The sequence below is a fragment of the Melozone crissalis genome, unplaced genomic scaffold (assembly GCF_028551555.1).
Source record: "Melozone crissalis strain CALT ecotype California unplaced genomic scaffold, PUWL_Pcris_2 ptg000032l_1, whole genome shotgun sequence".
Taxonomy (NCBI): Eukaryota; Metazoa; Chordata; class Aves; order Passeriformes; family Passerellidae; genus Melozone; species Melozone crissalis.
Window position 1 is genome coordinate 8,279 of NW_026535810.1, and position 60,948 is coordinate 69,226.

At 56.3% G+C, this 60,948-nt stretch overlaps 3 protein-coding genes across 3 annotated transcripts in view; 1 reads left to right on the forward strand and 2 right to left on the reverse strand.

The window, feature by feature from the left end:
• SPOP (speckle type BTB/POZ protein) overlaps positions 1-15,962 on the reverse strand; it is a 20,273-nt gene extending 4,311 nt beyond the window's left edge. Inside the window, exons 1-8 of the mRNA XM_054281463.1 lie at positions 15,693-15,962; positions 9,552-9,681; positions 7,587-7,708; positions 6,217-6,368; positions 5,843-5,970; positions 3,143-3,320; positions 1,826-1,881; positions 979-1,101 (exon numbers count right to left, since the gene is read on the reverse strand). Of these exons, the coding sequence (XP_054137438.1) occupies positions 979-1,101; positions 1,826-1,881; positions 3,143-3,320; positions 5,843-5,970; positions 6,217-6,368; positions 7,587-7,708; positions 9,552-9,629 (837 nt within the window). The 5' untranslated portion in view covers positions 9,630-9,681; positions 15,693-15,962. The remainder of the gene's footprint in view (positions 1-978; positions 1,102-1,825; positions 1,882-3,142; positions 3,321-5,842; positions 5,971-6,216; positions 6,369-7,586; positions 7,709-9,551; positions 9,682-15,692) is intronic.
• A 7,221-nt stretch (positions 15,963-23,183) lies between these two features.
• Positions 23,184-29,476, reverse strand: SLC35B1 (solute carrier family 35 member B1). The gene is made up of 9 exons (XM_054281558.1): positions 29,298-29,476; positions 28,929-29,032; positions 28,710-28,840; positions 27,366-27,396; positions 26,515-26,672; positions 25,481-25,607; positions 24,941-25,047; positions 23,749-23,902; positions 23,184-23,541 (listed from the first exon to the last, which is right to left on the reverse strand). The coding sequence occupies exons 1-9, from the start codon at positions 29,474-29,476 to the stop codon at positions 23,489-23,491; spliced, it is 1,044 nt and encodes a 347-aa protein (XP_054137533.1). The 3' UTR covers positions 23,184-23,488.
• Positions 29,477-30,406: 930 nt separating this feature from the next.
• On the forward strand, positions 30,407-45,331 carry KAT7 (lysine acetyltransferase 7). Its single transcript, XM_054281505.1, has 15 exons — positions 30,407-30,621; positions 31,934-32,081; positions 33,452-33,628; positions 34,672-34,911; positions 36,309-36,391; positions 36,601-36,690; positions 37,209-37,307; positions 37,406-37,516; positions 38,653-38,844; positions 39,602-39,691; positions 40,726-40,866; positions 42,825-42,918; positions 43,046-43,192; positions 43,706-43,812; positions 44,991-45,331. The coding sequence occupies exons 1-15, from the start codon at positions 30,607-30,609 to the stop codon at positions 45,090-45,092; spliced, it is 1,836 nt and encodes a 611-aa protein (XP_054137480.1). The 5' UTR covers positions 30,407-30,606; the 3' UTR covers positions 45,093-45,331.
• Positions 45,332-60,948: the final 15,617 nt, after the last annotated feature.

A 60,948-nucleotide genomic window follows, 5' to 3' on the forward strand; every position in this document is an offset into this window, starting at 1 on the left:
CCCAGGATTCCATGAGCAGGAAAAACCCCAGGATCCCATGAGCAGGGAAGAACCCCAGGATTCCATGAGCAGGAAAAACCCCAGGATTTCAGAAGCAGGGAAGAACCCCAGGATTCCATGAGCAGGAAAAACCCCAGGATTTCAGGAGCAGGGAAGAACCCCAGGATTCCATGAGCAGGAAAAACCCCAGGATCCCATGAGCAGGGAAGAACCCCAGGATTCCATGAGCAGGAAAGAACCCCAGGATTTCAGGAGCAGGAAAAATCCCAGGATTTCAGGAGCAGGAAAAACCCCAGGATTCAGGCTCCAGATTGGCTCTTTTCCTAACAGAGTCACTTCTAAGGGAAAAAAGAAGAAAAAGGGAACGGTTTGGGCTGTAAATGATGGATTTTCAGGGGTTTACAGAGCTCTCATTCCCATCTCTGGGGCTGCAAAGAGAGGGGAAGAGCCCCAGGGAATTCCAGCAGAGCCCTAGGGAATTGCAGAAGCTCCCAGGAGCAGCAGGGACTGGCACTGCAGCAGGAAAACCAACAGCATTTCCCACTCCTGGGTTTCCAGAGCCTCGGGGCTGACAGGAGGCAGGGCAGGAGGAGAACTGTTTGTCCAGACTCTGCACTGCTCCGGGGATTTGGGAATAACCACATGGAAAAACATCCCTGGGTCTGCTCTGTAATTGTCTCCTCAGCCCAGCTCGGCTCACGCTGAACAGGCTCTTCTGGGAGCGCCAAAAAATCCTTAAAAATGAGCAGCAGAGCAAAAATTCCTGATTGTTTAATGGGAGGATCTGCAGCAGAGCTTCCTCTGGAAGCTTCAAAAATGCTTAAAAATGAGCAGTGGGGACAGAAATCCCTGAGGGGCCTGTGCAGCTCCAGGTGTGCTCTCTGCTGGTGCAGGGGTGTTCCCCGGTTTCCCTGGAAGCCCCAATTCCAAGGAAAGGCAATCCCATGGCATTCCAGCTCCCCCAAATCCTGAGTTTACCTTGTCAGCAGCTGCCAGCAGATCATCAGCCATCTTGTCCAGGTTTGGGGCCTTCCCAGTGTAGATGAAACACATCATCTCCTTAAACACCTCGGGCTCCACGTCGTTGATCTCAACCCGGTTCTGCAAGGGGAAAATGGGAAAATGGAGCTTTTTGGGGTCTGCCGAGGGGCTCCAGGGCTGCTCCTGCCCCAGAACCCCCCAGGGCCAGAGGGAAAGGGGTTACAAGGAGCTGAACTTGAGAAAGAAGGGGAAAAAAGGGGGAAAAGGATTTGGGAAATGGAGGGGGGAAAAAGGAAGGGGAAAAAGGAAGGGGAAAAAGGAAGGGGGGGAAAAGGAAGGGGGAGAAAAGGAAGGGGGAAAAAGGAAGGGGGGAAAAGGAAGGGGGGAAAAGGAAGGGGGAAAAAGGAAGGGGGAAAAAGGAAGGGGGGAAAAGGAAGGGGGGAAAAGGAAGGGGGGAAAAAGGAAGGGGGGAAAATGGAGGGGGGAGAAAAGGAAGGGAGGAAAAGGAAATATGTGGATGGAGTAAGAACAACTCCAAGCTGTATCCCACATTCTCCGCTTCTTCCTGGACCCCCCCAGCCTCCTTGCCAAGGGACAGTTGATCCCAGACCCCTCTTTCCCTTTTCTCCTCCCATTTTGTGCTCAAGGAAGGGCCCCCTTCAGGAGCAGAGGTGTTCCTGTGTGAGAGAAGCAGCTGCAGGTGCCAGAGGGGGATCCCAGCATGGATCACCTGAGCAGGACCTTTCCCTGCTGGGTGTTCCTGATCTGAGCAGGATCTTTCCCTGCTGGGGTCTCCCTCCCCTGCAGGACCTTTCCCTTTTGGGTGTTTCCCCCCTGCTCTCACCTTTTTGCTCTCCTCCATCTCGTGCTCGAACATGGCGCTGAACACCGGGGAGCGCGCTGTGGGGAACGGGACACGCTGGGAATGCTGCACCCCCTGGAAGGGCTGGAGCTGCTCCCAGCACTTCCCACCAGGCACTGCCCGGGGTAATGGCATTCCCAGAGCAGCTCTGCCTGCCCCTGGATCTCTGGAAGTGGCCCAGGCCAGGCTGGATGGGGCTGGGAGCACCCTGGGGTTGTGGAAGGTGTCCCTGCCGTGGATGAGCTCTGAGCTCCCTCCATCCCCCCATTCCCTCCATCCCAAACCATTCCTTCCATTGCTTCCATCCCAAACCATTCCTTCCATCACCTCCATCCCAAACCATTGTCTCCATCCCAGATCAATCCCTCCATTGCAAACCACTCCTCCCCCATTCCACCATTCCCTCCACACCCCCAATCCCTCCATCCTAAACCATTCCCTCCCATTCCCCCATCCCAAACCATTCCCTCCATCCCAAATCATTCCTTCCATTGTCTCCATCCCAAACCATTCCCTCCATCTCAAACCATTCCCCCCATTCCCTCTCATCCCAAACTACTCCCCCATTTTCTCCATCCCAAACCATTCCCTCCATCCCAAACCATTCTCCCCATTCTTTCCCATTCCAAACCACTCCCAGTCCCTCCATCCCAAATCATTCCCTCCATCCCAAACCATTCCCCCATCCCAAACCATTCCTTTACATTCCCTCTATCCCAAACCATTCTCTCCATCCCAAACTATTCTCCCCATTCCCTCCATCCCAAACCATTCCCTCCATCCCAAACCATTTCCCCCATTTTCTCCATCCCAAACCATTCCCTCCATCCCAAACCACTCCCACCCCATTCCCCCCATCCCAAACCGTTCCCTCCCATCCCAAACCGTTCCCTCCCACCCCAAATCACTCCCTCCCATCCCAAACCATTTCATTCATCCCAAACCATTTTCTCCATCCCAAACCACTCCCTCCATCCCAAACCACTTCCTCCATCCCAAACCACTCCCACCCCATTCTCCCCATCCCAAACCATTCCCTCCCATCCCAAACCATTCCCCCCATCCCAAACCATTCCCCCCATCCCAAACCGTTTCCTCCATCCCAAATCACTCCCTCTCATTCTCTCCATTCCAAACCATTTCCCCCATTCCCTCCATCCCAAACCATTCCCACCCCATTCCCCCCATCCCAAACCACTCCCTCCATCCCAAACCACTCCCACCCCATTCCCCCCATCCCAAACCATTCCCTCCCATGGAAGCCACTCCCCATGCCCTTGGTGCCCCGGGCAGCCCCACCTGCCAGGATGGCTTTGTGGCCCTTGAACTCCTGGCCGGCCACGCAGAGGCAGCAGTCGGTGAAGCGCGAGTTCTCCCAGAGCCCGCCCAGCTCGTCGGCCAGGCGGCACTCGGGCACCTTGACCATGTTCATGGTGTTCTGGCCCGAGATGTTCACCGAGTCCTGCACCACGCTCACCTGGGGACAGGGACACCGCACTGCCCTGCCCTGCTCCCAGGGCACACCCACAGCCCTCACTGTGCACTGGGGGGTTCAAATCTCCCCGCTCTTAAAGGATCCTCTGCAGAGACCCCTGCACCAGGGTCTCCATCCCAAACCCCAAATACAGATTTCCCCCCCAGCCCCACACTGACAGCACGGCCATGAATCCATGAGGAGGTTTCCGAAGGAAGTGGAACCGGATTTTTGCTCTTTCCTGATTTTTTCCACACACCACACCTGACCCAGTTTCTCCTTCCATCCTCGTGAAACTCCCCAATCAATAATGCAGCAGCCACCACTCCAGGGGAGGTGAGGGACACACAGAGCTCCCAGAGCCAGCACGGGCCCACAGGGCAGGGCTGACCCCTCAGTGCCCTCCTGCTTCTCCTCCAGGAGAGTTAAATATTCCCCAACACAATGAAACCCCGCGCCAGACTGAGCCAAACAAACCCCAGGTTATGCAGACAGGGAAGGAGATGTGGAGGAGGCAATTCCCAATCCCTGCTCCAAGGTGAGGAATCTTGGAAGGGCCCCCTGGTTAAACCCAGGTAAATCACAGCCGCAGCAGAGGCCAATTAGCAGAGCTCTGATTAATTGTGCCCTGCTGCAATCAGGAATGATGAGGGGAAGCAGAGGTGAGGCCATTCCCTGGATTTGCTGTTCAGCCCAAGGTAAATTCCAGCTCTGTTCAGAAACAAGGGAGAGCAAGGACGGCCAGGGAAGCTGGAAGTGAAGGAAAGGAAAAGGAAAAGGAAAAGGAAAAGGAAAAGGAAAAGGAAAAGGAAAAAGGAGAAAGGAGAAAGGAAAAAGGAAAAAGGAGGAAAGAAAAAGGGAGAAAGGAAAAGGAGAAAGGAAAAGGAAAAAGGAAAAAGATCCAGCCTTGGATGCCAGACTAGGTGAGGATTTGTTTCTGCCATGCCAGACTCTCCTTTCTCCTCCCATTTTGTGCTCAAGGAAAGGCTCCCTCCATCCCCAGGAATTTCTGCTGCTGATCAAACATCCTTGAGATGTTTGTTCATTTAAGCATGTGCATGATTATGATGGCCAAAACCTGAAAAAAAAAAACCACCCCAAAAACAAACCAAAACCCTCCCAAAAATCCCAGCTGTCAAAGGACTTTGAAGCCCTTCTTTTATTCCTGAAAAGAAAACACAGCAAAAGAAAAGACTCCCAGAAAAAAAAGTGCAGGAGATGCAAGGAGAGAACAACTTGTTCTGCTCTCTTCTGGTAAAAAAATACCAGCTCCAGGAGGGGGTTTGCAGTTAAAAAGACAATGGGAGCGAGGCAGAAGAAGCTCTGAAGACACTAAATTAGAGTTTCTATTTGCTCATTAAGGTTTTTCAACTTAAATCTCTGGGTTTGGAAATAACTGGCTGCATCTTTGCCTGGAATAGCACAAGTGAAATAATAATGGTGTTGTAGAAAAACACAAACACCACGACCAGAAAATGGTGATTACTGCAAAATCCCCTTTTCTCACATTTTTCTCCTTGCTGGCTGTGCAGACACACTGAAGGAAATAAAGAGGAGCTCTCTCTTATTGAGCAGGGCAGTTCCCAGTGCAGATCCAGGCTGTGATTATCCCAAGCAAGCCCCAAATCAAGGAGCACAAACAGAGGGATGGCAACACCAAAGCACCAGGAAATGATCCCCAAACCTGCCCAGTTCCCACCATCATTCCAGGGAAAAGCCGAGCAGGGAGCAGCCAAAAGGCAGAGGGATGAGCCAGGAGGGGAAAAAGGCCCAGCCAGAGCAGAGAATGCCAGGGACAGAACAGGCAGCAGTGATCTGACCTGGGAGAGGGGGTGAGGGCAGCCCTGCCTGGGCTGGGGAGATGTGTGGGGCTGGGGGGGCTGTGTGGGGCTGGGGGGGCTGTGTGGGGCTGGAGCAGGGCTGGGGAGATGTGTGGGGCTGGGGGGGCTGTGTGGGGCTGGAGCAGGGCTGGAGGAGCTGTGTGGGGCTGGGGGAGCTGTGTGGGGCTGGGGGAGCTGTGTGGGGCTGGAGCAGGGCTGGGGGAGCTGTGTGGGGCTGGAGCAGGGCTAGGGGAGATGTGTGGGGCTGGAGCAGGGCTGGGGAGATGTGTGGGGCTGGGGGGGCTGTGTGGGGCTGGAGGAGCTGTGTGGGGCTGGAGCAGGGCTGGGGGAGATGTGTGGGGCTGGGGGGGCTGTGTGGGGCTGGAGCAGGGCTGGGGGAGATGTGTGGGGCTGGGGGGGCTGTGTGGGGCTGGAGCAGGGCTGGGGAGCTGTGTGGGGCTGGGGGAGCTGTGTGGGGCTGGGGGAGCTGTGTGGGGCTGGAGCAGGGCTGGGGAGCTGTGTGGGGCTGGGGGAGCTGTGTGGGGCTGGAGCAGGGCTGGGGAGTTCTGTGGGGCTGGGGGAGCTGTGTGGGGCTGGGGGAGCCCTGTGGGGCTGGAGCAGGGCTGGGGAGCTGTGTGGGGCTGGAGCAGGGCTGGGGAGTTCTGTGGGGCTGGGGGAGCCCTGTGGGGCTGGAGCAGGGCTCACCTCACAGAACAGGGTCAGTTTGTCATCTGGCAGGAGCCCATTGGCCTCGTCCAGCAGGAAATCTCTCCTGATGAACTTCTTGAAGCCCCAGTCCTTGCCTTGCACGAAGCGATAGGCGCGCTGGCTCTCTGTGGACAGGCCTGGCTTAACCCGGGCCAGGGGCACAGCAAAGCCCAAACCCTGGCCCAGCTCAGCCCAGGAGGGGTCTCACCCACCCCAGGAGGGGTTTTCCTCCCCCAGAGGGGTCTCACCCACCCCAGGAGGGGTTTTCCTCCCCCAGAGGGGTCTCACCCACCCCAGGAGGGGTTTTCCTCCCCCGGAGGGGTCTCACCCACCCCAGGAGGGTTTCCCTGCCCCACAGGGGTCCCACTCACCCATGGCCTTGGTCTCCTCTCCCTTGGCGTTGAGGATGGAGAATTTGAACTTGGCCCTGACCTCGCTCTTGGGGCAGCTCACCAGCAGCAGGTACAGGGACAGGTAATCCTTGCTCTCCTCGTCCAGGCCCTTGGGGTTCACACGTAAACACCTGCAAAAGGGGGGGTGGGCATGGCAGCAGGGCAGGGATGCCCCCAAAGGAAGGGCACTGTGGGATTTGGACATTTGCACAGCAAACAAGGGCTCCAGGGGGCTGAAAGGAGCAGAGCTGGGGTACAGCTGCACCCCCACCATGAGATAAACAACCAGGAATTATGGGCAGCCCAACAAATCCCTAGGGAAAAGAGCTGGAGAAGGGCTGGAATCACTGAGAAGCCCCCTGGATGCCAATCCTCACAAAAGGAAAGTGAAATAAATAAAATGGAGGCAATGGGCTGGAGGAAGTGCAACAAATAGAGAGAAATGGTTGATAAAATGCCACAGGAGGCAACTGCAAGGAACAAGGGATCTGTGGAAGGCTGGTGGTTCTTCAACAAAAAAAAAATACCAGGGTTAAAAGGAAAAACTCCTCCTGTGTGAAGAAAAGGCAGGAAGAGGCTCTTCCATGACCTGAAACATGACACAGAATCCACCAAGAACAAAAAGCAGAGAGATAATGAACAGCTCCCACACACAGGGACCGAATCCACAGATCCAGATGTTCCAGGGAGGGCTGAGAGCACAGGGGACAAAGGTGACAGGAACAAAGGCAGGCCAAGGAAAGCACAGCTCTGCCACCCGAGGGAGGGAGCTCACACTGTATCCCATGGATACAATTCATCCAGGGGCTGCTTCCCACCAGTGGGGCTGGAAAGGGAAATTGTGAAGCACTCCACAGCAGGGGAAAACCAGGAGTCAGAGCCCATGGATGCACCAGGACACGGCTCAGAGCAGATACAGGCTCCGAGCAAAGTCCACTCTCAGTTACTGGAAATGATTGAGGCCTCAGGGAAGATAAGGAAGGTTTAGAGGAAAGGGAAAGGCTCCAAATGAGGTCACCCTGAGGAGGCAGCAGCAGTGAGAGGACATTGGCACTTGCCTCATCCCTGTGTCCTCCACGGCCACAAAAAGCTGCCACTCACACAAAGGGAATTCACAGCAGGAGAAATTCACTTTGGAACCCCTTGGAGTACGAGGGGCTGGAACTGGGAGGGTGATTTGGGCTGTGCACCCTCCCAGCCTCACCTGGGCTCAGCACAGAAATGTGTTTGAGGCTAAATGTTGGTTTGTGTGCAAACAACGCTGAGCCATCGGGGCTCTCATTAGGATAATGATGTTCCCATGGATTCCCCAAAGCCCAGCTGGGGTGAGCCCCTCTCCATGGCCTCACCACTTGAGCTTGTCGTTGGCTCCAGAGGAAAAGGTCGAGCTCTTGATGACCTCCCCCATCTCCTCCCGGCAGAAGCTGAAGTTGTTGATGGTCCACATGTAGGAGAACTTCACCACCTTGATCTGCATGGAGACAACAGCAGCTTTGGGTCAGCCCTGCCCATCCCCAGGGACAAAGAGCGGCACCACAGCTCTGGGTGGGGGACCTGGAGTTGTGGGAATGGCTCCAGGGGCTCCTGCAGGGCCTGAGGAGCATCGGGTGCAGCCGTGTGATAGGTGCAGTGTGGGGCTGGTGGAACTGATGTGCAACTGCTGTGCAACTGCTGTGCAACTGCTGTGATTGCTCTGTGTGACAATTGCAGTGTGGGGCTGGTGGAACTGATGTGCAACTGTTGTGAACTGCAGTGATTGCTGTGGAACTGCTGTGATTGCTCTGTGTGGAACTGCAGCGTGTAACTGCTGTGTGTAACTAGAGTGTGGAACTGCAGTGTGATTGCTGTGTGCAACTGCTGTGTGTAACTAGAGTGTGTAACTGGAGAGTGTGATTGCTGTGTGCAACTGCTGTGTGTAACTGCAGAGTGTGATTGCTGTGTGGAACTGCTGTGTGTAATTAGAGTGTGGAACTGCAGAGTGATTGCTGTGTGGAACTGCTGTGTGTAACTAGAGTGTGTAACTGCAGTGTGATTGCTGTGTGTAACTGCTGTGTGTAACTAGAGTGTGGAACTGCAGAGTGATTGCTGTGTGGAACTGCTGTGTGTAACTAGAGTGTGTAACTGCAGTGTGATTGCTGTGTGTAACTGCTGTGTGTAACTAGAGTGTGTAACTGCAGTGTGATTGCTGTGTGCAACTGCTGTGTGTAACTAGAGTGTGTAACTGCAGTGTGATTGCTGTGTGTAACTAGAGTGTGTAACTGCAGTGTGATTGCTGTGTGTAACTGCTGTGTGTAACTAGAGTGTGTAACTGCAGTGTGATTGCTGTGTGGAACTGCTGTGTGTAACTTCAGTGTGTAACTGGAGAGTGTGATTGCTCTGTGTAACTGCTGTGTGTAACTAGAGTGTGTAACTGCAGTGTGATTGCTGAGTGTAACTGCTGTGTGTAACTAGAGTGTGTAACTGGAGAGTGTGATTGCTGTGTGCAACTGCTGTGTGTAACTGCAGAGTGTGATTGCTGTGTGGAACCGCTGTGTGTAACTTCAGTGTGTAACTCCTCCATGTAAATAGTCTGTGTGTAACTGCTGTGTGTGATTGCTGAGTGTAACTCCTCCATTTAAATGCCCTGTGTGTAACTGCAGTGTGTGATTCTTGTGTATAACTAGTGTGTAACTGCAGAGTGATTGCTGTGTGTAACTGCTGTGTGTAACTAGAGTGTGGAACTGCAGTGTGATTGCTGTGTGGAACTGCTGTGTGTAACTAGAGTGTGTAACTGCAGAGTGTGATTGCTCTGTGTAACTGCTGTGTGTAACTAGAGTGTGTAACTGCAGTGTGATTGCTGTGTATAACTAGAGTGTGTAACTGCAGTGTGATTGCTGTGTGTAACTGCTGTGTATAACTAGAGTGTGTAACTGCAGTGTGATTGCTGTGTGTAACTGCTGTGTGTAACTAGAGTGTGTAACTGCAGAGTGTGATTGCTGTGTGGAACTGCTGTGTGTAACTAGAGTGTGTAACTGCAGAGTGTGATTGCTGTGTGGAATTGCTGTGTGTAACTAGAGTGTGTAACTGGAGAGTGTGATTGCTCTGTGTAACTGCTGTGTGTAACTAGAGTGTGTAACTGCAGTGTGACTGCTGTGTGTAACTGCTGTGTGTAACTCCCTGTGTGTACCTGCAGTGTGTAACTCCCTGTGTGTAACTCCCTGTGTGTACCTGCAGGCCCCACAGCCCCCCAAAGCCCAGGAACACAGCCATGCCATGCTGTGCCGTGCCATGCCATGCCATGCCATGCCATGCCGTGCCATGCCGTGCCAGCTGACCTGTGTGTAGCACCAGCTCTCGGCCACGGGCCCGCTGGACATCTCTGCCGGAGGGGGGGGACTCGGCACCCTGGACATCGCCAGCTTGGAATCGGGCAGGGACAGGCACAGGAACGGAGCTCAGCTGCACCTGGGGAGAGGGACAACAAAATCAGAGTGGGAATGGGGCTGAAATTCAGCTGGGGGAGAGAAACCACCAAAATCAGTGTGGGAATGGGGCTGGACTTCACCTGAGGGGCAAAGGAACACCAAAATCAGTGTGGGAATGGGGCTGAAATTCAGCTGGGAGGCAAAGGAACACCAAAATCAGTGTGGGAATGGGGCTGAAATTCAGCTGGGGGAGAGAAACCACCAAAATCAGCATGGGAATGGGGGCTCAGCTGCACCTGGGGAGAGGGACAACAAAATCAGTGTGGGAATGGGGCTGGACTTCACCTGGGGGGGAAAGGAACACCAAAATCAGGAACCAGCATGGGAATGGGGGCTCAGCTGCACCTGCGTGAGAGGAAAACCAAAATCAGCGTGGGAATGGGGCTGAAATTCAGCTGGGAGAGAGGAACACCAAAATCAGTGTGGGAATGGGGCTGAAATTCAGCTGGGGGGAAAGGAATCATAGAAATCAGCAACCAGCATGGAAACGGAGCTCAGCTGCACCTGGGGAGAGAGGAACACCAAAATCAGTGTGGGAATGGGGCTAGACTTCAGCTAGGAGAGAGAGGAACACCAAAATCAGCAACCGGCATGGAAACGGAGCTCAGCTGCACCTGGGGAGAGGGACAACAGAAATCAGAATGGGAATGGGGCTGAAATTCAGCTGGGAGAGAGGAACCATAGAAATCAGCATGGGAATGGGGCTGGACTTCACCTGGGTGGGGAAAGGAATCATAGAAATCAGGAACCAGCATGGGAATGGGGGTGAACTTCACCTGGGAGAGGGAGGAACCATAGAAATCAGCATGAGAATGGGGCTGGATTTCACCTGGAAGAAAGAGAACCACCAAAATCAGCAACCAGCATGGGAATGGGAGCTCAGCTTCACCCGGGGGAGAGGAACACCAAAATCAGCATGGGAATGGGGCCAGACTTCACCTGGGGGGCAAAGGAGAGAAACACAGAAATCAGCAACCAGCATGGGAATGGGGCTGAACTTCACCTGGGAGAGAGAGGAACACCAAAATCAGCAACCAGCACAGAAATGGGGGCTCAGCTGCACCTGGGGGCACAGAGAGACAGCCCCCGTCAGAACTGAGGACAAATCAAACTAAACTCGAGTGGCTCAACTTCCCAGGACACAAATTCCTCTCTCCTCTGCAAACACCCCCAAAACGCGACGCTGCACTGGAAGGGTGCGTGGAAACGTTTGCAGCGAACACAAAGCAGCCCAAAGGAGCCCAGGAGGAGGGGTTGGCACAGGGCAGAGCCTGGCTGAGCCTTCTGCCCACGGCTTTGTGTCCTGCAGCCCCTCACGCACGACGGGGCCGCGGATCCCTGCAGCAGCAGCAGCAGCCAGGGAAGGCAGGCAGGATTTGGGGATTGGCCACCTGTCTGCACGCTGAGCCACAAGATGGTCAGGGATGGAAAGGCTTCAGCAGGAGGAAACGCAGGGAATGAGCAAATCAACCATGAGAGCAGGCCATGAAACTGGATTTTGTGGTGAAAATTGCAGGAAATTTCAGTGGTTTAGTTTGTAACTAACACCTGTTTGCTCGTTGCCACACAAGGTATTCCGATCTCTGAAAATAAAAAATCTATTTAAGAAGAGTTAAAAAGATAGATTAAAAAAAATATATATAAAATCGACTTAAAATAACTTTGGAATTCCCTGAAACAGTGATTCCATGGGCAGAAGGTGGGAATGAAACCTCCAGCCACGATGGAATTCTCCATTGGCTGGGTTTGCCTGCTCAGGACACTCCAGGTGCCACTTCAGGTGTCACCAGGTGTCCCCTCCCCAGCACTGCTGGCACCTCTGCACTGCAGCTGGATGGAAAAGCACGGCAGGCACAGAGCTTTGAGGGGAATATCTGGGAAATAATTCGGATATCAGGGCTCAGGAGAGGCAGGGAAACACGTCAGGCACAGGCAGAAATATCAAGCCACAGGAAAGCAAACAGAAAATATTATTTTATGGCCCCCTGTGTACAGTGAGAGTTTGCTACTCCTGGGCTATAAATAACAAACTCCTGGCTCGGGACAGAGCTGAAATCACAGCTCAGAGCAGAGCAGTTCTCACCCACTCCCAAGCACTTCCAGATGGAGACATTCGATCCAGGGCAGAGCCAGAGCACCTGGGGAGCACAGGAAATGTTCCCTTGTCACCCTGTCCTGCCAAAACCCCCTCCGGGCTCCACAGCTCGGCTCTGCCTTCAGCAGGGAAACCCTGAGACCTCACCTGCCACGGGTGGGCACAGAAACCCAGCAAACAACCCGGAACAGACTCCAGAATCACTGGAATTTTGTCCCAAAACTCGGTCATTTTCGTCCTCTCAGGATAAACAAACTCCCTCCTAAGAAACACAGCAGAAATTCCTGGGAATTTCCACTTCCAGCCAGGTTTATCCACAGAAAGGGAACTTGGGGAAGGGAAGGGAAAGGGAAAGGGAAAGGGAAAGGGAAAGGGAAGGAAAGAGGAAAGGAAAGGAAAAAGGAAAGGAAAAAGGAAAGGGGAAAGGAAAGGAAAAAGGAAAGGGGAAAGGAAAGGAAAGGAAAGGAAAGGAAAGGAAAGGAAAGGAAAGGAAAGGAAAGGAAAGGAAAGGAAAGGAAAGGAAAGGAAAGGAAAGGAAAGGATTTTTAATTGAGGGGTTCAAAAGCTGCGTGGCTGCTCCTGGGGCCAGCAAAGCACCAAAGAGTGCCCAGGAACAGTGCAGGGAGAGGGATCATGGAGCAGGAAAACAGGGATGAGGCAGGAAAAGCTCCTTCCCTCCCTGCTCCCTTCAAAGGTCGGCTTTGGAACAGGAAAAAGGGGAAAAGGGCAGGGAATGGAAGGGCAGAGCTCTCCTGACCCTGCCAGGCCGGTGCCAGCACGGGGGCAGTGCCAGCTGTGCCCTGCTGGGACACACAGGGGCTGTCCCCTCCAGAGACCCAAAATCCCAGACAGGGACTTCACCTGGTGAAAAGTCTCTGCATGACAGCACCCAAAATGTCCCTAAATGCCATCAAATTCAATGTTCATACCCTGAGCACCCCAGAGCATTTTCAGCAACGTTACTGACCCTACAAGACCCCTGATCTCTAAAATCAGCCCATTTTCACATTAACCTCTGGACCTCTGCTGTGTTTAATTCTGTCCCAGGTGTGCACAAGGCCTCTCCCTGCTGCTGGGAAATGATTTCTGTTATCACAGGTTGGATCAATTTTCAAAGCCTGAGTGTGGCACCAGACCCAGGCTCAAATGCACAACTTCAACCTTGTGTTTGTGCCCAAAGCCATTTCCAAATCCTGACCCAGAACTTCCCATGAGGATCTGTAACAGAGCTGAGAAAAGCTGAACCTAGGCCTTAATTTGAAAATCTCAGCTCTATTTTGTCCAAAATCAGCACATCCTCCCGGGTTCTGCTGCATGCATGGCCAAAGCAGCACCTTCCAGATGGGAATGTTTAATCCCTGCCACGATCCTGACTTTGTGAACTCCACAGATGCCTAAAAATAAACTTTATAAACTCCACAGATGTCTGAAACTCCCCGGAGCTGTGAGGCCAGCGACACCTCGATCACAGCAGTGCAAGCCCAGCCTGCAGCCAGAGAATTCCCTCCCAGGACACCCAGGAATTCCCAGGGTTCCCCAGAATTCCCAGGCACTGACCACAGCCACTGCTTTGGTGCCTTTCCAGCCCTAAAACTGTGGAGGGAAAACCCCAAAACAGCACCAGCCCCCCAGTTCCAGCTCATCCCTGCTCCTCCTCCTCCTCCTCAGCACAGAGACTTCCAGAACCTCTTTGCAACAGCACAAAACCCACAGGGAGCACCCACAGCTCCTGGGCCTGCACAGGACATCCCAAAACCCCATCCCAGGGCAGCCTTGGGAATGTGCTCGTTCCCTAGGTGCTGTTCTGGTGCCTCACCACCCTCTGGGGAAGAGCTTTTCCCTCAAATCCACCCTAAATCCCCACAATATCCCCCCCCCAAATCCCTCCTGACACAGCCTTGGGTCCTGTCCCTGCTCAGCAGAGAGAAGAGCTCAACACTCAATTACCACTCAGCTCCTTCCTCCCACAGCAAGCACCGCAGGGACATTTAAAAACACAAAAACAAAACAATCCAGTCTATTTCCAGGTATCTCTGAACCCCAGCAGCTCCTGTGCCTCCTCGGGGGTACAAACACCTCACCCTTCCTGCCCCATCAGGTGTTTCTGGACCTGGCCACGCGTTTCCATCCCAGGGCTCCCAACTGCAAGCCCAGACTCCCAGCAGCAGCTCCTGGACTGAGAACGGAGGAGCAGCAAAACCTTTAAAAGGGATTTGGCCGCCCCTGTTTGTTTATTTTGGGCTTTCTCCGTCTCCCCGCAGGTTTGTGCTATGTGAGCGGCAAACCCCAGCAGGGCCAGGCTGAGGAACCAGAGGGATCTTACATAAGCCTCCAGCAGGGCTGGCTGGGCAGCAGGGATCCCACAGGATCCCCTGCAATTCCCAGCAGAGCTCCCCCAGCAGCTCGGGGAGCAGCAGCACTCTGCAGGGTAACCCTGGCATGGGACGGTCCCAGGTGGGCACGGCGGGCAGCCAACCCCGCTGGGCACTGCCAGGACTGAAGCTGGCACGTGCCAGTCACAACAATCCCACCCAGGAGAGGCTCAGGGCACTCCCAGATTAACCCCGGAGCAAACTGGGCCAGGAGCTGCTCAGGTAACTGGTTTAACATTGAGCAGGGACACGGGCAGCGCTGGTGCCCCCTCCACAGGAAACCAGCAGGAAACTGGAGCCAGGATGGCACAAAAATCACGGGGTTTAAAGCACTTCAGTGTGGGCTGGGCTGGCAGCGATGCCCTCACTTTAACCCCCCTCCCTGACCTGTGTTTGTGCCCAAACCCCCGGGATTTTGGGGAGAAAAGGGGCGGGTTTATAACAGGAACTCCACTCCAGAGAATCGGGCTGTCAAACGTGGCAGCAGTTTCCATTCTGTGCCACTGTGCCCTGCTGATGGAGGGACAGGATGACAGCCTCGGGGCATTCTGTTGCTGGGCTGTCCTGAGCTCGACCCCACCCGTAACAAAGTAACAAAAAGAGGAAAAAAACCCAATCTGTTTTTGCTTCAGGTTGCAACAAAACAAGGGAGAAAATGACACCGGGTCGTTGTGGGCAGCTGGTTGGAAAATGTCACTGAAAGAGAAATCGGGTGGATGTTTTACTGAAGTGATTCAGGGTTTAGAGTCCTGTTTTATAAAGTGTCATTCTTCAAACTCTCACAGGGCTTCACAACAAGCCACCACTTAGAACTCCAAAGGCGAAGGGGGAAAAAGAGGAAACGAGGGGAAAGTGTTTCTTTTCCTTATGTCAGGACGATGCTGTAGAACCACAACACGAACACATTCAGCCATGCTGAGCTGGAGAGAGCTGACAGCAGATCTCATCACACCTGAGCTGTTCCTGCCCCTCCAAGAACTCCTGTCAGACCCAGACAATCCCCTCTCCCACTCCAGGCGCTCTGTTCTCCCTTTGGAACACCAGGAATGCGGGCGATGCTCGGCAGCAGCGCTCCAGGATGGCTCCAGCTCCCCGGCAAGGGGAATTATTTCCCTTTCCACACTGCAGGATGATGCACCATTTCCTCCAAGCAGCACCACAGGCCCGACACTCGCCTGGGGAGCAGAGCCGCGATCCCGGCTCGCATTCCCAGCGCTCGCAGCTCGGCTCCTGCCCCGGGGATGGGCTCACACCGGGGCCAGGCCACAACCTGTCACCCCTGAGCGCTGATGCCGCCGCTCCTCATCGCAGCGCTCCCACTCCGGCCCGCTCCGCTCTTTCCCACTCGTGCTCCCTCAGCCGGCTCCGGGCTCCCCACAGCCCCTGTGCCCCAGCCTGGCGATCTCCAGGAACCCTCGCTCCAGGTTTTTCCCCAACTTTTCCCCGCCGCCCCCCTCCCCTCGTCCCTCAGGCCCTGCGCTGCCCCCCCCCCCCCCCTCACAACTCCTTCCCCTCCGCTCTCACCTCGCGGCCCGAGGAGCGGCCCCGCCGGCGGTGCGGCGCTGCTGGGAGGCCGGAGGGAGGCGGGGAGCGGTGCCCGGGCAGGTGCGGTGTGTGGGGACGGCCCCGGACCCCGCAGCCCCCTCAGGAGACCACCAGCAGCTAGGGATCACTATTTGGCAGCATGTCCTCCCGGGCCGGTCTCCGCCGAGCGCGACCCGGGGATCACTATTGCGCAGGTGCCCGCAGCAGCTCAGCGCGCATGCGCGCGATGCCGGGGCGGCGGGGGGGGGGTCCGGGATATGGCGGTGCCCAGCTCTCCCCTCACGGCCGCGCACGCGCACTGCGGGACTGACGCCGCCGGCCACGCCCACCGCCTTTTATAGCCGTGCGCCCGTCGCGCGACACCGCTCCCCCCGCCGCGAGCACGCGCGGCCGGGCCGGCTCCTGCGCCTGCGCTGTGCGCAGACCCCTCTTTGTGGCAGGTCCCGTCCCTCCTGCGCTTTCACACTCAGATCACTTTGTGGCAGGCGTGCCCCGCCGGCCATGCCCCTCTGCTACCCACTGATGAACGCTCGTGTGGCAGCGCCGCGCAGCGTGCGCCCTGTGCCTCGCCCCGCAGCTCCCGTTCGGCACCGGCTGCTGCTGTCGCAGTGCCGTTCCACCGCGGGGTCGGTGCGGGCGGCGCTCTCGCTGCCCACATGTCCGCCGCAGAGCCCTGCCACACACGGCCCTCGCAAGCGGCACGGCCTTTCCGCTGTCGCTGGGGAGGTTTCTGGGCGTGCCATCGTCCTTTTTCTCACGTCTTCGTGAGGAGACACCTGCCTCAGGGAATGGTGGGAACCATCTCTCCTTCCCTCACAGCTCCATGAGGGAACACCTGCCCGAGGGAATGGCAGGAACTATCTCTCCTTCCCTCACAGCTCCATGAGGGAACACCTGCCCGAGGGAATGGCGGGAACCATCTCCTCTCACGGCTCCATGAGGGGACGCCTGCCCAAGAGAATGGCGGGAACCATCTCCCCTCATGAAGCCGTGAGGGGACACCTGCCTGAGGGAATAATGGGAGCCATCTCCCCTCACGGCTTTATGAGGTGACACCTATCTGAGGGAATGGCAGGAACCATCTCCCCTCACGGCTCCATGAGGGGACACCTGCCTCAGGGAATGGCGGGAACCATCTCCCCTCACGGCTCCATGAGGGTCTGTCTGCCCAAGGAAATGGCGGTTGCTGTTTCCCCTCACAGTTCTGTGAGGAAGTGTTACCAAAATCTTCCAAAAACATCGTGAAAAACAAGACTCCACCCGTTTTTCAGTGTTATCGAGTCAGGCCTTGCCTTCTTCTTGGCCCAGGCTCGTGTCTGGCTGACAAAGTTGCTCCACACCCACACTGATACAAAACTTTTCAACTTATTTATACATTTTAAGCAAAGGAAGCAATTAATTCATTGGTATGGCTCTTCTCTGCTACTTTGTAGTGGTTTGTAACCAGTGCAGCAAAGATGTCATTGTTACCAGTACTTAATTACCTGAACGTTTGTGAGAAGCTTATCCAGAGCGGCCTTCCCCTCCTCACTTCAGCCTCAGGGTGAATTCATTCCACTACACACAAAGCACCCCAAGAACTGAAACATCCAGGTTCCAAAGCACAGCCACACTTATTGAAATGGGAAATGCAAAATATTTTTGTCTTCTCTCTCTTTCTCCCAGGTGAGAAATGCTGCTGTGGGCCAGGGGCTGCCACAGCTGGTCATGGATTATTGGGAATATTCTCCACAGTGTCCCAGGTTTTCCTGGCAAGCGAATCTTCCTCTGAGCAATCCTGGGACCCTGATGCATTCCTCCGTGTCCCCAAGTGCTGCCCGTGGTGACAGAGCAGCAGGTGATGCTGCTGCTGAAGGAATGGCTCTGTGAGGTGCAGGGCTGGTGTTTGCATTCCGTGCTGGCCACACTCTTCTCCTGGAAACCGCCTTTCATCCCTCTCCCATCCCCGTTTCTATTCCCACCTAAGCTGCGGGTTTTTAGCGATGTGTTTCTCCTCTCAGAGCTGGAGCAGCAGAGGAAATTACAGCACCAGTTTCACAGACAACAAAGAGATCCCCCCCTCCTCCCCGGCAGCCTCTCTGCAACCAGAACAAACAGAAATTCTCCTTTAATCCAGCACTGGCCAAGTGTCACTCTGCAGTGGGGAATTCAAGTTTCTTTTCAGGTTCCCCTGATCAAAATTCTCTTGTTCCTAGGAAGTGAAAAATTAAATTGGGCACCTGTGGAAACGGAGGCGGAATTTCACCTCTCCTCCCTTTGCTAAAGTTATTTAGGCTCAGCTCTGTCCCCCTTGGTGGCTGGGAGAAGAGAATTGTTGTCACTTCTTCATGCCTGGGACACGATTCTGTGATAAATAAACAATTCCAGGCGCTTGGACCTTGGCTGTTGGGATGGGGATTTTGGTGTGCGTGAAGCGAGAGCCCTGAATTCCCACTCCGGGGACAATTCCCACCTGGATGGCAGCAGGCAGGTGGCATTTCCCTGTGACAAGGGACACCAAGTGCTGCAGCACCCCCGGCTCTGGAGGTGTCACCCTCTCACTTTGATTTCCACGGGAAGCTGATTAAACCGACGGCTCTGACAGGAGCCGTGTGCGAGAATTTTAACTAGCTGCTGCTTTTTAATATTCACTTCCTCTTCGGGCTTAATTATTTTGTTCCTGCGTTTTCCCTTTCAATTTACTAAAACTCCAGAAATGTAATTAGGGAGAGGCTGAGCTGCCAGTGATGGAACGGAGCAGCCCAGCCTGCAGCGCGGGCTGCAGGACAGGATTCCAATCATTATCCCCTTATCCAGCGAGGATCTGCGGCACGGCGGGACCGGAGCTGTTGAGAATGCAGCACTAATTAAACTCCCCTATCAGGAGAGGATGGAAGCGCAGTTATTTCATTATTTCCTGCATTTGCCAGCTCTCTTACGAACCCAAACAAACCCGCTGCAAACAAAGCCCGGCTCAATCGCGGGGGAGACTTAATGAGGCTTTAATTTGTGCAGCGCTCACGGAGCCGGTGCGAGGTGCTGCTCCCTCCGCCCGTGCCAGGGGCACCTGTGGCGCCCATTTCCCATCTGGACAGCACCGGGAGCCACAGATTGCCTCGGAACCTCGGCCAGCTCTGGGGCCGCGCTTGCTCTGTGTGCCATTTAAATCATAAATAACGTGCACACCGCATTATTTATTTTATTACACCACGGGCTGCCACGGTTTCGATGTGAAGTGGTCATTTTTTCGGTAACAGCCAATTAAGGATCCGTTCTCTCCCGCTGGTGCCGGGTGTTTCCATCCCTCGCAGATCTCCTGCGAGGTTTGTGCTGTCACAGCAGCCCCGGGCCTGTCACCTCAGCGAGCCCCAGGGGACGCTCGGGGGCCGGGGACAGGCAGAGCTGCTGGATCCGGCAATCCCTGAACCGTGGAAGGCTGAGCATCCTGCCGGGAAGGGGAACGGAGAGCCTGGGGGTTTTTTTGTTTATTTTGTTTTTTTGTTTTTTTTTTTGTTTTTTTTTTTAAATTTGTATTTGCTGCAGCCGTTATCTTCTGGGTGGGATTGACAGTGGAACAGCAAACCCTAAACCCAGCAGAGCCAGCTCCCCTTCCCTGCGGATCCACAGGGCAGGAGGGGAAGGGAAATATCCCCACTTCAGCAGCTCCTCGGGCAGAGAGAGGCTAAACAGTTATTTTCGTGTGTAAATAAAATATCGGTGCGTCTTACAGAAATACATCAAATATTGATGGTTTTTATGTATGTGTAGACAAGAATGGGGGACTTGGCTCCTTCCAGGTTCGAGGCAGGGATCCAGAGGGGTGCAGGATTTTCCTTCAGGTGGATTTTCCTTCCTTGGGAGGGTGAGGAGGGGCTGGGATGGAATTCCCAGAGCGGCTGTGGCTGTGCCTGGATCCCTGGCAGTGTCCCAGGCCAGGCTGGACATTGGGTTTGGAGCCCCTGGGACAGTGGGAGGTGGCCCTGGATGGGTCTGGATGAGCTTTGGGGTCCCTCCATCCCAAACCCACTCTGGAATTGTGCGATGGAAGCACAAAAATCCCAAATTTTTGTGGGATTTGAGACTCACAGGGGCCAGCCCAGCCCTTCCATGAGGGAACTCCTGCTGCTCTGCGGGGACAGCTCCCTCTCCAACCATCCCCAGCTCCCAGCTCTGAACATTTCCCACCCAGATTTCCTTCCCAAGCACCACCAGAAGCCTCCCCTCAGTCCTGCTATGATTAAAAGCCACTTTTGTTTGGGAGAAAACAAACACCGCTTAAAACAAACGCTGCCCTGGAGGTTTCGCTCGCAGGGAATCTGCTGGGTTGCTATTTTTACCTGGATTGGAGAGGCATCAAAGCTGATTCTGGAGGAGAGGAGGAACTGAGCCCTCAAATTGACAACGGTGAGCGAGCAGCTCCCCCAGCCCTGAGCGGGCTTTGGTGCTCGTTAGCGGCGGCTCCTGATGAGGCTGCTCTTGTTTTCCAGGCTGCTTTTGATCCCACACTCATTAAAACCTGATCCTGCTGTGGGATTGCCCCCCCCTCCCCAAACCTCAGCACCTGCAGATGGGGGGGCCCCTGAGCGTTGTCCCCAAATCCCCCAAATTCATCCCCAGGCAGGTTTTCCCCTCAAACAGGAGCTCATCCTCGGGGAGCACAGCCTCCAGCCCAGCTCCCTCCCAGCCCAAACCACTCCAGGATTTTGTTTTCCTAGCCACAAATTACCCAACGAGGGGTTTATGGCCTGGAATATTCAGGGTTTGGGATATCGGGAGCAGAGGCCTCTGCTCCTGCCCCAGGGCTGCCTCCAGGTCCCTCCTGGGGGGCTCCAAACTGGGAGTTCATGAAGGGGAAAATCCCAATATTTGATTCAATGTGGGGACAATTAAACCAAACCTGCAGGGAAGCAAATCATTAAACCATCAAATCATTCACCAGCCTGGAAACCTTCCCTTGCCGCCCCCAAAGCATCCTCGAGGTATTTCAAAGGATCACCAAGATCCCGAGGGAATAACAACAATTCCTTACCCACCTTTACTCTCCCGTGACCAGAAAATCATCACTTACTTACAGGATTATCTCCATCCCTACAAAACATCCAAAATTTCAGTCCCCTCCACCTCCCTCTCCAAACATTTGGGGGTTTTTTGTTTGTTTTTTTTCTCAGCCATCTGCTGCTGGAGCTGCAGGAGCTGCAGGAGGAGCAGCGGGGATGAAAGGAGAGGGAGCGGAGCTGCCAAATTCCCCCTGCGGGAGCCGGGCCCGGCTCCTCGGTCCCAGCTCCCCTTCCCGGGAGAATTCCAGTGGGAATGATCCTTTCCCAGGCAGAATTCCAGCAGGAATGATCCCCAAAGCAGAGTTGCAATGGGAATGGTCCCTGGACAGAATTCCAGCGGGAATGATCCTTCCCCAGGCAGAATTCCAGCGGGAATGGTCCCCAATCAGAATTCCAGTGGGAATGATCCTTCCCCAGGCAGAATTCCAACGGGAATGGTCCTTCCTCAAAGCAGAATTCCAGTGGGAATGGTTCCCAAAGCAGAATTCCAGCGGGAATGGTCTCTGGACAAAATTCCAGCGGGAATGGTCCCTCCCCAATCAAAATTCCAGCGGGAATGATCCTTCCCCAGGCAGAATTCCAGCGGGAATGGTCCCCAATCAGAATTCCAGCGGGAATGGTCCCCCTGCAGAATTGCAGTGGGAATGATCCCCAAAGCAGAATTCCAGTGGGAATGGCTCCCAAAGCAGAATTCCAGCGGGAATGGTCCCTCCCCAAAGCAGAATTCCAGCAGGAATGATCCCCCTGCAGAATTCCAGTGGGAACAATCCCCAGGCAGAATTCCAGCGGGAATGGTCCCCAAGCAGAATTGCAGCAGGAATGATCCCCAAAGCAGAATTCCAGCAGGAATGATCCCTGGACAGCATTCCAGTGGGAATGATCCCTCCCCAAAGCAGAATTCTAGCGGGAATGGTCCCTGGACAGAATTCCAGTGGGAACGATCCATCCCCAAAGCAGAATTCCAGCGGGAATGGTTCCTCCCCAGGCAGAATTCCAGCGGGAATGGTCCCTGGACAGAATTCCAGTGGGAATGATCCCTCCCCAGAGCAGAATTCCAGCGGGAATGGTCCCTGGACAGAATTCCAGTGGGAATGGTCCCTCCCCAGAGCAGAATTCCAGCGGGAATGGTCCCCAGGGCAGGATTTCATCTCCCAGCCCGGCTCCAGGGGGCTCTGCTGGATTAAACACAATGAAAATGGGGGGAAAATCCGGATTTGCAGCTGGGTTTGGCTCCAGCAGCACGGCTGGAGCAGGGGCGGCACAGGAGCCGCTTCTTGCTGGTTTTTGCTGGGTTTCTCCCGGCGTTGGTTGGGAATGGTTAAAGCAGAGTTCCCCCTGCCGGTAACTGCGGCCGGAATCGGGATGTGAAGCCAACAAAAGCCGGGAAGGAGGAAAACCGGGATGGGTTCAGAGCTGCTCAGCTCGGCCCGAGGCATCCAAATTCCAACAAACTCCGCTCCTGCCCGTGGGGAACAACCCCCGGAATTCCCTGTGGGAATGTCCTGCCCAGCCAGGCCAGCCCGGAACATTCCAGAGCTTCACTCCTGCCCCAGAATCCCTGCTGGGAAAGAGATCCAAAATCTGCACAGGCAGAGGGAGCTCCCAGCGCTGAAAAACCCCAAAATCTTTGATTTCCCTGGGTTTGCATCCCATGAGCTGGACAAGGTCTGGTCCAAGCTGGGACAGGTGAAGCCCAGAGAGCTGTGGGGAGCCTGGGCACTGGGGTTTGTCCCTTGGGCGCACTTACACTGGGAATCCTGGAACGGTTGGGGCTGGAAGGGACCTTCAATCCCATCCAGCCCCACCCTGGGACAGCTGCCAGGATCCCAGGGCTGGATGGGGCTCCCTCGGTCACTTCCTGCAGGGAATAAACCCAACAGGGCCTTGGCAGCAGGAATTAAAACCCCTTTTGCCCTTCCCTGGATGCACTGGAGGAGTTTCCTGATGTTTCCCCCCAATCCTGCCCTGGCCTTGGGATGGGAAAAAGCAGCAGAGCCCAAAACCCACGGAACAGAATTGTCCCTCTCCCAAAGTGCCTAAAGCAGCAGAGGATGGAAATTCCTTGAATCCCACCCTGTTCCTTTGGGGTTTATTCCGAGGGACAGCTGGATCCAGGCAGGAACATCCCAAAGGCTCTTTGGGAGGGATGAGGACCCCAGAGAATTCCTGCTTGGGCATCCCAGGGCATGGGAGAGGAGCTGCTCCCAATTTGGGGAACTCTCATTTCCTAAGACACATTCAGGATTTCCCTGCTGCCACATCCCAGTGGGAGAAAATCCAAGGAAAACCCCACAAGGAAGGGGGTGCCTCCAACAAGGCTTTAATCCCAGGATCACCCCAAAGGACTGAGATCATTCCTCTCCCTCCCTGCAGAGCACACCTGGGTCCCCCCCCAAACCAGCCAAATCCCCAACAAAAGTCCTGGAGAAGCAGCCATTGTCTGGTTTTCTTTAATAAAGATAGGAAGGATTTGTGTTTTCCTGTTAAGGCAAGGATCTGCTGCTGCTGCTCGGCTCAGGGGGCAGCTCTGATTACACAAAAAAAAAGCAAAATTACACCTCAAACTAAAGGATTACATTTTAGAGACCATTTAGAATTAAAAAAAAACCAAACCAAACTCAACCCAAAAATAAATTCCACACGGTTTCCTTCTGATTCCCTGTCCTGAGTCCAGTTCCACACCAGATTCTGAGGTACAAGACAATAAATTAAAAGTTCATTCCAACTGCGGGATCAACCTCAATGCGACGTCTTCTTCACCCCCTTCCCGAATTTGGCATCGAGCCCAAGGCCTGGCAGGAGACAAAAACAGCAGCTGTGAGCTCTTCAGACCAGCAGGGAGATGGGAATCTGGGGAAAAATCAGCTCAACATCCCCAAATTTACCCACGGAATGAGATGGGGAGTTGGGACTGAATGGATCCGCCGGTCCTGCAGGGGCTCCCAGGGTTTGGGGAGCTCCCAGGGCAGGGACCCCCTGGATTTTGCCCCCAGACTCACCCAGGAACACCAGGACGGTGCCCACCCACTGCATGGGGCTGATGGGGTTGGCAAAGAGCACCACGGAGGCCAGGATGGTGAAGAACTTGCGGGTGGTGGTGATGATGGAGCAGGTCAGCGGCCCGAAGTACACCACGGTCATGAAGATGAAACTCTGCCCCGGCAGAACGGAGCCCCCGTCACTGGCACTGCCAGCACGGGCAGCCAGGGGCAAACCCCAAAGGAAATCCCTTCAAATCCTGCGTTTGAGGGGGTTTGTGGCATCCTGGGATGGGCTGGGCTGGAAGGGACCTTGGAGCTCGTCCAGGGACACCTGGGATGGGCCTTGGAGCTCGTCCAGGGACACCTGGGATGGGCCTTGGAGCTCGTCCAGGGACGCCTTCCCCGGTCCCAGGGTGCTGGAATTCCATCCCAGCCCCTCATCCAGGGACACTCTCCCCTGTCCCAGGGTGCTCCAGCCCCAGATTCCCTGGGAATTCCATCCCAGCCCCTCATCCAGGGACACCTTCCCCCATCCCAGGGTGCTCCAGCCCCAGATTCCCTGGGAATTCCATCCCAGCCCCTCATCCAGGGACACCTTCCCCCATCCCAGGGTGCTCCAGCCCCAGATTCCCTGGGAATTCCATCCCAGCCCCTCCCAGGGAAGCAAACCCCACCCAAAATCCAAAATCCCATCCCTGCCCCCTGACCTGTACCTGAAATTCCATCCCAGCCCCTCATCCAGGGACACCTTCCCCCGTCCCAGGGTGCTCCAGCCTCAGGTCCCCTGGAATTCCATCCAGCCCCTCCCAGGGAAGCAAACCCCACCCAAAATCCAAAATCCCATCCCTGCCCCCTGACCTGTACCTGGAATTCCATCCCAGCCCCTCCCAGGAAAGCAAACTCCTTTGGAGCTCATCCAGGGACACCCTCCCCTGTCCCAGGGTGCTCCAGCCCCAGCTCCCCTGGAATTCCATCCCAGCCCCTCATCCAGGGAAGCAAATCCCCTTGGAGCTCATCCAGGGACACCTTACCCTGTCCCAAGGTGCTCCAGCCCCAGCTCCCCTGGAATTCCATCCAGCCCCTCCCAGGGAAGCAAACCCCACCCAAAACCCAAAATCCCGTCCCTGCCCCCTGACCTGTACCTGGAATTCAATCCCAGCCCCTCCCAGAGAAGCAAACCCCACCCAAAATCCAAAATCCCGTCCCTGACCTGGCCCAGGGCGCTGGTGAGGCCGAAGAGCAGGATGTTGGAGATGATGCTGGGATAACGCTCCGTGAAGCTCAGGAACTCCCAGAGCTCCCCCGTGAACAGGATCCCTGCAAAACAGCCAGGAGGAGCAGCCTGGATGGGGATCCCACCCTCGAGGGGCCAGGCTGGCCTCAGAACCCCCAAAGCAGGCACTGAACCCCAAAAAACTCCAGCAGGAAACACCAGCAGCAGCAATCGCCCTCCTGGTTAATTAGTGAAGGAAAGATCATTAACCGGGATCAAATTCCAACAGAACGGTGCCCAGCAATTAATCAGGAGTGCTAACCTTGGAGTGGTTGGGGTGGAAGGGAATTTAAAGCTGCTCCAGTGCCAGGGGCAGCTCCCAGCCCTCCTGGGCTCCCGTTTGTGCTCCCAGCTGGAGCTGCAGGAGAGCCCAGGGAGGGCAGGGCTTGGCCATGACCAAAAACCCAAAATCCCCAACAAAACCAAACCCCAGAGGGCTCCAGGACAGATTCCAGGCCCTCATTCCTGGCTCCTCACCTGCCCCCAGGAACAGCGTGGACCAGAGGTTGACGTTGAGCATCATGTGGTTGGAGCCTGTCTGGTAGTGAGCCCTCATGTGGTCCTGGGACACCCCCGTGAGCCCGTCCAGGGTCAGAGACAGCAGCTGGGCACCCACAGACAGACAGACACACAGACAGGGGACAGACAGACACACAGACAGACAGGGGACAGACAGACACACAGACAGACACACAGACAGACAGGGGACACTGTCAGGCCCTGGTTCCTCTCCCCAGGGAAAATGGCATTTCCCCCTTCACAGCAGTTACCAACGGGGATTTCAGTGGGGCTGGAGGGTGCAGGAGGCTCCTCCCAGCACACCTGGGCTGCTGCAGCCCCAAGGTACACCTGGGAGCCTGGGTTTATCCCAGGTAAATCCCACCTGGGAGCCTGGGGTTTATCCCAGGTAAATCCCACCTGGGAGCCTGGGTTTATCCCAGGTAAATCCCACCTGGGAGCCTGGGGTTTATCCCAGGTAAATCCCACCTGGGAGCCTGGGTTTATCCCAGGTAAATCCCACCTGGGAGCCCGAATGTATCCCAGGTAAATCGCACCTGAAACCCTGGAATTTATCCCAGGTGAGGGGCAAATCCCACCTGGGAGCCTGGGTTTATCCCAGGTAAATCCCACTGGGAGCCTGGGGTTTATCCCAGGTGTAAATCCCAGTGGAAACCCTGGAATTTATCCCAGGTAAGGGGTAAATCCCACCTGAAACCCTGGAGTTTATCCCAGGTGTAAATCCCACCTGAAACCCTGGAATTTATCCCAGGTGAGGGGCAAATCCCAACTGGGAGCCCAGGGTGTATCCCAGGTGTAGATCTCCCCTGAAACCCTAGAATTTATTCCAGGTAAGGGGTAAACCCCACCTGAAATGCTGGAGTTTATCCTGAGAGCCCAGGTTTATCCCAGGCGTAAATCCCACCAGAATCCCGGGATTTTTTCCAGGAATAAACCCCACCTGAGTCCCCGGGGTTCCTCCCAGGTGCCACCCCACAAGTGCCAGCACTCACCAGGAGCAGCTCCCCGTAGCCAAAGACGTGCTCGGTGTCCCCTGTCCCTTTTTTGGGCTTGTAGAGGAACAGGGCCACCCCTGCCACGATGAGCAGCACGCACAGGTACTTGGCTGGGGGGTACCTCTTCCTCAGCAGGGTCACCCCCAGCAGCATCACTGGGAAAAAGAGACATCAAAAACTGCCCCAAAAATCACCCACAGCAATGAAACCCCTAAAAAATCACCCCCAGCAGCATCACTGGGAAAAGGGACATCAAAAACTGCCCCAAAAATCACCCACAGCAATGAAACCCCTAAAAAATCACCCCCAGCAGCATCACTGGGAAAAAGAGACATCAAAAACTGCCCCAAAAATCACCCACAGCAATGAAACCCCTAAAAAATCACCCCCAGCAGCATCACTGGGAAAAGGGAGGTCAAAAACTGCCCCAAGATCCACCCACAGGAATTAAAAACCCCCAAAAATCACCCCTAGGAGCATCACTGGGAAAAGGGACATCAAAAACTGCCCCAAAAATCACCCACAGCAATGAAACCCCTAAAAAATCACCCCCAGCAGCATCACTGGGAAAAGGGAGGTCAAAAACTGCCCCAAGATCCACCCACAGGAATTAAAAACCCCCAAAAATCACCCCTAGGAGCATCACTGGGAAAAGGGAGGTCAGAAATTGCCCCAAAATCCATTCACAAAAATTAAACCCCAAAAAGTCACTCCCAAATCACGGCTGGGGAGACAGAACGTCCCCACCCGATCCCAAAGCCCTCCCTGGAATGCCAGCCCAGCCCCAGGTGGCTCTGCCAGGGAGGCCCAGAAATCACAAACCCCCCCAAAAACGGGCAGTTCTTTACCTGGGATGGGTTTGCAGGACTTGCCCAGCACCTGGGAAAGGAAAAGGGGCATTGATGATCCATGAATGACCCCAAAGCGAGAGCCCAAAGTGAGAGACCCCCCAAAGTGAGAGACCCCCCAAAGTGAGAGACCCCAAAGTGAGAGACCCCCCAAAGTGAGACCCCAAAGTGAGAGACCCCCAAAGTGAGAGACCCCCAAAGTGAGAGACCCCAAAGTGAGAGAACCCCCAAAGTGAGAGACCCCCCAAAGTGAGAGACCCCAAAGTGAGAGACCCCCCAAAGTGAGAGACCCCCCAAAGTGAGAGACCCCAAAGTGAGAGACCCCCCAAAGTGAGACCCCAAAGTGAGAGACCCCCAAAGTGAGAGACCCCAAAGTGAGAGAACCCCCAAAGTGAGAGACCCCCCAAAGTGAGAGACCCCAAAGTGAGAGACCCCCAAAGTGAGAGACCCCCCAAAGTGAGAGACCCCAAAGTGAGAGACCCCCAAAGTGAGAGACCCCCAAAGTGAGAGACCCCCCAAAGTGAGACCCCAAAGTGAGAGACCCCAAAGTGAGAGACCCCCCAAAGTGAGAGACCCCCCAAAGTGAGAGAACCCCCAAAGTGAGACCCCTGGGGCAGCTGAGCCTCAGCAGGGAGGGCTCAGCCCCCATGGCAGTGACCCCAGTTCCCTGGCAGGTGACACTGCCACCATTTCTGGGCAGCTCTGTCCCTTCTCAGAGCCCTCCCTGCACCCCCAGCAGGGACCGGGACACAAAAGTGACCCCAGGAAACGGCAGGGTCGGTGTCACAGCCAGATCCACCAGTGTCACAGCCAGGGTCCCCTCAGGGTCACAGCCAGGGTCAGGGTCCACCAGTGTCACAGCCAGGGTCCCCTCAGGGTCACAGCCAGGGTCCCTTCTATGGGGTAGCTGTGTCCCCATGTCTCCCCATTCCCGTGCCCACCTGGGTGGGGTACCTGTGTCCCCGTGTGCCCCTGTCCCCATACCTGGGTAGGCTAGCTGTGTCACAGCTGTGCCCCAGCTCTGTCCCAGCCCTGTCCCTGTGTCCCCACGCCCTGTACCTGTGTGGGGTAGCTGTGTCCCCATGTCTCCCTGTTCCTCTGTCCCCTTGTCTCATACCTGTGTGGGGTAGCTGTACCCCAGCCCTGTCCCCGTGTCCCAGCCCTGTCCCCATGTCCCAGCCCTGTCCCCATGTCCCCGTGTCCCCCTGTCCCATACCTGTGTGGGGTAGCTGTGTCACAGCCCTGTCCCAGCCCCTTCCCCGTGTCCCCCTGTCCCATACCTGTGTGGGGTAGCTGTGTCACAGCCCTGTCCCAGCCCCTTCCCCGTGTCCCCCTGTCCCATACCTGTGTGGGGTAGCTGACGAACTGCAGGGCGGAGTTGCTGGACACCATGGCGCCCAGGTAGGACAGCGAGCACGCCCCGTACAGCCAGCCCCGCGTGCGGTCCGGCCGTGCCGCGTCCACGAAATGGATCACTGCGGGGACAGGGACACGGGGACACGGCTCAGGAGCGGCCCCGGCCCCGCCACGACCGGCGCGGGGTCCCGGGGGTGCCGCACTTACGGAGCTTGGCGAAGGCGGCGTTGATCACGCACTGGATGAACACCAGGGTCAGCGCGTACTTGAACTTCTCCTGCTTCGCGCCCTCCCCGTAGCGGCCGCGGGTGCTGCGGGACGGACAGCGGGATACCGGTGACACCGGGACATAGCGGGACCCGCACCGGTGACACCGGGGAGCGAACCCAGGGCACGGGAAGGAGAGGCACCGGCTGCCCGGGTCTGCCCCGGTCCCTCCTCCCAGCCCCGGGTGTCCCCCTGGTCCCGCGCCCCTCGCCGGGGTCCCCGCTCCGTGTCCCTGCAGCCCCACGTCCCCGTCCCGTGTCCCGCCGTGTCCCCGGCCCCGCTCCGCCTCGGTGTCCCGGTGTGTCTCACATGCTCTCCTGCAGGATGCCATAGTAGAAGTAGCAGGCGAACACGCCGAGGAAGCAGACGGGCAGGCGGAGGCGCTCGGGCAGCCCCGCGGCCGCGCTCGCTCCCATGGTGGCGGCGGGGCCGCTCAGCGCGGGCGGCACCTCCAGCGCCACATCCCGCGGCGCCCCGGGCGGCCTCATCGGCCCCGCCGCGCCCGCCCCGCCCCGCGCCGCCCCGCGAGCTGCCGGACCCGCCGTGCGGGGAAAGGCGGGCGGGAAGCGCTGGGAACAGCGCGGAGCCGGGCGGGGGCTGCACACCGAGATCTTCGAACCCTCTCCGGGGCTGTCTCAGCCGCGGTTCGGCCGCGAAGGGATGGCCGGTGTGCGGGGCGGCACAGGCAGTACTGTGGACAGCCCAGCCTTGGGGGCCTTCGCGGTGCATGGCGCGCGCAGGCGCGCCACCAGATGTGGAGGACAGCGATTGGCTGAGCTGAGGGGGCGTGGTAGAGCAGCGGGCTCTGATTGGTGATCTCGGGGAGAGGCTCCGCCTACTCCGTGCGACACCAAGCGGGGCCTTCTGGGGTCCTTCCACCGGCCCGGACCCTGTTCGAGCCCGGCGGGGCAGAGGTGCGGGGTCCCCGCCGGGATCGGTTCCGCCCTTCCCGAGGCCCCGTTCAGTCGCTCCCGCTGCTCCGAGCCGCGCCTCTGGGAGGTTCCCGGGCTTGGTGGGGCCGGGGAGGGACGAACCCCCGCCATGGCACTTTGTCCTTCACAGTTCCTCTCATCCTTACGGGAATTCCGATACAATTCACAATTTCACAATCTCCAGGCCACATATCCCACCTCCAGGGCACCGCTTCCCGCAGGCTCCACGGAGGAGCTGCCGGTGCTGCAGTTCTCGAGGCTTCACACCACGAGGGAGCTCGGGGAGCTCTCTCGCCTCGGCTCTGCCCGCACTCAACACGGCGGCCCCGGTAACGGGCGCGCCACACCCCACGGGCCTCGCGCCCTTATCAAAGATGGCGGCCGCTGCCCCAATCCAAGATGGCGGCGCGCGGCTTCAGCGCCGGCGGCGCCTGCCCGGCTCCAAGATGGCGCGCGGTCACGTGACGGGGGTGTGGGCCGCGTCCCGGCGGAAGCGTGAGGGACCGAGCAGGGACCAGCGGCTGGCGGCGGCGGGAGCGGGGCTGGCGCCGCAGGAGCAGACGTGCCACAGGGCGGGGGACACGGCTGTCACCACGGAGTCCGCCAGTAGCAACACCGCGGCGGCCACCGCCGCTTCGCGGGCCGCGGGCGCCGGGGACCAGGCAACCTCGCTGCCCCCGCCCAGGATGCAGCGCAGGAAGGTGAGCACGGCCGGGAAACGCGGGAGGCGGCCGGTGGAGAGACCGGCGGCCTCAGGCCGCTGCTTTCTACCCTTCCCCAGACCCTCCACGCCTTCTCCCGGCTCCAAAACTGGGGGAAAAATAGCGGCCTTGAGCCCCCCCAGCGCCCGCCTCCCGCGCTCTATGATTGGCTGGAGCATTAGCAGGCGGCGCGCTGATTGGTCGCTGTATCTGTCACTCATCACCCCCAACGGCTACCGTTTCCCCTCCCCCGCGCCGGCAGCTGGGCCCGCCCCTTGCCGTTCCCGATTGGACACGCTCTCGGAGAACTGGTCGTCTATTGGACGGGTGTCCATGCCAGTCTGGCCGCTGATTGGCTACTGCTGCTGTCCATCCCCGCCCCCAACGGTCACCTCCCCGCGCGAGCCTTGTTTCTCCCTTCCCCCACCGCGCCGCGGCCCCCCCGCGGTTGGCGTTGCCGTGGGAGCAAGCCTCGCGCTGATTGGCTGCCGCTCGCTGTCAATCACGCTCTGTCGGGCCCGCCTTTTTGCTCCTCGAGCTGCCATTGGTGTGCCTCCTTTTATGCCCCGCCCGCGCGCACTGTGATTGGTTGGGGCCTGCGCGGCTCCGCTGGGTGCAAAACAAAGCGGCGCGGGGACCGCGCTCCCGCCACCGGCGCGAGCCGCCCCCCCCAATCCCCCCTCATCCCCTCATGGCGGCCGCGTCCCCCCCGCTCCCCTCACGATCGCCGCCCCCTCACGGCCCTTCTCGCGCCGGGCCCACGCAGCCGCCCCCAGACCCCACCGGCACCTGCCGCCACCCCTAGACCCTCGGTGTCCCCTCACGAAATTAGGCACAAGCGTGGAATTGCGGGGGAAACAAAATTAAAGGTTTTAGGTTGGAGTCTGAACGGTTTAATAAATGAGAAATGAAGTAAAATGCTGTAATAGTGTTAAATAAAGGTGATAACAGAAAGGGAAAGGAGAAAAAATTGCAATTACTGACCGATGGCAGATCCCCTTCTGACATCCAGATTGCTGCCCCCGCTTTGGGATAATTCTGATAATTCCTGCAGTTTATATATCCTGGGAATGGCACCCTGTGCTGGGAGCATCCCTTTGGCCGTCAGGGATCACCTGTCCTGGTTTGCTCTGGAAACTCCTCACTGGCAGAGCAGGAGACACAAAAAGAAGGGAAAAAAGAGTCCCTGACTTGGGCTAAACCACACATGTCACCCTTGCAGCTGGGAGGACATGAAGAACGTGAAATACTAATTGATTTTATGTAGTTTTTAGCAGTAAGTGCAGTTTTTGAGCGCAGTGTGCCGTTGCAGAGGAACGCGGGCAGCAGCTCGGATGGGACGGAGGACTCGGATTTCTCCACGGACCCCGAGCACACGGACAGCTCCGAGAGCGACGGCACCTCCCGGAGATCCGCCCGCGTCACCCGCTCCTCGGCCCGCCTCAGCCAGAGCTCACAGGGTACGGCAGGGCTTGTCCTGAAACTGGGGAAAGGTTCTCCTGAAAATGGGGAAAGGTTCTTCTTTAAACCAGGGAAAGGCTCAGCCAGAGCTCACAGGGTGCGGAGGGCTTGTCCTGAAACCGGGGAAGGGTTCTCCTGAAAATGGGGAAAGGTTCTTCTTTAAACCAGGGAGCGGCTCAGCCAGAGCTCACAGGGTAGAGAGGGCTTCTCCTGAAACCGGGGAAAGGTTCCTCTTTAAACCAGGGAAAAGCCTTTCCTTAAACTGGGGAAAAGCTCCTCCTTAAACCAGGGCAAGACTCTTCCTCAAACTGGGGAAAGGTTCCTCCTTAAACTGGGGAAAGAATCTTTCTTTAACCAGGGCAAGGCTCCTCCGTAAACTGGGGAAATGTTCTTCTTTAAACCAGGGAGAGGCTCTTCCTTAAACCAGGGCAAGACTCTTCCTTAAAGTGGGGAAAGACTTCTCCTTAAACTGGGTAAAGGCTCCTCCTTAAACCAGGAGAAGGCTCTTGCAGCCCCACACACAAAATCCCAGGTGCAGCTCCACACCACAGGCAATCCCAAGGGTTATGGGTTCTTATCTAAACGCTGATGGTTCTTATCTAAACTGAGGGATCTTTGCTTCTCCAAATGAGAGCTGGGCAGTAATTACAGGTCAATTAAGCTGTTAAACCTGGAGAAAGCTGGTGGCACTCCAGATTGCTCCAAGTGTCCTGAGATTTTATCAGCGAGGTGGGAGCGTGGTGATATGGGCAGGACAGAGGCATGGGGCGTTGGTCAGTGTGGGGCAGGGGGGATCTGAGGGTGCTGTGGTGTGACTGTGGTGTCCCTGTGGTTCCTGTGGTGTGACCGTGGTGTCTCGTGTCTCTATGGTGTGACCGTGGTGTCCTCATGGTGTGACTGTGGTGTCCCCATGGCTCCTGTGGTGTGATTGTGGTGTCCCCATGGCTCCTGTGGTGTGACTGTGGTGTCCCCATGGTTCCTGTGGCGTCTCTGAGGTTCTTGCGGTGTCCCCATGGTGTCCCCGTAGTGTGACCGTGGTGTCCCTGTGATGTCCCCCTTGTGTCCCTATGGTGTGACTGTGGTGTCCCCCTGGTTCCTGTGGTGTTTCTGTGGTTCTTGTGGTGTCCCCATGGTGTGACTGTGGTGTCCCCCTTGTGTCCCCATGGTTTCTGTGGTGTCTCCACGGTGTCCCTGTGGTGTGACTGTGGTGTTTCTATGGTGTCCCTGTGGTTCCTGTGGTGTGTCCCCACGGTGTGACCGCAGTGTCCCGATGGTGTCCCCGTGGCGTGAGCATGGTGTGACCATGGTATCTCCATGATGTCCCCGCGGTGTCCCCGTGTGTAACCTGCATTCCCCACTGTGTGCACAGACTCCAGCCCGGTGCGGAGCGCGGCGCCGTTCGGGCCGGACGAGCCGGTGTACTCCACGCGGAGGGTGACCCGCAGCCAGCAGCAGCCAGCTCCTGTCACCCCAAAGAAATACCCGCTGCGCCAGACCCGCTCCTCGGGCTCTGAGACCGAGCAGGCCGTGGACTTCTCGGACAGAGGTACCCACAGGGGCAGGGAATGGTGCATCAGGGCCTGCAGGGCCAGGGAATGCTCTGTTAGTGCCCACAGGGGCAGGGAATGGTGCACTGGGGCAGGGAATGGTGCATTGGGGCACACAGGGGCAGGGAATGGTGCACTGGGGCACAGAGGGCCAGGGAATGCTCTGTTAGTGCCCACAGGGGCAGGGAATGGTGCACTGGGGCAGGGAATGGTGCATTGGGACACACAGGGGCAGGGAATGGTGCATGGGCACCCACAGGGACAGGGAATGGTGCACTGGGGCACAGAGGGGCAGGGAATGCTCTGTTAGTGCCCACAGGGACAGGGAATGGTGCACTGGGGCACTGAGGGGCAGGGAATGCTCTGTTAGTGCCCACAGGGGCAGGGGATGCTGCACAGGGGCAGGGAATGGTGCATGGGCACCCACAGGGGCAGGGAATGCTCTGTTAGTGCCCACAGGGGCAGGGAATGGTGCACTGGGACACACAGGGGCAAGGAATGGTGCATTGGGGCCCAGAGGGGCAGGGAATGCTGCACAGGACCAGGAGATGCTGCACTGGCACCCACAGGGGTAGGAAATGCTGCACTGGCACCCACAGGGGCAGGGAATGCTGCATTGGCACCCACAGGGGCAGGGAATGCTGCATTGGCACCCAGAGGGGCAGGGAATGCTGCATTGGCACCCACAGGGGTAGGAAATGCTGCATTGGCACCCAGAGGGGCAGGGAATGCTGCACTGGCACCCACAGGGGTAGGAAATGCTGCACTGGCACCCACAGGGGCAGGGAATGCTGCATTGGCACCCAGAGGGGCAGGGAATGCTGCACTGGCACCCACAGGGGCAGGGAATGCTGCATTGGCACCCACAGGGGCAGGGAATGCTGCACTGGCACCCACAGCGGCAGGGAATGTTCTGTTGCTACCCAGAGGGGCAGGAAATGCTGCTCCCAGGGTGGGAGAGGCTCCGTGCAGCCCCTGAGGCGTTTCTGGGGTCGTTTTTGGGATCTCTCCCCTCAGTTCTGTCCCCTGTGCTCCCACCCAGACACCAAGAACGCGGCCGAGCACGACGAGTCCCCGCCGCGCACGCCCACGGGCAACGCGCCCTCCTCGGAGTCGGACATCGACATCTCCAGCCCCAACGTGTCCCACGACGAGAGCCTGGCCAAGGACATGTCCCTGAAGGACTCGGGCAGCGACCTCTCGCACCGGCCCAAGCGCCGCCGCTTCCACGAGAGCTACAACTTCAACATGAAGTGTCCCACGCCCGGCTGCAACTCCCTGGGTGAGCCCTGGCCTGGCAGCCCTGGGTGGTGTGAATCCTGAAAGCAAACAGGAATTGGGGCAGGAATGCCAAGGAAGGGTCTGGGCATGGGATGTGAGGCATAAATACAAAGATGTTACTCCTGGAGGGTTTTTTTTTCTGTGTTGGGGAGTGACAGGATGAGGAACCTGATAGGTGTGGGAGGAAAAGTCCCAGGTTTGTGAGCAGGGAACTGGTTTTTGCCAGAAACAGGATTTTAGTGCCAAATTATTGCACTCCCATCCCAGGCTGCTTTGGCTTAGTGTGAGGGGCAGGGAATGCCCCCTTCCTTTTTAAACCAGGGAGTTTCCTCCTCTTATCCCCCTGTCAGATCCTGAGGGACCAGATAGGAGGCTGAGCACAGGTCTGGGAGGAAATGTCCCAGGTTTTTGCCACAAACAGGATTTCAGTGCCAAATTATTGCACTCCCATCCCAGGCTGCTTTGGCTTAGAGTGAGGGGCAGGGAATGCCTCCTTCCTTTTTAAACTGGGGAATTTCCTCCTCTTATCCCTCTGTCAGTGATCCTAAGGAGCTGGATAGGAGGGTGAGCACAGGTGTGGGAAGAAAAATCCCACGTTTGTGGGCAGGGAATTGGTTTTTGCCACAAACAGGATTTCAGTGCCAAATTACTGCACTCCCATCCCAGGCTGCTTTGGCTTAGAGTGAGAAAGTTTTCCTTCCTTTTTAAAGCAGGAAGTTTCCTCCTCCTCCTCTTCCCCTGTCAGATCTTGAGGAACCTGATAGGAGGGTGAGCACAGGTGTGGGAAGAAAAATCCCACGTTTGTGGGCAGGGAATTGGTTTTTGCCACAAACAGGATTTCAGTGCCAAATTACTGCACTCCCATCCCAGGCTGCTTTGGCTTAGAGTGAGAAAGGTTTTCCTTCCTTTTTCAACTAGGAAATTTCCTTCTCCTCTTCCCCTGTCAGATCCTGAGGAGCCTGATAGGAGGGTGAGCACAGGTCTGGGAGGAAATGTCCCAGGTTTTTGCCACAAACAGGATTTCAGTGCCAAATTATTGCACTCCCATCTCAGGCTGCTTTGGCTTAGTGTGAGAAAGCTTTTCCTTCCTTTTTAAAGCAGGAAGTTTCCCCCTATCCCTCTGTCAGTGATCCTGAGGGTGAGCACAGGTGTGGGAGGAAACATCCCAGATTTGTGGGCAGGGAATTGGTTTTTGCCACAAACGGGATTTCAGTGCCAAATTATTGCACTCCCATCCCTGGCTGCTTTGGTTTACAGTGAGAAAGCTTTTCCTTCCTTTTTAAAGCAGGAAGTTTCCTCCTCCTATCCCACTGTGGGGAATCTGCCCCTGTGGGACGCTTCCTCCACCTCTTTGAGGCCATTTCTCACAGGTTTTGTTGTTTTTCTGACCCCTTGCAGGACACCTGACCGGGAAGCACGAGCGCCACTTCTCCATCTCGGGGTGCCCTCTGTACCACAACCTCTCAGCAGATGAGTGCAAGGTACACCTGGATGGTTCTGCCCTCTGATTTCCCCTCCTTTGGGAGTTTTAGGGTAAATGCTGAGCCCTGTGACGTGTGAGCAGCAAACAGCTCACCCCTGCGTGCTGCTGTGCTTGGCTGTGGGGCAGCAGCGTTTGTGTGTCACACCTGGAGGGGCAGGGGGTGACAAGGGGTGGCTGCAGCCCTGACAGGTGAATTTTGGCCTCCAGGTGCGAGCACAGAGCCGGGACAAGCAGATTGAGGAGCGGATGCTGGCCCACAGGCAGGATGACAACAACAGGCACGCCACCAGGCACCAGGTGAGGGCACAGCCCCAGCTCCCAGCTCCCAGCACGGGAATTGGGGCCTGGGCTCCCTTCTCCACATCCTGGGAGCTGCTGGGGCAGCCCTGAGCCTGCCCTGCTGCCATTCCAGAGGGGGAATGCCCTGGATCCCCTCAGAGAGGTTGGAGCAGGCACAGCTGTGTTCTGGGCATGATCCTTCCCCCGAGTTTGGATGTGCAGGAATTCCTGCAGAGCTGTAAACAGCAATTTCCCTCTGAGTAAGCAGCAGAGAGCCAAAGCAGGGCAATGACATTTCCCAGTCCCTGAGTCAGCTGGGAGCTGTTCCCCAGCACGGAGCTCACCCTGTCCTGTGGTGGAAGGAAAATTTCCTGCTTTGCATTCCTGGGCTGCAGCTGCAGTGCCCTGTGATTAGCAGAGGATCTGCTTCACGCCCCGTGGAATGGCACCAGCGTGGAACTCCTTGGGCTGGGCAGGGAATGGGGAGCTTTGGGGGGGCTGCAGCCTCTCAAGGCCCCACCTGGGCTTTCTTTCAGGCCCCCACAGAGAGGCAGCTGCGCTACAAGGAGAAGGTGGCTGAGCTCAGGAAGAAGAGGAACTCGGGGCTCAGCAAGGAGCAGAAGGAGAAATACATGGTAAAATCAGGAATTACATCCTTTCATTCCCCCCTGGGATGGAGTTTGGCTCTCCCAGTCATCCTGCAGGAGCCAGCAGCTGTGCTGTGTTTTTCCAGGAGCACAGGCAGACCTATGGCAACACCAGGGAGCCTCTCCTGGAGAACCTGACCAGCGAGTACGACCTGGAGCTGTTCCGCAGGGCCCAGGCCCGCGCCTCCGAGGACCTGGTGAGACCCTGCCCCAGGGACAGCCCCAGCACAGCCCCAGGCTCTGTGGGACCTGGTGAGACCCTGCCCCAGGGGCAGCTCTGGGGGCTCTGGGACCTGCTGAGACCCTGCCCCAGGCAAAGCCCCAGGCTCTATGGGACCTGGTGAGACCCTGCCCCAGGGACAGCTCTTGGGGCTCTGGGACCTGGTGAGACCCTGCCCCAGGGGCAGCTCTGGGGGCTCTGTGAGACCCTGCCCCAGGGGCTCTGTGGGACCTGGTGAGACCCTGCCCCAGCACAGCCCCAGGGCTCTGTGGGACCTGGCAGGCAGCATGGAGGGGTACCAGCTGTCCCCAGGGAGTGCTGGAGCTGAGCTCTGCGCTCAGGAATGTGTGGTGACATTCCAGGGGTGCTCCCAGGGGACAAGGACAGCTTCAGTGTCCCTGCTGAGGGCTGGTGACAGCAAAAGCCACCTCAGCCTCAGCCTGTGACTGAGTTCATGGGCTGGTGTTGCTGCAGCTCCTGAGGAGCCTCCCAAAGCCACATCCCATTCCAGAGAGGGATCAAAGGATCCTTTGATGCTTTCCTGGGACAGCTGGGGCACCTGGGGCAGAGCCCTGGGCTGTGTCACGGAGCCACAGGATGGACTGGGCTGGAAAAGCCCTCTGAGCTCACCCAGTGCCACCCGTGACCTGACACCACCTTGTCACCAAGTGCCGCATCCAGGCCTTTCCAAACACCTCCAGGGACGGTGGCACTTCCCTGGGCAGCCCCTTCCAACTCCCAATCCCTCTTTTTGGGAGGAAATTCCTCCTCATGGGCAGCCTGGCACAGCTGGGAGCCGTGTCCTGTCCTGTTGTTCCCTGGGAGCAGAGCCTGGCTGCAGCCTCCTGTCGGGGTTATGGAGAGCCAGGAGGTCTCTCCTGCTCCTTTTCTCCAGGATAAACACCCCCAGCTCCCTCAGCTGCTCCTCACAGCCCTCATGTCCTGTCCCTGGGGATCAGGAAAGGAGCAGGGGGTGACGAGCAGCTGTAGGAATTTATTGAAAAACGAATCCAGAAAACTCGACACAGATTTCCTCCAGGAAAACAAACCCCAATTCCCCTCCTGCTGCTCAGAGTTCACGTTTTGGCTCTCCCTGCTTTCCCCCCGGGGCAGGAGAAGCTGAGGCTGCAGGGGCAGATCACCGAGGGCAGCAACATGATCAAGACCATCGCGTTCGGGCGCTACGAGCTGGACACGTGGTACCACTCGCCCTACCCCGAGGAGTACGCGCGCCTCGGCCGCCTCTACATGTGCGAGTTCTGCCTCAAGTACATGAAGAGCCAGACCATCCTGCGCAGGCACATGGTGAGGGCTGGGGCCAGGCCGGCTGGGGAGCCTCCTCTGGGGGCAGGGAGGGCTCAGTGCTGCTGGGAGTCCTGCTATGGGGTCAGGGAATGGCTCAGTCCTGCTGGGGAGGCTGCTCTGGGGTCAGGGAGGGCTCAGTCCTGCTCTGGGATCAGGGAAGAGCTCAGTCCTGTTGGAAATGCTGCTGTGCGGTCAGGGAATGGCTCAGTGCTGCTATGGGGTCAGGGAATGGCTCAGTTCTGCTGAGGAGGCTGCTGTGGGACCAGCAAACACCTCATTCCTGCTGGAAGTCCTGCTGTGGGGTCAGGGAACAGCTCAATCCTGCTGGGAGTCCTGCTATGGGGTCAGGGAATGGCTCAGTCCTGTTGGAAATGCTGCTATGGGGTCAGGGAACAGCTCAGTCCTGCTGTGGGGTCAGGGAATGGCTCAGTGCTGCTATGGGGTCAGGGAATGGCTCATTCCTGTTGGGGAGGCTGCTGTGGGGTCAGGGAATGGCTCAGTGCTGCTATGGGGTCAGGGAATGGCTCAGTCCCACTGGAAACGCTGCTGTGGGGTCAAGGGGGGCTCATTCCCACTGGGAATGGCCCATCCAGGCTCAGCCCGTGCACGTGGCAGTGTCTGACACCAGGCTGGCCTGGCTGGGTTGCAGTGGCAGGCCAGGCTGCAGTTCCCTGTCCCCTGCAGCAGTTCCCTGTCCCCTGCAGCAGCTGCTGTCCCCAGGCCAGCAGTGACAGTCCTCATTCTGTCCCTGTCCCAGGCCAAGTGTGTCTGGAAGCACCCGCCGGGGGACGAGATCTACCGCAAGGGCTCCATCTCCGTCTTCGAGGTGGATGGCAAGAAAAACAAGGTGAGTGGGACCTGGGTGGCCCTGCAGGCACCCAGGGTGGCCCTGTGGCCCTGCACACAGCCAGGGTGGCCCTGTGGCCCTACAGACAGCTAGGATGGACTTGTGGCCCTGCTCACAGAGGGGCTGCTGCAGTTGGACCCTTCCTGCAGGAGTTTTGCTGCTGCTCCAGCAGCTCCCTCTGTGTCTCTCCCAGCAGAGGTGAGGGGCAGGATCCAGGCTCCATCACCAATGGAATTGTGTCCTGGCCCAGCTGCTCCGTTTCCCCATCATTTCTCAGATGATTCTGAGGGTTTTTTTGTCCTTTCCCAGGTGGTTTTGCCCACATTTGGGGTGTCCCAGTGGAATAAACACCTGTATCTTGGGGTATCCCACTGGGATAAACACCTGCATCTTGGGGTATCACATTGGGATAAACACCTGCATCTTGGGGTATCCCACTGGGATAAACACCTGCATCTTGGGGTATCCTATTGTAGTAAACACCTGCATCTTGGGGTATCCCATTGTAGTAAACACCTGCATCTTGGGGTATCACATTGGGATAAACACCTGCATCTTGGGGTATCCCACTGGGATAAACACCTGCATCTTGGGGTATCACATTGGGATAAACACCTGCATCTTGGGGTATCCCACTGGGATAAACACCTGCATCTTGGGGTATCCTATTGTAGTAAACACCTGCATCTTGGGGTATCCCATTGTAGTAAACACCTGCATCTTGGGGTATCACATTGGGATAAACACCTGCATCTTGGGGTATCCCATTGTAGTAAACACCTGCATCTTGGGGTATCCCACTGGAGTAAACACCTGCATCTTGGGGTATCCCACTGGGATAAACACCTGCATCTTGGGGTATCCCACTGGAATAAGCACCTGCATCTTGGGGTATCCCACTGGGATAAACACCTGCATCTTGGGGTATCACATTGGGATAAACACCTGCATCTTGGGGTATCCCACTGGAGTAAAAACCTGTATCTTGGGGTATCCCACTGGGATAAACACCTGCATCTCTTTTCTGTGCCCAGATCTACTGTCAGAACCTGTGTCTGCTGGCAAAGCTTTTCCTGGACCACAAAACCCTCTATTATGATGTGGAACCCTTCCTCTTCTACGTCATGACGGAGGCTGACAACACTGGCTGCCACCTGATCGGGTATTTCTCCAAGGTCAGTGCAAAACACCTCACTAAAATGGGGTTTAGGGCCCCTCGTCAGCACTGAATCCCTTTGGCAGCCTCAGCATTTGCTGCTTTTGGGAGCAGATGAAAAGTCCAAGGCTGAGCTGCAGGGTTGTTGTGTTTGCTGAGGGATTGCAGGAGCTGTGCTGCTCCATCTTTTCTCATTCCCAGCAAAAACCAACCCAGCTCCAAGGAATTGGAGTTGCCAGGAAGCAGAGTGGTGTCTTCATTGGGGAGAAAGAAACTGGGAAGGAATGTGGAGAAAAATGCATGGAAATAAATATTAAATAATATTAAAAATAAATATTAAAATTTTAAAAAAATTTAAATAAATTTTAAAAGAAATCACCATGATTTCTACTGCCAGGAAGCAGAGTGGTGTCTTCATTTGGGGAGAAAGAAACTGGGAAGGAATGTGGAGAAAAATACATGGAAATAAATATTAAATAATATTAATAATAAATATTAAAATAAAAATAAATTTTAAAAGAAATCACCATGATTTCTTCTGCCAGGAAGCAGAGTGGTGTCTTCATTAGGGAGAAAGAAACTGGGAAGGAATGTGGAGAAAAATGCATGGAAATAAATATTAAATAATATTAAAAATAAATATTAAAATTTAAAAAAATTTAAATAAATTTTAAAAGAAATCACCATGATTTCTACTGCCAGGAAGCAGAGTGGTGTCTTCATTGGGGAGAAAGAAACTGGGAAGGAATGTGGAGAAAAATACATGGAAATAAATATTAAATAATATTAATAATAAATATTAAAATAAAAATAAATATTAAATAATATTAATAATAAATATTAAAATAAAAATAAATTTTAAAAGAAATCACCATGATTTCTTCTGCCAGGAAGCAGAGTGGTGTCTTCATTAGGGAGAAAGAAACTGGGAAGGAATGTGGAGAAAAATACATGGAAATAAATATTAAATAATATTAAAAATAAATATTAAAATTTTAAAAAATTTAAATAAATTTTAAAAGAAATCACCATGATTTCTACTGCCAGGAAGCAGAGTGGTGTCTTCATTGGGGAGAAAGAGACTGGGAAGGAATGTGGAGAAAAATACATGGAAATAAATATTAAATAATATTAATAATATTAAAATAAAAATAAATATTAAATAATATTAATAATAAATATTAAAATAAAAATAAATTTTAAAAGAAATCACCATGATTTCTTCTGCCAGGAAGCAGAGTGGTGTCTTCATTAAGGAGAAAGAAACTGGAAAGGAATGTGGAGAAAAATACATGGAAATAAATATTAAATAATATTAATAATAAATATTAAAATAAAAATAAATATTAAATAATATTAATAATAAATATTAAAATAAAAATAAATTTTAAAAGAAATCACCATGATTTCTTCTGCCAGGAAGCAGAGTGGTGTCTTCATTAGGGAGAAAGAAACTGGGAAGGAATGTGGAGAAAAATACATGGAAATAAATATTAAATAATATTAAAAATAAATATTAAAATTTAAAAAAATTTAAATAAATTTTAAAAGAAATCACCATGATTTCTACTGCCAGGAAGCAGAGTGGTGTCTTCATTGGGGAGAAAGAAACTGGGAAGGAATGTGGAGAAAAATACATGGAAATAAATATTAAATAATATTAATAATAAATATTAAAATAAAAATAAATATTAAATAATATTAATAATAAATATTAAAATAAAAATAAATATTAAATAAATTTTAAAATAAATCATCATGGTTTCTTTTGCCAGGAAGCAGAGTGGAGTCTTCATTGGGGAGAAGGAAACTGGGAAGGAATGTGGAGAAAAATGCATTAAAACAAATATTCAATAATATTAAAATAAATATTAAAATAAAAATAAATTTTAAAAGAAATCACCATGATTTCTTTTTAAATAAAACAGCTAAAGGAATAAAATTTCTGACTTCCCTGCTGTCTGCTCTTGTTTCCAGGAGAAGAATTCCTTCCTCAACTACAACGTGTCCTGCATCCTGACCATGCCCCAGTACATGAGACAAGGCTATGGCAAAATGCTCATTGACTTCAGTGAGTGTGGGGGCAAATTCTGGCCAGAAATCCCTCCAGCTCCACCAGGAAATCTCACCTGGCTGCTGGAGCAGCTCCCATCCTCGTTTCTGAGTGGTTTAAATGTGGTTATTTTTATATTTTTTAGGCTATTTGCTGTCTAAGGTCGAGGAGAAGGTTGGCTCCCCAGAGCGTCCCCTGTCCGACCTGGGCCTGATCAGCTACAGGAGCTACTGGAAGGAGGTTCTGCTGCGGTACCTGCACAACTTCCAGGGCAAGGAGATCTCCATCAAAGGTCAGTTTGGGCTTTGGGATCATCCCTGAGCCTCTCAGGCTGCCTCACCCACCCAGGTGTTCGTGGAGCACTGAATTCCGTGGGGTGTTGGGAATGGCTCCTTCCCAGCCCTGCCACCAGCAGAGTTGGGCCATGTGCAGCATTGTAAAGGATGTATTGGCTGCTTGATGAAAAAATGACAATTTTAAAAAAGATTCAGCAAAAAGCTTCATCCAGCTGTGTGTTAGAATATTAATTTTAACCAAAAATGGCTCCAGCAGCCAATATTGAGAATATTTGGCCTTTTTAAAATGGCGTTTCTCTGTTGGTGGCACCTGGGAATTCCTGGGGATGTGAGGTACCCTGGAAAAGCAGGATTGCATTTTCTCTCAGGGGATTTATTACAGATCCCAAACCCAGCACCCCAAACCCCTGCAGCCCTGCCCAGCCCCACATTCCTGAGGGGATGGCACCGAGCTGGTGCTCCCAGGGCTCTGGGGCTGTGTCAGAGGCTCTGCTGGGCTCTGCTTGCAGAGATCAGCCAGGAGACCGCTGTGAACCCCGTGGACATCGTCAGCACCCTGCAGGCCCTGCAGATGCTCAAGTACTGGAAGGGCAAACACCTGGTCCTCAAGAGACAGGTGAGCCTGGGGGGCCTCCCTGCACCTCCTTTCCTGGTTGGAATCAGGGATTCCTTGGGTTCTCCTCCTTTTCCTTGCTGAAATCATTAATTCCTTGGGTTTCCTTTTTCCTTTTCCTTTTTCCTCTTTTCCTTTTCCCTTTTTCCTTTTTCCTTTTCCCTTTTCCTTTTCCCTTTTCCTTTTCCCTTTTCCCTTTTCCCTTTTCCTTTTCCCTTTTTCCTCTTTCCTTTTTCCTTTTCCTTTTCCTTTTTCCTTTTTCCTTTTTCCTTTTTCCTTTTTCCTCTTTCTTTTTTCCTTTTCCTTTCTGGAATCAGGAATTCCTTGGGTTCTCCTCCTTTTCCTTGCTGCAATCATTAATTCCTTGGGTTCTCCTCCTTTTCCTTGCTGAAATCATTAATTCCTTGGGTTTCCTTTTTCCTTTTCCTTTTTCCTTTTTCCCTTTTCCTTTTCCCTTTTCCCTTTTCCTTTTCCCTTTTTCCTCTTTCCTTTTTCCTTTTCCTTTTCTTTTTTCCTTTTTCCTTTTTCCTTTTCCTTTTTCCTTTTTCCTTTTTCCTTTTTCCTTTCCCTTTCTGGAATCAGGAATTCCTTGGGTTCTCCTCCTTTTCCTTGTTGGAATCAGGGCTTCCTTTTCCTTTTCCTTTTCCTTTTCCTTTTCCCTTTCTGGAATAAGGAATTCCTTGGGTTCTCCTCCTTTCCTTGCTGCAATCATTAATTCGTTGGGTTTTCCATTCCTCCTTTTCCTGGTTGGAATCAGGGCTTCCTTTTTCCTTCTTTTTCCTTTTTCCTTCTTTTTCCTTTTCCTTTTTCCTTTTCCTTTTCCTTTCCCTTTCTGGAATCAGGAATTCCTTGGGATCCCCATTCTTCCTCTGTCTTGCTGCAATCAGGAATTCCTTGGGTTCTCCTTTTCCTTCTTAGAATCAGGGCTTCCTGGGGTTCTCTGATGTTATTTTGGTCTTATTTTGGTGTTATTTTGGTGTAACTCTGCCGTTATTTTGCTGTTATTTTGCTGCTGTTTTCGTGTTGCTTTGGCGTAACTCTGCTGTTGTTTTGGCGTTGTTTTGGCGTAACTCTGCTGTTCCTTTGCCATTCCTTTGAGGCATTAATGGCCTTTGGGGTGCTGTCCCAGGGCTGATTCCCCACCAGGGTCACCCCTGAGCTCCCCTCCCTGCTGTCCCCAGGACCTGATTGACGAGTGGATCGCCAAGGAGGCCAAGAGGTCCAACAGCAACAAGACCATGGATCCCAGCTGCCTCAAGTGGACCCCTCCCAAGGGCACCTAGGTGTCCCCGGCAGCGTCCCCAGCAGAGGAGGATGCGTGTGCTTGGCTCTGCAGCGTCCCCAGGGCGGGTGACCGGGCTGGCCTGGCCCGGCCCCGTGTCCCCACAGTTCTGAGGAACTCGGACGTTTCGGCCTCAGTGAGGCCGCGAGGACTGGAGGGCTCTGGGAGCCCCAGGGAGCTGAGGAGCTGTGGCTGCTGGGCCTGTCCCTGTCCCTGCTGTCCTGCTGTGTCCCTCTGTCCCTCCTGGGCTCTGGGACAGCGCTGGAAATGCTTCTGTGGGGCAGCCCTGCTGTGGCTGCTCTGCCCCATGCCTGGAATAGCTGTAGTGGCCTCCTTGCCCCTCTCCCAGCAGTTTTCCCTAGGACCCAGCAGATCTTCACTTAGTTCCTGTTGTACAGCCAGAATTGCACCTCCCGCACCCGAGGGAGTCCCTGGGTGTCCCTGCCACCCCTCCTGGAGCCACCACAGCCCTGCTGGAAGCGCCTCTGGATAGAATTCCCTTTTTTTCCTGGTGTGTATCTCGTGGAATTGCTGAGTTCCTGTACATAAAGCACCTGCTGAGTGTATTCCCCTGGAGATGTTTTTCCCAGAGCAGCCTTCCTGGAATTGTAGGTCCCTTTTTATTGGAGTTGGTTTTTTTCCCCCTCCAGGCTGAAGGAATCCAAACTTTGGCCTTTTCCAAAGAGCCACAGGAACTCCCAGCCCCAATTCCAGGAGCTGTTGGGCTGCTGTGCTCCGGGGAGGGATGGAATCAAAAAAAAAAAAGCTTTGATTCCTCCCTCCCATCAGCAGAAATATCCCAGAATGGCCTCCCAGTAAAACCACTGTCCTCGTGCCACCCGTCCCTGGGTGGCTCCAGTGTCACTGACAGAGGGACAGCCTGGGAAGGGCTGAATTCCCTGGTCCCAGAGCTGATTGCTCCATCCCAGTGCTGATTTCAGTGATCCCAGTGCTGATTTTGGTGATCCCAGTGCTGATTTCAGTGATCCCAGTGCTGATTTCAGTGATCCCAGTGCTGATTTTGGTGATCCCAGTGCTGATTTCAGTGATCCCAGTGCTGATTTCAGTGATCCCAGTGCTGATTTTGGTGATCCCAGTGCTGATTTCAGTGATCCCAGTGCTGATTTCAGTGATCCCAGTGCTGATTTCAGTGATCCCAGGGCTGATTTCAGTGATCCCAGTGCTGATTTTGGTGATCCCAGGGCTGATTTCAGTGATCCCAGTGCTGATTTTGGTGATCCCAGTGCTGATTTCAGTGATCCCAGGGCTGATTTCAGTGATCCCAGTGCTGATTTCAGTGATCCCAGTGCTGATTTTGGTGATCCCAGTGCTGATTTCGGTGATCCCAGGGCTGATTTCAGTGATCCCAGGGCTGATTTCAGTGATCCCAGGGCTGATCTCAGCGATCCCAGTGCTGATTTTGGTGATCCCTGGGCTGATTTTGGTGATCCCAGTGCTGATTTTGGTGATCCCAGGGCTGATCTGTGATTCCAGTGCTGATTTCGGTGATGCCAGGGCTGATTTCCTCCATCCCAGTGCTGGATTCCCTGCTCCCAGTGCTGATTTCAGTTATCCCAGTGCTGGATTCAGTGATCCCAGTGCTGGATTCAGTGATCCCAGTGCTGATTCCCTGCTCCCAGTGCTGATCTCGGTGATCCCAGTGCTGATGTCAGCGATCCCAGTGCTGATCTGTGATCCCAGTGCTGATCTCAGTGATCCCAGTGCCGATTTCCTCCATCCCAGTGCTGAATTCAGTGATCCCAGTGCTGATTTCCTGGTCCCGGTGCTGATTTCAGTGATCCCAGTGGTCCCAGTGCTGATTTCAGTGATCCCAGTGCTGAATTCAGTGATCCCAATGGTCCCAGTGCTGGATTCCCTGCTCCCAGTGCCGATTTCCTCCATCCCAGTGCTGAATTCAGTGATCCCAGTGCTGATTTCCTGGTCCCGGTGCTGATTTCAGTGATCCCAGTGATCCCAGTGCTGATTTCAGTGATCCCAGTGCTGAATTCAGTGATCCCAGTGGTCCCAGTGCTGGATTCCCTGCTCCCAGTGCTGATTTCCTCCACCCCAGCGATTCCTCACGGAGCAGGGTGTGAAATGAAGCACTCCTGGGAAGGTGGGAGCCATTCCCAGTAACCACTGCCCCATCCTGACTGGAAAAGCTCCCTCCAGGTTCCCTCCTGTTCCCTCCTGTCCCTGCCTTTCTCCTGGAGCCCCAGAGCGCCTCCATCCCCTCGGTGCTCACCGTGGGCCTCGTGGGCATTACTGACCCTGCTGTCCCCAGCTCAGATCCCAGGAATGTCCCAGCAGGGCAGGGGGAGGCTCCTGCTCCCGTCCCTGCTGGGCTCTGCTGCTCCTGTCCCCACTCCTCAATAAAAGCATGTTCCTGCTGCAGCCCTGCCTTGTCCTTTCCCCCTGTCCCCAGGGCCCTCTGAACCCACCCCAGGCCTGGGCATTTGGGAATTGGGGCTGGAGCAGCCTCGGGGTTGGGTATTTCCCAAAAATCCTGCTCTGGACAGTTGCTTTGAACCCTTTCCATGAAGGAAATTTCCCTGATACCCATCCTAAACCTCTCCTGGCACCTGGGGCTGTTCTTGGGACCAGAATTCTGAGTTTTCCCCACATGGAATTTCCCCTTTTCCATGAAGGAATTTTTCCTGATACCCATCCTAAATGTCCCCTCACACTTGAGAATGTTCTTGGGACCAGAAGAGTTTTCCCCACTTGGAATTTCCCTTTTTCCATGAAGGAATTTTCCCCAGATACCCCTCCTAAACCTCACCTGGGGTTGTTCTTGGGACCAGAATTCTGAGTTTTCCCCACATGGAATTTCCCCTTTTCCATGAAGGAATTTTCCCTGATACCCATCCTAAACCTCTCCTGGCACAACCTGAGGCTGTCCTTGGGACCAGAAGAGTTTTCCCCACATGGAGTTTTCCCCTTTTCCATGAAGGAAAATTCCCTCATACCGTTCTAAACCTGGCACAACCTGAGGCCGTCCTTGGGACCAGAAGAGTTTTCCCCACGCTGAGGGAAAGCTGCTGAAGGAGAATTCCCCGAGATCTCCCTGAATCTCCAGGAGCTGCTCGCTCTGTGGTTGCTGATTGGAATTCCTGCTGGCTTCTCCCTTTGCTGGGGTGGTTTGGGGCAGGATGTGGTGGGGAGCAGGGGCTGATGTTCCCAAAAGGAGCCGGGGGCAGCAGGAAGGGACGGGAGCTAAATCCATGCGGTGACCTCAGCTGTTCCTATTGTCATCCTCCATCCGCGGGGACAATCCCAAAGCCACGGAAAGAGCTGGAACAGCCTCTCCTGGCCAGGGCAGAGCAGCAGCTCTATTTCTATTCCTGGGCCCATCCCCTGTCATTATCTCAGCCTTTCCTGCCCTCCCCAGCCCGGCCCACGCGGCCCCAAAACCGCCCGAGGTGCAGGAGGAAAACGGGAGCCAGGAGAGGGAAAGGAAAACATGGCCAGGAAACCGCGGATCCCAAAGGCTGCTGTGGCTTTGCTGAGGAGAGCTGGGGCTGGCACCTTCCTGCAGTGCCAGGCAGGGCTGGCACCTCCCTGCAGTGCCAAGCAGGGCTGGCACCTCCCTGCAGTGCCCAGGTAGGGCTGGCACCTTCCTGCAGTGCCCAGGTAGGGCTGGCACCTCCCTGAGTGTCCAGGCAGAGCTGGCACCTCCCCGAGTGCCCAGGCAGGGCTGGCACCTTCCTGCAGTGCCCAGGCAAAGCTGGCACCTCCCTGCAGTGCCAGGTAGGGCTGGCACCTTCCTGCAGTGCCAGGCAGGGCTGGCACCTCCCTGAGGGCCCAGGCAGGGCTGGCACCTCCCTGCAGTGCCCAGGGAGCCAGAACATTCCTGAGCCCGGGCCTGCTTTGGGATCACAGCTCTGGAATGATTTGGGATGGAGGGATCCTAAATCCCGGCCATTCCCACCCCTGGGATGGAGGGATCCTAAATCCCAGTCATTCCCACCCCTGGGATGGAGGGATCCTAAATCCCGGTCATTCCCACCTTTGGGATGGAGGGATCCTAAATCCCAGTCATTCCCACCTTTGGGATGGAGAGATCCTAAATCCTGGTCATTCCCACCCCTGGGATGGAGGGATCCTAAATCCCGGTCATTCCCACCTTTGGGATGGAGGGATCCTAAATCCCAGTCATTCCCACCTTTGGGATGGAGAGATCCTAAATCCTGGTCATTGTTACTTCCAGGGATGGAGGGATCCTAAATCCCAGCCATTCCCACCCCTGGGATTCAAGGATCCTAAATCCCAGCCATGGGCACTTCCAGGGATGGAGCACCCACATTTTCCCAAGAAAACCCATTCCAGCCCCTCATCACCGCCTGCTCTTCCCAGTTCTCCCAGTTTGGGCTCCTGAGCTGGGAGCTGGAGGCTTCTCCCGCCTCTGGAGGCCCCGGGCAGCTGGGAAGGAGCAGGATCCCAGGAAAATTTGGAATTTTGGGCAATTCCAGCGAGTTCCTGGCTAGCCAAGCTCCCCGGGAAGTGTCAGTGAGGGAAAAGCTTCCCGAGGTTTCCAGCAGGAAAACCTTCCCCAGGTTTCCAGCAGGACGGGATCCCAGCAAGGGCAGCAGAGGGTGCTGCTGCCCCGGGCAAGGCAGGAAATCCTGCGGGAGCTCGGGGCGGCTTTGGCTGGAATTCATCCCGGAATTCTGGGCAAAAAGAGAGGGATATTGGAGATGTGGGAAGGGCACGGGGAGAGGGACAATTCCTGAGCTGGGCTGAGGTGTTGGAGCCATTCCCAGCTGTGCAGGGCGTTGGTGGGGAATCATCAGGAATCAGGGAATCACACGGTGATCCCAAGTGGGATCCCAAGATCCCAATAACCATTCCAAGGCCCCGGGATCATCAGGAAAGGTTTCTCTGCACGGAGCCCTGGCGTTGTTTGGGCAGAGCAGGGCCTGGCTGGGACACTGGGATCATCCAGGGGAGCTCTGCCTGCAGATCCGGCTGGATCAGGAACTGCTGGTGATTCAGCAGGAGCTGCTGCTGCTCCCTGTGAGTCACTGCAGGGTGAGGAGGGAGGGAGGGATCAGGGGATCCATGGATGGATGGAGGGATGGATGATGGATGGATGGATGGATTTATGGATGGATGGATGGATGGATGGATGGATCCACGGATGGATGGATGATGGATGGATGGATGGATGGATGCATGGATGGATGGATGATGGATGATGGATGGATGGATGGATTGATGGATGGATGGATGGATGGAATCCATGGATGGATGGATGGATGGATGGATGGATGCATGGATGGATGGATGGATGGATGATGGATGGATCCATGGAGAAAGGGCTGAATCCATGGATGGATCCATGGATGGATCCTCATACCAAACTGAAAACGGGAATTGCTGCTGCAGCTCCTGGGCTCCATCCCAGTGGGAGAAGAAAAAAGTAGAAATCTGCAGAAAAATGGCCTCAGGACCAGATTTTTCTGCCAAAAAGGCACATCCCAGACCAGGCCCAGACACCCCAGGACAGGCCAGGATATCCCAGGACACCCCAGGACACCCAGGCCAAGCCAGAGATGTTTGGCACCCCAGAGCTCTCGCAGGGCTCTCTCCTTTTCCTGACACCCCCAGCAATTCCCCGTGGTCACCCCATGGATTCTGGGGCTCAGGGCATGGAGGATCTTCCTGAAATGTTCCTCCTGCAGTTCCCGAGGAGCAGAGCCTGGAGCTGGAGCTGGAGCTGCCTCTGCCCGGCCGGGCTCCATTCCCGTCCCTCTGTAATTACGGGATATTTTTGGCCTCCCTTCCTCTCGCTGTTCCGGGCCCGCTGCCCCCGCAGGATGAGCGGGGAAGGTGCCGGGCTCGGGAAGCAGCAAATCCCGGCCTCCAAAGGGCCGGGAGGAGCGGGAGCTGCTGGCCAGGGCTGGCAGTGAGCCCCGGGCCTGGCCCACAGCGATCCCAGCGCTCCCAGTGTGGGTGGGATGGGGAGCTGGGCTGGGCCCAGCTGGAAAACCGGGGGGTTTGGGGGAGCAGGGGGTGCTCTGTCCCTCTGGGGGCAAATTCCCACCTGGTTGTCCCCAAAATCCTGGATTTGATGCTGGAAATGCTGCTGGGGGCTGTCCCCATTCCCAGAACTGCCCTGGGATTGGGATTTCTCCTGGTTCAAAGCTTCTCTTTCCTGAAATCCTATTTTCAAGCCCCTTTTAATTTTATTTCTTTATTCACCAAATTGAAGGTTTGCCACTGAGCAGGATTTGGGATTTGCTGTCACCTGCAAAGGGGAGCTGCCTGAGGGACCACAGCCATTCCCTCGGGAGCAGGTTTGGAACTTTGGATCCGGGGCTGGAAAAGCAGAACAGACGCTCCTGGTTTGGGATGTGGAGCTGCCTTTGCATTCCTGCTGGGAATGCTCGGGCTGAGCCAGCCCCGGGCTCCCAGGCTGGGTCCAGAGAGTCCCAGGAGCTGCCCTGGAGCAGCCCCGAGCCTTGGCCCCATCCCTGGGCTCATCCCATCCCATGGATCCCATCCCATCCCATCCCATCCCATCCCACCCCATTGATCCCATCCCATCCCATGGATCCCATCCCATCCCATCCCATCCCATCCCATCCCACCCCATTGATCCCATCCCACCCCACTGATCCCATCCCCATCCCATCATCCCCCTCCCATCCCATTGATCCCATCCCATCCCATGGATCCCATCCCATCCCATCAATCTCATCCCATGGATCCCATTCCCTCCCATCCCATCCCATCCCATCCCATCCCATTGATCCCATCCCATCCCATGGATCCCATCCCATCCCATCCCATCCCATCCCATCCCATCCCATTGATCCTATCCCATCCCATGGATCCCATCCCATCCCATCCCATCCCATCCCATCCCATCCCATGGATCCCATCCCACCCCATTGATCCCATCCCATCCCATCAATCTCATCCCATGGATCCCATTCCCTCCCATCCCATCCCATCCCATCCCATCCCATTGATTCCATCCCATCCCATGGATCCCATCCCATCCCATCCCACCCCATTGATCCCATCAATCTCATCCCATTGATTCCATCCCACCCCATTGATCCCATCCCATCCCATGGATCCCATCCCATCCCATCCCATCCCATCCCATTGATCCCATCCCATCCCATGGATCCCATCCCATCCCATCCCATCCCATCCCATCCCATCCCATTGATCCCATCCCATCCCATGGATCCCATCCCATCCCATCCCATCCCATCCCATCCCATGGATCCCATCCCATCCCATCCCACCCCATTGATCCCATCCCATCCCATCCCATCCCATCAATCTCATCCCATGGATCCCATTCCCTCCCATCCCATCCCATCCCAGGAGCTCCGGAGCCGCCTCTGGAGCAGAATTCCCAGCTCAGCAGCTGCTTCCAGTTACAGCCCCGACACATGAAAGGGGCTCGGGTTTAAATTTAGCCGGGCAGGAAAAAGGAAAAGCCTTTTATCCTCCTGCTGCTCGTCCCGGCTCCAAACCCAGCCCGGGAACCGCAATTCCCGCTGGGATTGGGGCTGTGGAGCCACGGCCGGGATGGGATGGGATGGGACAGAGGGACAGGGGGACACAGGGACAGAGTGACACAGGGACGAAAGGACACAGGCACACAGGGACACAGGGACAGAGGGACACAGGCACACAAGGACAGAGGGACAGAGGGACAGAGAGACACAGGGACAGAAGGACAGAGGGACACAGGACAGAGAGACACAGGGACAGAAGGACAGAGGGACACAGGACAGAGAGACACAGGGACAGAGGGAGACAGGGACAGGGGGACACAGGGACAGAGGGACATGTGGACACAGGGACAGAGTGACACAGGGACAGGGGGACACAGGGACACAGGGACAGAGTGATACAGAGACACAGCCACAGGGACAGAGGGACACAGGGACACAGAGACAGAGTGACACAGGGACACAGAGACACAGGGACAGAGTGACACAGGGACACGGGGACAGGGGGACACACGGACACACGGACACAGGGACACAGAGACACAGGGACAGAGGGACACGGGGACAGAGGGACACGGGCACACAGACACACAGGGTTTTGTTGCCCTTTAGGGACTCAGGCAGCCCCGATTCCCCGCGTTTTCACCCCAGCCCCACACCATTCCCCCTGGGAAGCCGATCCCGCTCCTGTCCCGGCCCGGGGCAGCTCCGGCGGGGAGGGAGCGGCTGCCGGGGCCGGGAGCTCCTGGCTGCGAGCGCCTCCTCCTCCCGCCGGGGGGAATCGGGGTGGATTCGCTCATGGTTTGTGTTGGCTGCCGAAGGACTTGGCCCCGCTCCTGCTGCTCAGCCCCGGGGCCAGCGCTGGAGCATCCTCATTCCTGCTTTTCCAAGGAATCCCATCCGGAACGGCCGCGGGTGCGTTCGGGTCCCAGCGCGTCCCAGTTCCCCCAGCGGGGCCTCGGCGCCGTCCCAGCCCGGAGCTGCCCCGGCGATTTCCAGGCTCCAGGACCAGGGTGTCCAAAGCCAGAGCGTGAATTCCATCTCCCACCGCTGATTCCAGAGGTTCCCTCCCCTGGGAAACCCCTGCTATGGGCACTGTGAGTGCTGGAGCAAAACCAGTTTGGGACTGGGACCAGTCTGGGATCAAACCATTTCCTTCGTGCTCTCTCCAAGAATTAATTTTATTTTTCCAGTGGATCTGGAAGAGGGAATGTTGAGGTTTGGATTGTTCGGGGTTTCTTTCCTTTCCTTGTGTCTGGATGCGTTCCCAGCCAAACACAGAAAATGAAATTTTTCTTCTCCTTCCCAGTGAGAAAATTCCTTCTTTTCTGGGAAGAGCTGCCGGGGTCGGGGTGGAACTGCCCCGATCCCCGATTTGGGAGGGGCAACGGCAGCCGGGGAATGCAGAGCTCGGAGAAAAGGCGCAGGAAAGGCTGGGACCGATGCGGGGAACCTGCAGGGAAAGGCCGGGATCAATACAGGGAACCTGCAGGGAAAGGCCGGGATCAATACGGGGAACCTGCAGGGAAAGGCTGGGATCAATACGGGGAACCTGCAGGGAAAGGCCGGGATCAATACTGGGAACCTGCAGGGAAAGGCTGGGATCAATACGGGGAACCTGCAGGGAAAGGCTGGGATCAATACGGGGAACCTGCCCCGGTGGCTGCAGCTCCCGGACCCTCGGATTCCAAACGCTCGGGGGGAAAAGGGAAGGGAGGAATTCCCGGCTGGAGGAAATGGGAGATGCTCGGGCTGGATTAATTCCCACTGGATCCGCGGCTGGATCCCGATTTCCTGACGGGGACCGGGAGCCAGAAGGGACCGGGAGCCCTCGGGGACCGGGAGAAGAAGGGACCGAAGCCGCCCGGGTGTTTTTTGTTTGCATGCCGCGGTTCGCAGCGGTGCCCGCCGGTCTGCGGGAGCAGCCGCGGGAGGAGCCTCGCCCCGGGCCGGTCCCGGTGCAGGCAGGGGCAGGCTCGGATAGCGGGGCTTGGAACGAGCCCAGGGCCCCTCCGCGCCCCCGAACCCGGCACGGTTCATCCCCCCCGGCCACGGGAGCTCGGGGAAGCCGCAGCTCGGCCCCCGAGGGCTCGGAGGGGGAATCTCCGCTTCGTCAGCTGCCACATCGGGAATTGTTGTGGAAATCTGAGGCCAGGAATGAGAGCGGGATGCTGCAAGGGGAGGGATGGTCCCAGAGGAACCAGGATGCGGGAACTGCGAGGACAAAGCACAAAACACAAAAAAAAAGCACAGAAGGAGTGGATGGGGTTGCCCAGGGTGCTGCAGGAAGCCCGGAGGGAGCGAGGAAATCCCACCCAGCCCAATCCAGCCCAGTACAGGGGGGGAGCCAGGAAATCCCACCCAAGCCATCCCATCCCATCCCATCCCATCCCATCCCATCCCATCCCATCCCATCCCAACCCACCCTATTCCAGCCCCATCCCAACCTCATCCCACCCTATTCCAGCCCATCCCATCCCATCCCAGCGCTCCAGCTTCTCTTTGGAGCCTCCCAGTTTAGGGAACAGCCCCAGGGGCACAGCCCTGACCCGGATTTGCCCCTTTTGGCCCGGAGCCGTCCCTGGCTCCCCGCGGGGCTCCCGAATTCCCCCTCCGGGCCCGTCCCGGGCCGGACCGGGCCCATCCCAGCCCATTCCCAGCCACGGCCGCGCTGTTCCCAGCGCTCCTGGCCGCCCTCCAAAGCCGGGCAGCGGAGAAACCTCTCCGGGCTCGTTCCCACTCCCTTCTCGCAGCCGGGCCGGGCTCCTGGAGCCTCCCGTGCCCGAGAGGAGCCCGGCTCCGGCTCCTTGCGGGATCTGCCCCCGTGCCAGGCCCCGGCTCCGCTTTCATCCCGCCCCTCCTCGCCTTTGATTGCCGGCGCTGGGAGGAGGCTGCAGCGGGGAATTGTCAGCTCGGGCCGCTCCCGCGGCTCCGGAGCGGGACATCAAAGCCCGGCGCCGTTTTTAGCTGGAATGCGGCGGGCCGGGAGCTGCGGCCAATTCCAGCGGCGGTTCCTCTGCCGTAACCCGATCCCGCGGCCCCGGAGGCGGCCCCGGCCCCGCCAGGTGACACCGGAGCCGCTCCTCGGGAACAAGTCCTGACTTCGCAGCGCAAGGAGCTTTTCCGGCGGCGCTGGGAGCCTGCGGTCGGGGCTGCGAGGAGCTCGGCTTGGAAAGGACTCACCTGGATGGGATTAACCCTTTCCGGAGCTCCGGGATCCTTCCCCGCTGCAGTGCCGAGGGATGGCGGCGTCTCGGTGGGGTTTGGGAGCAGCTTTTGTGTCTTTTCCTGGCGCAGTTCCCATCATCCCGACCTGCACGCTCCTCAGGTGGCACCATCGGGAGGGAGCTCCAGCCGGGATTTCCCTCCTTGGCTGCAGGAAAATCGCTCCAGCCCTTCCCACAGCAGCAGGAGGCTCCAGGAATCAGCTCTGGGAAAAATTCCTGACCCACTTTGACCTCGGGGAGGGGGCGCTAATTCCCAATAATTCCCAATAATTCCCAAGAAATCCCAATAAATCCCAATAAATCCCAATAAATCCCAATAATTCCTAATAATTCCCAATAAATCCCGCTGGGCTGGCAGGAGTGCCCGGGATCCTCTCTGGGATCACATCCAGGCTCGGGGGGTTTTCCAGCCCCAGGGGATCCTTTGGGGAGCGAGGATGGGATTCCCCAGACCCCGGAGCAGGTTCGGTGTGTCCGTTAATCCCGGGAGCTGCCAGGAAAGCAGGAAATCCAGGGGATTCCATGGAATGGCTGAGCAGGGAACAGCCGGGAATTCTCTGCCCAAATCTCACCCTCAGCCAGGGCACGGGGGCGCTCCTGGACTTGGGGGTGCTCAGAGCGTTTTTCTTGGATTGCTGGGGTCGGACCATTTCCTTCAGGAAATCCGGGAAGCTCCCCCTCACCCCTGGGTGTGTTTGGGAAGAAATGGCCCTGGTGGGATCATTCCAGGGTTTCCTGCAGGACAGGAGCTCCAGGCACACCCCGAGCCCATAAACCCACGGAATGCCCGTGCTGAAAGCAGGGAATGAGCCCTGGAATGGGAACGGATCCCAAGGAAACCTCGGGGGTGCTCCAGCCCCACTCGGCAGAGGGGAAACTGAGGCTCGGGGCAGCATTCCGGGGCCAGGGAACGCTCCCAGGGACTCCTTTCCCTGCGGGGCCCGGGTTCAAAGGGCTCCACAGACAAAGGAGGGCTTTGAACTCCTCCTCATGGCGGGGAGGGCAGGAAAACCTTCCCAGCCGTAGCCCCCAGCCAAGGAATATCCTGGGATCCCCTTTGATCGGGCCTGGGGAGCAGGAACTCGGGATGAGGTTTGGAGAGGGTCCTTTCCTCCCCTGGGTGAGGAGCAGGACAGGGATTGATCCTGACTGCTCCAAAGCTGGATCTGAAATTCCAACGTTTTCCTCCTCATCCTCCAGAGCTTCCCAGGCCTCCATCCCTGGATTTCCCCGTGGGATGCACTGCAAGGTCAGGACGGGGGAAAATGGGGAATTTCGGGAGCTGCTGATGTCCCAGAGGTGCCCAGAGGAGAGCACGGAGCCCACCAGGAATTCCAGCCTGGCACCCACAGGGGCGGCCCAGCAGCGCCACCAGGGTGAGGTGACAGCGGGGACAGCCCCGGTGGCGGCGGGGACAGCCCCGGTGGCCGCGGCAGGGCCGGGAATTTCTCTCCCCGTGTTCATTCCCTGCTTTTCCCAGCCAGGGAAGGGGTTCGGGGCCGCAGAGCCCGGCCCAGCTCAGGGATGGGTTCCACCTTCCCGCGGTGCCACTCCCCGAGCCGGGAGTGCCAGGCTGGGAGGGAGATCCTTGGGGAAGAGGCGCTCCCAGACTCCGGGAGGAGATGAGATAAGGGCTCGGGGATGAGATAAGGGCTCCGGGAGGTGCCGGCGCAGTCTGGAGCGGTGTTTTCCTTCCTCCATAGGTGGCCCGGCTGGCAGCTCCGCGCTGCCTGAGCAAACAATTCCAAGGGAGAGGAGCCGGGGCCAATTCCCTGCCGGCTGCGGCTTGAACCCTCATTAACAGGCGGCGCTAATTGCGCTCCGTGCGCGGGCCGGGCCAAGGCGGAGCTGGCAGGAAGAGCTGCGGGCTCGGATCCCTGCGCAGATGCGGAGCCGATAAGGAGCAGGAGCTGATTTATCCCCGGCGCTTCCTTCCTCGTGGGCACGGGCACAGCCCCGAGGGGCTCCGGGCTGAGCTCACCCGGTACCGGGAGCACCGGGAGCCGCAAGGGGATCCCGGCTGAGCTCACCCGGTACCGGGAGCACCGGGAGCCGCACGGGGATCCCGGCTGAGCTCACCCGGTACCGGGAGCACCGGGAGCCGCACGGGGATCCCGGCTGAGCTCACCCGGTACCGGGAGCACCGGGAGCCGCACGGGGATCCCGGCTGAGCTCACCCGGTACCGGGAGCACCGGGAGCCGCACGGGGATCCCGGCTGAGCTCACCCGGTACCGGGAGCCGCTCGGGGGCCAGTCCGGGCTGGGATCCCGGGGTCGTGGGGCTGGAGCTGCAGGAATGAGGATCCAGGGAGCTCATGGAAAAATCCCTCTGGAATGTGATCCCGCTCTGGATTTGCTGCCTGGACAGAGGGGAATCTGGGAATCCGGGAATCCAGGAATCTGGGAATCCAGGAATCCTGGAATATGGGAATCTGGGAATATGGGAATATTGGAATCCGGGAATCTGGGAATATGGGAATACTGGAATATGGGAATCCTGGAATCTGGGAATATGGGAATCCTGGAATCTGGGAACATGGGAATCCTGGAATCTGAAAATCTGGGAATCCTGGAAGCTGGGAGTCTGGGAACCTTGGAATCTGGGAACATGGGAATCCTGGAATCCAGGAATCTGGGAATCCTGGAATCCTGGAATATGGGAATCTGGGCATCTGGGAACCCAGGAATCTGTGAACCCTGGAATATGGGAATCTGGGAATCCCGGAATCTGGGAATCTGGGAATACAGGAATCTGGGAATCTGGGAGTCCTGGAATCCTGCTGCTCCCTGGCTCTTCCCACGCCGTGGGGCTGGGACGGGGCAGCTCCTGGAGCTCCACTCAGGGCCAGGAGGTCGTGGCAGGTTCGGCTCTTTGGGAATTCAGCTCCACTGGGAAAACCTCCTGTGAGGTTTTCCTTCCGGGGGTGCCGGGAATGAAAACATTCCCTGTGTGAGGAATAAAACCATTCCCTGTGTGAGGAATAAAACCATTCCCTGTGTGAGGAATAAATCCATTCCCCGTGTGGGGAATAAAGCCATTCCCTGTTTTGGGAAGGTTCCCGAGTCCCTGGGGCTGTGCCAGCCCCACCTGCCGGGAATGGAGGTGACACTCGGGAATGGGGGTGACACTCGGGAGGGGAGGTGACACTCGGGAATGGGGGTGACACTGGGGAATGGAGGTGACACTCAGGAATGGAGGTGACACTCGGGAATGCGGGTGACACTCGGGAATGGAGGTGACACTTGGGAATGGGGGTGACACCCCAGGTCCTCTCCGCTCCCTCCCCTCTTTCCCAAGCCCGCCCGGGCAGCCCCGACCTGTTCTTCTCCCAGCCCACAGCTCCGGGGCTGGGGAGCGCCCGGCCCGGGGCATTCCCAGCTCGGCGGGCACCTCTGGAATGCGGCGGCTCCGGAACGCTCCGGGCAGGGCCGGGAACCCCGGGAGCTCCGGCTCCGAGCCCCATTGCAGGCACGGGGCTCCCGGGATGATCCCGGGCCCAGCCCCGGTGCTGGGCGGCGTTATCCCTGCAGGTGGCACCCCAGGATCTCCGCTGGGATGCTCCGGGATCCCTGTCCGGGATCCGGCTGATCCCCACACCCCGAGGGTCCCGGGAATCCGGGATCCCGCCAGGATCCACCTGGAGAGGGAATCAAAGCCGGGCTGGGTCCCAGACCGGCGCTGGTGGGATTTAAATCCCTCCCCAGGCAGGGTTTGGGACCCTGGGGACATCGGGGAAATGATCCCGTTCCCTTTGAAAGGGGGAATTAAAACCACATTAAAGGGGTTTGGTGGGAATTGTCCCCGCTGTGATGTGGCCAGGCCTGACTCCCCCGGGAGTGCTGAACTGCATGGAATTAAACCAGATTCCACTGAATTAAACCCAACTCCACGGAATTAAACCCAATTCCACTGAATTAAACCCAATTCCACTGAATTAAACCCAGTTTCACGGAATTAAACCCAACTCCGTGGAATTAAACCAAATTCCAGGCCCAGGTGTGAATGGGGAGCGGGACGGGCTTGGGCTGATCAGCTCCAAAGTCACACTTTAATTAATCTTTTAATTAATCTGAGGGGATTTTCCACACCGGCTCTGGGTGGATTGGCCTGGCAGGGAGAGAAATGGCTGGGACAGGGATGGGAACTGTGGGATCTGAGGGATCTGTGGGGATCTGTGGGGATCTGTGGGATTTGGGGGATCTGTGGGATTTGGGGGGTCTGGGGGATGTGGGGGGTCTGGGGGATTTGGGGGGTCTGGGGGATTTGGGGGATCTGTGGGATTTGGGGGGTCTGGGGGATTTGGGGGATCTGGGGGATCTGTGGGATTTGGGGGATCTGTGGGGATCTGAGAGATCTGTGGGGATCTGTGGGATCTGTGGGATTTGGGGGATTTGGGGGGTCTGGGGAATCTGTGGGGTCCGGGGGATCACATTCCCTGTCCCAGGGCCAGGCCCTGTGATGGGACAGGGACGGAGCTGGGAGGTTTGGAGGGTCTGGGCTGGCACCAGGAGCAGCTCTGCCCAGCTCTGTGATGGGACAGGGATGGAGCTGGGAGGTTTGGAGGGTCTGGGCTGGCACCAGGAGCAGCTGTGCCCAGCTCTGTGATGGGACAGGGACGGAGCTGGGAGGTTTGGAGGGTCTGGGCTGGCACCAGGAGCAGCTGTGCCCGCTGGAGCCCTGGGCTGGCTCTGGACAAGCAAACCCCAGAGCCCTGGAGCGCATCCAGGCCGTGGCTTTGGGGTTTGGATCTCCCCCAGGAATTATTTCGGGCAGCGCCGCCCTCTGCTCCCGGCGTGGGCAGCGGAGCCGCCGGGGAGCCTCCGTGGCCCTTCTGGAGGCCTTTTTTAGCTTTTTGTCCCTAAATCCAGTGGGTTCGTCCCACTCGGGGCCTCTGGATGTGGCCAGGCCTGGCTTGAGGCTCGGCCACCACCACGTGTCCCCTGTGCCACATCCCAGAGGGTGGCAGTGCTAGGCTGTGGGTAAACAGAGAGCGCTGGCCTGGATTGGGACATTGCAGGGACAAAATGGGGACAGGGACAGGGCAGGGACAGGGACAGGGACAGAGAGTGCTGGCCTGGGTTGGGACATTGCAGGGACAAAATGGGGACAGGGCTGGGACAGGGACAAGGAGAAGGAGAAGGAGAAGGAGAA

Coding starts and splice junctions, on each gene's coding strand:
- SLC35B1 (XM_054281558.1), bottom strand. CDS start 29,476: ATGAGGCCGCCCGGGGCGCCGCGGGATGTGGCGCTGGAGGTGCCGCCC. Junction 26,673..27,365: donor GTCCTGCAAACCCATCCCAG/GTAAAGAACTGC, acceptor TCTTTTTCCCAG/TGATGCTGCTGGGGGTGACC. Junction 25,048..25,480: donor CACGCTGTTCCTGGGGGCAG/GTGAGGAGCCAG, acceptor GCTGTTTTGCAG/GGATCCTGTTCACGGGGGAG.
- KAT7 (XM_054281505.1), top strand. Junction 34,912..36,308: donor GCCCGGCTGCAACTCCCTGG/GTGAGCCCTGGC, acceptor GACCCCTTGCAG/GACACCTGACCGGGAAGCAC. Junction 39,692..40,725: donor TGGATGGCAAGAAAAACAAG/GTGAGTGGGACC, acceptor TTCTGTGCCCAG/ATCTACTGTCAGAACCTGTG.